The sequence below is a fragment of the Camellia sinensis genome, chromosome 8 (genome assembly GCF_055761805.1).
Source record: "Camellia sinensis isolate YWXY chromosome 8, ASM5576180v1, whole genome shotgun sequence".
NCBI classification, from domain to species: Eukaryota; Viridiplantae; Streptophyta; class Magnoliopsida; order Ericales; family Theaceae; genus Camellia; species Camellia sinensis.
Window position 1 is genome coordinate 124277304 of NC_138968.1, and position 72089 is coordinate 124349392.

The window sequence follows — 72089 nt, forward strand, 5'->3', positions numbered from 1 at the left end:
ATGCATGTCCGGACTGTCTTGCGCGGAAATCCACCGGAATGCCCCAATTAGCCTCTGTTTACACCTCTTCTTGAAATCCGTGCCAAGCCCAGGAAGATTGCTGATTCTGCGTTTTGCTGCAACAGAGAGCAGGAAAGGGGCATAGCAATGTATTTGCACAAATGTATGCATGTCTCGATCCTCGTGCCACCAATCACGCATACCGAGGCATGATGGCCGAGGAGTCGAAATGCACAACTCAATATAGGATGAATGCACATGAAACTACAGCTAAAACCTAACTCCATCATGGATAATCCGGAGTGTCGGTGACTGGGGAATTGAAACACATTCCGTCACTCGGAGTACGAAATGTACCTCGTTTCCCGTGCCCGGGCTAACTCCTATTCCGGACATGGTGCAATGTGCATGATATGCATGAAATGCAACTAGGATACAATCCTAACATACTCAAAGCTATGAAAATGAGATGCCTCGAAATGCGTGCATACAGGCACGCAAACCGAGAAAGTGACGGGATGTTGAAAATGAGATGCCTCGAAATGCGTGCACACGGGCACGCAAACCGAGGCAATAACAGATGCAATGCAAATAAGGTGCCTCGAAGTACGTGCACACGAACACGCAAACCGAGGCGATGACAGATGCAACGAAAATGAGATGCCTCGAAGTGCGTGCACACGGGCACGCAAACCGAGGCGATGACAGATACAATGAAAATGAGATGCCTCGAAGTACGTGCACACGGGCACGCAAACCGAGGCGATGACAGATGCAATGAAGATGAGATGCCTCGAAGTACGTGCACACGGGCACGCAAACCGAGGCGATGACAGATGTAATGAAGATGAGATGCCTCGAAGTACGTGCACACGGGCACGCAAACCGAGGTGGTGCTAAAGTGACATGGAAATGACAAATGGGCTTATACCAACATGAGTGAGCCTCAGCCACACTCACATCGGATGCCAATGGCGGAAAATGAAGTGCCTCGAAATGCGTGCACACGGGCACGCAAACCGAGGCAATGCATACGCAATGCATATGACATACAGAATGCAATATGGACTTATACTAACATGAGTGAGCCTCAGCCACACTCACATAAGATGCCGGCGGATGAAAATGAAGTGCCTCGAAATGCGTGCACACGGGCACGCAAACCGAGGTAGTGATAAAATGCAATGAAATGGCATGGAAATGACAAGTGGGTTTATACCAACATGAGTGAGCCTCGGCCACACTCACATCGGATGCCAGCGGATAAAAACGGAGTGCCTCGAAATGCGTGCACACGGGCACGCAAACCGAGGCAATGATAAAATGCAATGAAACATGGCAAAAATGATATGCAAGCATGCTAATGGAATTTCAGCAACAAAATATGGGGGAAAACAGTCCCGAAATGAAGCGAAATGACATGAAATGCAAGGAAATGACCCGAAATGCAACATTAGGCATCCGAAATGGCCTATAGCCATACTAAACATGCACAACATGGACATGCAATGCAAAGACAGAAGCTAGACAGTCCCAAAATAAGCACTTTTCCAGTTATAAACATGGCCAAACAGCAAGTATAGGTATGGCGAAAATAGCATGCAAGAATAGGGGCCAAAAGAGGGGTAATGAAGCAAGTGGTATAAGAAAAACTCAAACTGAAAAATTTCCTTCTACAACACTGAAGATGGACCAAAAATATGAACATTTACAGTATATGGCAGCCTCAAAATCAGTATACAAACATGCTAAAAATATGATGCAAAATAAGGCTCAAAAGGTGCTAAAACATGAAGTGTATAAAATAATCACCAAAAAGAAAAAAAGTGTGAATGAAACATGAAGTATAGGCCAAAATAAGACCACTTTCAGTTCGGACCAAGGTCCAAAAACAGAAGCAAAGAGGGCTATTAATTTATGCAAAAATGGGGCTAAATAGGGGATATAACTACAAGTGACATATGGAAACACCAAACAATGTTGAGCCCTTCTCAAATGTTTAAGAGGGGCTCAAAATATGCCTCATATCAGTTTACAACATGCTCGAAAATAAATTTCTCATGGGTCAAAAATAGCATGCAAAATTATGACATACAAGATGGTCAATGAAGCAAGTGTATTATGGAGGGCTCAAACAGGGTTGAGCCCTTAATGAGAAGTGAAGATGAGCTCAAAATATGGCCCTTTTCAGTTAGGGCCGAAGCTTGAAACCAAAAAGAAATGAGGCTTAGAAATAGATCAAAGGAAAGGGTCAAAAGGATCAAAGTGTAACTTACCCTTGAAGATCCAAGCTTTTGTTACTTCTTGGGTTGATTTGCAGCTTCTTTTGCCTTCAAGAATCCCTCCTAGCTGCTGGAAATGAGATGGTGGTGGTGGAGCTTGGTGGTGTAGAAGGAATGAAGATTATAGACTTAGGGTTTTTTGAAGAATTGAAGAAGAAGACAATGGAGTTTAGGGTTTGTCCTTGGAGAAGAATTTTTCTAACCCTCATAAAGAAGACCCTCAGCTGGTTATAAGGTCAAGAAAGGGGTGTAAAAGGGGGGTGAGTTGGAGAGGAATCCTCTCTCCCAAAATATCCCCCGGATACAGAAAATATCTGGGGGATATTGCCCCACAGCTGGAAAGGGTACAGTGAGGAGAGCACGGCCGGCCGCTCACTTTTGCTGGAGGTGGCCGGCCGGCCACACCCCCTAGCCGGCCGGCTAGGGGTCAAAAGGGTCAACCAGCTTTTCTGGCCGGCCAGGTATTGGGGAGGTAGCCCTATGTGTGTACAACACAACCATGTAATTGAAATTCCAAGAAAGTGGGCCCAAGGGGTTCAACAATGGCTCGGAAAGAGGGGGTCAAAAGGGTCAAGTTGACTTACTGGCCGGCCATGAACTTTTAGGGGCCTCTCAGGTGTGTACATCACAGATATGTGGTTCAAAGTTCAAGAAAAGAGGTCCAAGAGGTTCAACATTAGCCCGGAAGAAAGGGTTCAAAAGGGTCAGGTGACCTTAATGGCCGGCCATGAACTTTTAGGGGCCTCTCAGGTGTGTAGATCACAGATACGTGGTTGAAAGTTGGCAACGCTAGCTCTAAGGTATTCAACATTAGCCCGGAAGTGCGAAAAACGGGCGCCGGGAGGCTCGGGAGGAGAGATAACTGGTTGCTGCAACAATTGCTGGCCTCCCACCCTTCAGTGACCTTCCTCGGGATAAAACAGAGGTACCTGCCAAAAATGAGCGAAAACCGTTGCAAAACGAATGTTCCGGAGCCAAAACACGCAGTTCGGGGTCCCGGAAATGGGCTGTTAAGCACCGAAAATTGTATTCGACCTCGAAGTGGGTTTCTCAGCCCCCAGTGTCCCTCAAAATGGATGAAATAAGATGTATGCCAAAAATCAGAGCAATAGGAGATGGTTAAGCGGTCCCGAACCGAGGCACACGGCCTGACGGCTCCGAAAACCGGGAACCGGACTCCGAAATGGGCAAAATGGCCTACGGCCACCAAATGTAGCCTACGGACATTGAGAGATGGTCTACGGGACCTCTCCCTCCCTTCAGGAAAAGAAACAGAGAAAACCGAGTCTGGTTCGCAAACCGAGACAAGGCACAGAAAAGGGTTCGGAAGTCCGGAGGCAGGGCTTACGGCCGCGACTCTGAAACTTCTGAACGAGCACATTATGCAACATCACCAAGCGCTCAATTGGCGACGTCTTAGTCTTAAGGTCGGTCAAAAATGGGGTGTCTACAGTTGCCCCTCTTTGACAGAACTCGGAAGTCACAAGTGACGGGAGTGAATGTCAAAGCCAAGAGACGACCCATTTTTGACAAGGCCGAAGACTTAGACAAACATACAGGATAAACAGAGATGTGCCCGCAGGCATGCTCGCAGGCAGGGGGCAAAATGCAAATGATATACAAGAAACCGAAGGTAACCCAATGATCGTGCAAATGCAGCAAGCTGTAATGAAGCAAGTATTCGCAAATAGATGCAACAGTTTTAAGCAAGAATGCAAAGCAACAACTACATTTCATGCAGTTAAGAATGCGGAGGATTATTCAATCCCCGCCACGTCTCACACGGAGAAGATACGATACCTGCGCGATTCGTCTGGTCGCACCAGCCCCAATTGAACCGTACATACAATATCGTACAATATCGTGCCTGCAAAAGAGAGAAATTGCAACAAGTACAATATGCTAACAACACATATTTGATGTGATTCTGGAAGTTCGACACACGCAGTGTTGGTGAGTGAATGCGTCGCAATGCAAGAATGGAATATGTGTGACAACGCATGCTCAAACACGGAGGTACGCCAATATCAAGAAATGTACATGACAATGTGAGTATGCCCATGAGAATGCAAGATGTGTGCATGAAAGTACAAAAACGAGCATGAGTCAGAGTGTCATTCGTCGTGAAACAACGAGTATGGAAACGTGTGTTTCGACGAGGGTAACTCGATCACGGCCTCCGATCTGCTTCTTTGAAAGGTTACAGCTCATTCAAAAAGGATACACTTTGATTTCGATGAATGATGATGAGACATATGTCAGAACTTGAAACCGAAGTCCCGACGGAGCAATTGCGCGACCGGAAGTGTACTTTTCTTGAACTTTTTCAGGTCCCGGGAACTCCGATCTTCCTCAAAATTTGCAGAGAGCTAGGTGAGCATGTGGGGATGATGGCCGGCCATTTATCTTCCCAAGGGGAGGTGGCCAACCGTTTTCCACAAAAGCTAATGGCTGGCCGGCCATTTCTGCAAAAAGCAGATGGCTGGCCAGCCAGAAACAGGGGCCGGCCGGCCATGCCCTTTTTCCGAGGGTATTTCGGTCCTTTTGCCTCATTTTTGCATGCCTTTCATCCAAGGCTTGAAGCCTATAAATGGCAGCCGAACCCCACTTCATTTCTTGCCTCTTTCAACACTTTTCTCTCCAGTTTTAAGTTTTACGCGCGTTTTCCAACGCCTCGCGCAAATTGTTTTTGTAAAAACACTTAGTTTTAAACACTTTGGAGCGATTAAATTCCGGCTTCGGAGCTTCTTTTTGCATTTTCACCACTTGAGGTAAGTTCATCTTAATATTTAGAATATTTTCTCGGGAGTTGACTTTTGTTGACTTTTTATTTCCCGAGAGTTGACTTTTGTTGACTTTTTCCAATTTTTGCGCATTTTGCTCATTTTTGTTCCTCTTTTGCAGATTCTTGAAAATGGCAGGCAATTCTCCTCACGGCGGGGGTTTCCCAGGTGCCGGAGATGATTTCGATCCCACGACTCTACCTCCGAGGACTCGACCTTTCATGCCCGAGAGGTACCGTCCGGCAGTGCACGTCCTCCCTCGTGCCGTTTTCCGTCATTTTACCAGTTTTGACGAGAGAGCACCCACGGATCTGCTTCTCAGAGAGCCGGAGCAGCATCTCTCTCATGAGGCTCGAGAGGTATTTACCTCATCTTCTGTATTTTACATTTCGCACCCTTGCCATGCTAGCTTGTGACATAGTACTTTCCTTACATCTTGAACATGTAGTTTCAACACTTGAATTTTCGAACACTCGGTTCATTAATTAATTGCGAGCACACAGCCCACATTAAAACACATGGCTCAAACACTGATTTGTCGAACACTCAGCCCGAATTCGAAAGTGAACACACAGCCCACACTTTAAATGGAAGTTGAACACGCAGCCCAAACTTCAAATTTTTCTGAACACACAGCCCAGATAGATGGTGAACACGCAGCCCACAATTTAACTGAAAGTTGAACACGCAGCCCAAAATTCAAATTCTCTGAACACGCAGCCCAGGTAGATAGTGAACACGCAGCCCACAAATTAACTGAAAGTTGAACACGCAGCCCAAAATTCAAAATTCTCTGAACACGCAGCCCAGGTAGATGGTGAACACGCAGCCCACAAATTAACTGAAAGTTGAACACGCAGCCCAAAATTCAAATTCTCTGAACACGCAGCCCAGGTAGATGGTGAACACGCAGCCCACAATTAGACTGAAAGTTGAACACGCAGCCCAAAATTCAAAATTCTCTGAACACGCAGCCCAGGTAGATAGTGAACACGCAGCCCAAACTTCAAATTTTTCTGAACACACAGCCCAGATAGATAGTGAACACGCAGCCCACAAATTAACTGAAAGTTGAACACGCAGCCCAAAATTCAAATTCTCTGAACACGCAGCCCAGGTAGATAGTGAACACGCAGCCCACAAATTAACTGAAAGTTGAACACGCAGCCCAAAATTCAAATTCTCTGAACACGCAGCCCAGGTAGATGGTGAACACGCAGCCCACAAATTAACTGAAAGTTGAACACGCAGCCCAAAATTCAAATTCTCTGAACACGCAGCCCAGGTAGATAGTGAACACGCAGCCCACAAATTAACTGAAAGTTGAACACGCAGCCCAAAATTCAAATTTTCTGAACACGCAGCCCAGGTAGATAGTGAACACGCAGCCCACAATTAAACTGAAAGTTGAACACGCAGCCCAAATTTCAAATTTTCTGAACACGCAGCCCAGGTAGATAGTGAACACGCAGCCCACAATTAAACTGAAAGTTGAACACGCAGCCCAAAATTCAAATTTTCTGAACACGCAGCCCAGGTAGATAGTGAACACGCAGCCCACAAGTAACTGAAAATTGAACACGCAGCCCAAATTTCAAATTTTCTGAACACGCAGCCCAGGTAGATAGAATTTGCATGTAGCTTATTTTACTTCATCGGCACACAGCCCATTTCATCTTATTGGCACACAGCCCATTTATTTCATTATTGACACATATATTCATTCTGAATGCAGGGTGGTTCCCGCAGTGTGCGAGGATATGGTTCCACCATGGCGAGGGATTGGTACGCTGAGCTCCCGGAGGGCGTCAGAGACTTGGTAGATTTGGCGGGGTTCGGCCCCTTCTGTGTCGGGTTGTCACGCTGTCCTGCCAGGAGGACCTTGATGGCAGCTTTGGTAGAGAGATGGTGGGACACCACCAATTCCTTTCATTTCTCTGCCACCGGGGACATGACCATGACCCCTTTTGATTTTGCTGTATTGACCGGCCTTGATGTCGGAGGTTGGGCCATCCCCTATGACGAGGATATGGGCGAGTGGGAGGCCGCCTGGATGTATTTGTTGGGGGCTCGCCCACCTGTTGATAGGGTTTCAGGGAGAGTCAGGTATACTTGGTTCTCCTCCCATTTCCGGCGGGCTGAGATGGTGCCCGAGACTCCTGAGGAGACAGAGCAGTATGCTCGTGGCTTCCTGATGTTCCTCTTCGGGACTACCCTGTTCGCCGACAGAGGGAACACCATTGGGCTATATCTGCTGAGCGCTCTAGTCGACCTATCACAGGTCAGTAGATATGATTGGGGTGGCACTGGCCTGGCTACCCTCTACTTTTACATGAGCGCGACCTCCCGCGGGCGGGGCGATTTGCTTGGCGGCTACTGGAGAGCTTGGGAGGTATTTTCTGTCCCCTCGATTTACATTTCTGCTCTTCATTACTTGTACATTGCACACACAGCGTACTTTTACAGTCTGCATTTTGCTCTCAGCATTTCGTACTTACATTCTGCACTGCTTTTCTCAGTTATGGGCTTATGTATACTTCCCATCGTTAGCCCCAGTGCTGGAGGTGGTGGGGATTCCCGTGACCCCATATTCATTGATATTTGAGGGCCCGCACCGGGCGAGGCCTCGAGAGACCCTGGTTCGCCTGCGACAGTACTTCGACACTGTGCGACACTCAGAGGTACTTCAGAACTTTCAGTTCTTTTCATTTTCATCTTTGACTTGCTCTGTATATTCTCGTTCTCTGATTGGTTTATACATTTATCATCCGCAGATTACTTGGCAGCCTTGGGCACCTCTGGGTGATGATCTCCTACTTCAGTATACCGGAGCATCAGGCATCTCCCGGTATAGGGTCCTGCTCGAAGGGCCAGTCGGCAGAGTCTGGTTCCTGGGGGAGCGCTTTCTGTGCCAGGTACGGGGGTATCTTTCTCAGGATGTTCCCGCGGTACCTCCAGCTAGTATGCGGACCGCTGACAGGCTCTCTTACTCAGAGGTAGTCGGCGCCATGCTGGGCAGTGATGCTTTGTTATATGTTGCGGAGGGGGACTACGCCACCTATCGTCACATATATTTGATGCCTCCATTGACAGAAGCTCGTATTCCGATGATGAGACCTGCCGGTATGTCATCCTCGGATCAGGCTCAGGCTCGAGCTACAGACATCCCTTCTTCTAGCAGGGCTGACGCATCTAGAGGTGGGAGTAGACCGTTTCCTCCGAACCCGTCGATTCATCCTCATCTGGGATGGCCAGATATGCCTACTGAGTTGATGGCGTGGCAGTATGGGACTAGCTCTCCGATTCCGATTCCACTAGAGCCTCCGATGCCCAGTGATCGATACGCCATTGATCCGGACTCACCGCCGGTATGCTCCACTTTCGTCATTCATCATTTCAGATGTTTAGACACTCATTTGTTCACTGATGATTATGAACTCATTTTTGCAGCCATCGCGAGGGTACATGGAGGAGATGGTTGGGCTGGTGGCCACACTCGAGGGCATGGTCCTACGCAGGGAGGCACAGTTGTCTGTCGCGGGCATTCAGGTACCCTTCAGTTTTTGGCATTTATCATACTTCTGATGACATGCTGATTTCTACTGCATCGATAGACTACTTGTGTAGAGCACATCTGACACACACCTCACTTGTACACTGTATTTACATGCACCCACTTTACGTAGCTTTTGCTTGTATCTGCATCTGATGTATATATTTGGACTGATGTATTTGAATTGAACTCTTTGTTTTCAGATGCCTTCATGGTCCGGTCAGCCACAGACCAGGCCACCTGGGCCTCATTGGGGAGCTGGGCCATCTGGGCCTTATCAGGGAGCTGGGCCATCCGGGCCTTATCAGGGGGAGGGGTCATCTCGGCCTTCCCGAGGAGCCGGGCCATCTCAGCCTTCCCGAGGAGCTCGAGGGGGGCCTGTCCGCAGACGCAGGGCTCATGTTGTGGAGGTGGAGTCTGATGAGGAGGAGGAGGAGGAGGCTACCGACCGTCAGTTCGAGACATCTGTCGAGGAGGGAGGCTCCGGTTTTGGCTCGGGGAACAGAGGCGAGGCTGAGGAGGATCCTGAGGACGACAGCTCCGACTCTGATGATGGTGTGGAGGTTGTTCCACAAAAGAGGACCAGGCGTGCTTCTCGTTCCCGTTCCCGAGGATTTTGATGTTGCTATTTCCTGCTTTATTTTTCTTTTACTAGTAGTTTGTAGCACTTTGCACATTGTTAGGCAGTTTTGTTTTTGTAAAACCTGTACCTTTTGTTTGTTGTAAAGCATGATGAAATGAAATAGCTTTTGAAAAGGTGTTTGTATTTTGAACTTTTAGCATCGTATCGCATCATTTATTTCGCACAAAAATGAATTTGAAAGGAAATGTACGTTGTGTAATCACCAAATCAGGTAGTGAACCGACGCAACAAACTAAACAACTCAACTTACTAAGATATAACAGAATCTTTAGCAAGTTTACAACTCGATAAGCAAAATGCAACAACGCAAATAAACAAGACTTTAACAAAAATTGCTTAAACAGAGAGCAATGACTCAAAACACAAAACACGTCCGCTCGACAAACAACTCGATAAGCAAAATGCAACAACTCGATAAGCAAAACTCAACAACAACAAAGTGTACTTCTGACGATCTGGGCATCGGAACGCATCCGGAATGAAGGCCTTCGACTTTCCCGTTGCATGGAAATGCTTGGAGTTCTCCTTCGAAGAGTAAAACAGGGCCGAGGAGACACACTGCAGCATTGCTAGCCATCCCGGGGAGCTGGCCGGCCATTTTTGCAAAAAGTGAATGGCTGGCCAGCCCGAGATATGCCACGGCATGGAGGACTAGAGAGCTTCTGGCCCCCTGCTTCAACCTTCAGTTGCACTTTGTCAGATGAATGCGTGGATTGGCTCAAAGAGGAGGTACAATTTGGGCCCAGCTTGGCATCAGATGCTCCGTCCAGCTCTGGAAGGGGACACAGAGATACTTGATTCAACTATGCCCCAAATTTATTGCTTATCTAGCATTTTCAAGTTTTCTTTATGACTGTACTAAAATAAGCAACCTCGATTGTAATGCAAGAGCAAGAGAACTCTATTTTGAAATCAATGAAATTGAAAGTTATGGTACTGAAAATTTTCCACTTTTGGTCCAAAAATGGTCTAAGTCATAAAAAGATTGATTTGAACAAAGTCAACTTTTATTAAAACTTTTCAAAACTATTTTCGATGTGGATCAGAACTGGACATGCCGAAAATCTGTCACTGAGATGCACAACCTCAGATCCCTGCAACTGGAAAGTTGCCCCTAGTCTGAAGAACAATGTGGCACTCCAAAGCAACGGAAAGTTGCCCCTAGTTTGAACAGCACTGTACCGGAGATCACGGTAAATGCTGATAGATAAAGATGACTGAGATGATCGAAATGGACAAAGTTGATCGGGGAAAAGTTTATGACTGAACTTCAAGACGAAGCTGCCTACGTATCCCAAAGATGGGAATCAAGTCTTACGTAGTTCAGGCTTAGGTTCGCTCGAGTATTTTCACTCTCCTTTTGCGCTCTAACTTTTGCCAAGGCCGCCCTTTGCGGGTTTTCAACCTTGCGAGCTCAGTTTTTATATTTTCTAATTTTTTGTGCTCTGAATCTTGCCTAGGTCGCCCTTTCGGGTTTTCGGCCTAGCGAGCCTCTCAAGGATAGTATTTCTTCAACTTGTCCATATTGATTGGTTGTGAAAACTCCAAGCCATCTAGATCCATCAAAACCACAGCCCCACCTGACCAGATAGCTTTGATGATGTAAGGACCAGTCCAATTAGGTTTGAACTTGCCCCTTGGGTCGTGGATGGGAGTTCGGTTGTCCTTGAGCACCAAATCTCCTTCTTTCAGATTCCTGGACTTAACCTTCTTGTTGAAAGCCCGGGCAATTCTGCGTTGATAACCTTGGATGTGGTACAGTGCTTTCAGTCTTCTTTCATCAAAGAGCATGAGTTCTTCGAATCTGCTTTGCTGCCAATCTGCTTCGGCTATCTGGCATTCAGCCAATACTCGTAATGATGGGACCTCAATCTCAATGGGTAGAACAGCCTCCATTCCATAGACCAATGAATATGGAGTTGCTCCAGTAGAAGTTCTGATTGAAGTCCTGTAGCCCCACAGAGCAAATGGCAGCTTGTCTGGCCAATCTCGATAGGTTTCCACCATCTTCTGTAGTATATGCTTGATATTCTTGTTGGCGGCCTCAACTGCTCCGTTGGTCTGTGGCCTGTATGTAGATGACTTATGAAAAGCCACATTGTATTTCTCCAACAAGTCTATCACTTCTTTCTTGAAGTGGGAACCATTGTCTGAAATTATTTCGTTTGGCACCCCGTAGCGACAGATGATGTTGTTCCTGATGAACTTTGCGACATGCGACGCCTTCAACACTGCGTATGATTGGGCCTCGACCCACTTTGTGAAATAATCTATCGCTACTAGGATAAACTCATGCCCGTTGGACCCCTTCGGGGTAACAGCTCCGATCACATCAATTCCCCAGACTGAAAAAGGCCACGGCGAAGTCATGTTGTACAGTTTTGACGGCGGGATGTTCATGCGATTTGCATGAATTTGACATTTGTGGCATCGCCGAACAAAGCTAATACAATCCTCCTCCATGGTTGACCAGTAGTAGCCCTGTCTGAGGATCTTTCTAGCCAGCATTACTCCATTCATGTGTGCACCGCACTCCCCCCCATGGATGGCTTCCATCAGGCGTTTTGACTCTTCAGCTTCTACACAAAGCTTATGCGTTCCCAGATGACTCCTTTTGTACAAATTTCCTCCGCAGATAACGAATTGAGCAGCCATTCTTCTGACAGCCCTCTTATCTTTGGCATTTGCCCCTAGTGGATATGTCTCCTTTTCCAAGAAGTTCCAGATGTCGTAATACCAGGGGTTGCCGTCTTGAACCTCATCTATGGCGGAAATCGACTCGTATGCCGGCGCGAACTTCTGATCAATAATGACTGGACGCATCCGGACTCCGGACGGGATGTCTATCATAGAAGATAGAGTTGCTAGTGAATCTGCAAACCTGTTGTTCTCTCTTACGAGGTGGGTAAAATTTAGCTTCTCAAACCGAGGAATTAACAAATCCAAGGTTTGGTGGTAGATTATCATCTTTTCCTCCTTGACCTTCCAATCTCCTTTTGCTTGAGACACAACAAGGTTCGAGTCCCCAATGACGTCCAACCGTCTTGCCCCTAGTTCCAGGGCTGCTTCCAGGCCAGCAATGCATGCCTCGTACTCTGCCTCATTGTTGGAAACTTTGAATCGGAGCTTGAATGCTAAAGGGATACGGGAATCATCAGGCGCTATCAGCAACACCCCTATCCCATACCCATACTGGTTTGACGCTCCGTCAAAGTACATTGTCCAAATTTCATCTTCGACGTGCAGAATGGCTTCATCTGGGAATAGATACTCAACCGCTTCATCCCCCTCAACCGGGTGGTCGGCAAGGAACTCTGCTACCGCTCTGCCTTTTACTGACTTGCGCGTCACATACTTCAAATCAAATTCGGAGAGCAACAGCAGCCAACGAGCTAGCCTACCCGTAAGTGCTGGTTTCTCGAAAAGATATTTGATGGGATCCAAACGCGAAACCAACATTACAGAGTGGGCTAACAGGTAGTGCCGCAGCTTCCTGGTTGCCCATACCAAGGCCAAACAAGCCTTCTCCAGCGGTGTATAGCGGGTCTCGTAATCCAGCATCTTTTTGCTCAGATAGTATATGGCCCTTTCCACTTTGTCTTCTGACTCCTGCGCGAGCATGCAGCCCATGGTAGTCTCAGTTACCGAAAGGTACAGTATCAACGGTCTCCCAGGTTCTGGCGGTGACAACACGGGTGGGTTCTGTAGATATTCTTTGATCTGCTCAAAAGCTACTTGACATCGGCCGTCCCATTGGAATTTCTTTCCTTTCTTCAGGAGACCAAAAAGTGGTTCACAAGTCAAGGTTAATTTAGAAATAAACCGTCTTATGAATTGCACTTTACCCAAAAAGCCTCGCACCTCCTTTTCAGTCTTTGGTGGTGGCATTTCTAAGATGGCCTTGATTTTGGAAGGGTCGACCTCGATGCCCCTTTGTGTGATCAGAAACCCTAACATCTTCCCTGCTGTAACACCAAACGTGCATTTCTGGGGATTCAGTCGCAGTCGAAACTCTTTGATCCGTTGAAAGAATTTTTGTAAGGCGGTGTAGTGGCCCTCTCTATCTTTGGACTTGACAATCATGTCGTCCACGTACACCTCGACCTCCTTATGGATCATATCATGCAATATTGTAGTCACTGCCCGTTGATACGTAGCTCCAGCATTCTTCAGCCCGAATGGCATCACTCTATAACAATATGTCCCCCACGGGGTAGTGAACGCAGTCTTCTCCCGGTCTTCGGGTGCCATCACTATCTGGTTATAGCCTGAGAAACCATCCATAAACGAAAGCAAGGCGTGTCCTGCCGTGAAATCTACCAATTCGTCGATGTGCGGCAAGGGAAAATCGTCCTTCGGACTGGCCTTGTTCAAATCTCTGAAGTCTACACAGACCCGAATTCTGCCATCCTTCTTTGGCACCGGAACTATGTTGGCCAACCAAGTTGGATATTCAGATACCAGCAGGAACCCTGCGTCAATTTGCTTGGTGACCTCTTCCTTAATCTTGAGGGCCCAGTCCGGGCGAATCCTTCTGAGTTTCTGTTTGACAGGGCGGGCCTCTGGATCAAGAGGGATCCGGTGCTGTACAATCTCAGGATCGATTCCAGGCATGTCTTCATAGGACCACGCGAAAACATCTTTAAAATCTTTTAATAAAGCGACTAAGCGCTCGCGCTCCTCTGAAGACAACGTGGACCCGATCTGGACCAGCCGCGGGTCCTTCTCAGTACCAACATTTACAGTAGTGATTTCATCCATTAAAGGTTTAACAAATCTTTCCTGCTCTTGATCGATTAATCGTTGCAAAACTGGGGGAATTTCTTCCTCGCTGTTTTCATCAAAATTTTGAAAATCCTGATTTAAGCAATAAATCAAAGGCACAGAAAAATACTCGGAAACCACATCCACATCATTCTCATTAAATACTTCCAAGCCGTCAGATTCCTCTGTTACAACAGACTCAAAAGAAAATGAAAAAGACGACCTAGACAGGACTGTGGTATCCGGGTTATCACCCCCAGGAATACCGGACTCAGACTCAGTCGAGCTGGAATCTGATTCTGACGCAGAAGATTCGGTAGAATCAGATTCCGGCTCACTACCTGACCCGGAACTGCTAGATAAAAAGCCTTCTTCATACTGCCAGATGAGAGAAGGTGCGATAGATGCATCCAAGATCGGCGCTGGAAAGCCCGCAGCTATTTCATCTCCAATCACAGAAACCGAAGAGTTATCCCCCAAGCACTCTTGGCCGATCGGAGGATCTGATAGTAGACTCGCCAGTGCTACCCCCATTTCCAGCTCTGTACTCTCAGGATCCACTGTTTCACATTGCTCAACCTCAGTTGGTGGGTCTATCTGCGCTTCGGCAACGTCATCCCCAGATAGTTGTATGTCGAAGAAGATTTCAAAACCAGGCACGCGCTTCCCTTCCGCGTTTTGCCATGGCTCCGGGAAGCCGCAGAATGGAAAATCTTCCCCCTCCCGGACGAAACGTCCGTTTAGGGTACCCCAGATGGGCCTGTGTATTAAGTCAAATGGCTTCCCAGCCCTCTTTGCCTTGGCTCTTCCGGCCATTTCTTTTCCTTTCCTCAACCAGTCCTCTTTGGTGGGTAGATAACCCAGTCCAAAGGTGTGAGGGTTGTGTGGCACTTCGGCCAACACTGAGACGCCTTTCCGGCCACTTCTCCCTAATCCCATCCCAGGGGTATGTTTTAGCTTGTTCATGAGGTAGATGGATTGTGCGCTGACATACATGCCCTCATTCGCAGCCATGATATTCTGCACCACTTGAGCCTCGGCCAAAGTGAACCCCGACAAAAACACATCCTCCGTGCCGTGCTCGATTTCCAAGACAGGTGTAGACACTTCCGGCGGTGGATGGATTGATGAATTCCCAAAAACGATCGCTACCCCTTTCCCGTGAGGGTATTTCAGCATTTGATGTAGGGTGGAAGAGACTGCTTTGACCTGGTGCAACCACGGTCGCCCCAATAGTAAGTTAAAGGTTGCGGGAACGTCCAGGATATGAAATTCGATGCTGTGTTGTCCTGGACCAACCTTAGTTTGAATTTTAACAGTCCCCATCACTTCTCTGCTGGTATTGTCATATGCCCTGATCACTTGGGTGGTTGGGATGAAGTCCGCGGGTTTTAACCCGATTGCATATGCCGTTCTGGTTGGGCAGACATTAATCGCAGACCCGGTATCAACAAGTACCACCGGTATCCACTTATCTCTACATTCCACAGAGATATAGAGAGGTTTGTTATGATTTGCGCCCTCAGGCGGTAGCTCCTTGTCCGAAAAAGTTAATGCCGGGGAACCTCCTCCCGGAAAAACCAGCCCAACCAGCTGTTCAGGCGTGGTGTCTATGGAAAGTTTCGACTTGTCCATGGCAGATAGGACAGCTTCTCTGTGCACTCGTGATGCCATTAGCAGTCCCCAGATGGAGATGTCTGCTTGTATTTTCTTTAACTGTTTCAGCACAGCTTCATCCTCAATCTGCTTCTCCTTCTGTCTCTCCGCTTCTCTGTCTTTCCCAGATGCTTCGGGTTGGTCTAGGTGTGGGGGCTTGAAGTACCGCCCACTTCTTGTCATGTGGTCCACTTCATCAAGATACCAAGTATCATCTGGTTGGCCATTTCCCCAGTCTTCATCGGTGTGGGCAAGACACAAATCGTCATCTTCCCACCACATTCCGCTGGCAGCCAACAGACATCTGTCCGGCTCCAGTCTACTCGCACTTTCAGTGCTCTCTGTCCAAATGCTCGCAGCATTGTCTGTCTTTGTGCACACAGCACTTTCGGTCCCCTCAGGGCCCTTCGCCTTTCTGGCTCTCTCAGCTTCCTCAAACTTTCCTTGTTCCAACTGCGTCAGTACAGTTGTTTGTTCAACAGTTCCCACATCCGTAATGCCCATGTCCTGAGCGGAATTCTTAACACCGGCGCTCTCCGGCGGTACAACTTGATTTTCGGCCGTTCCGGCCACAAGTGATGTTTCTGCCCCTGCCGGGCTCTGTTCTGGTTGGGCTTCCCCCACTGCATCCGGTTGATCTTCAAGCCATCCAGTGGCCTCCTCTGATCCCTCATAATCATTCCAGTTAATGGACGCATCCTCCAACTCCTGATCATCGCGAAATTGCAAGTTAGCAAAGTCCTCCTCTATGGTTGTCGGCTCATCTGCCCATAGCCCAGATCCATCCCCTCGGATCATGCACAGTTCTCCTGTCTCGGGAAATTCTACAATTAGCCCACTTCGGCTCGTTGATAGGATGTGCCTGCTCGGATCATAAGCTCCCTCAGCAAAATTCTGCCCAGTCCCAGATTTAACAGACTCATTCTCCCCTAAAATCTGCCCTGCCTTGTCTTCGATGGTCACCACCACCGGCTCCGGTTGGGTTTTGGAGACGTCCACCATGCACAAAAGGTCAGTGCAAGCGGGGAGGAGCACCTCCGGCTTGGGTAGGTGGGTGGATGTAATATAGATGCTAGGATCGTAAGACACGACCCCAGTCTGGATGAAATTAATTCTGTTGGGAGGGGGGGTTGGTTATGTGGTGGAAGAGGGTTAGTTGTGACATTAGGTTTATCAGGAGGCGCAATTACCTGTTTGTCAATAAGATCTTGGACCTCATGACGTAATCTGTAACAACGGTCGGTATCATGACCGTGTTGTTGGTGGTATGCGCAATATTTTGACGGGTCATATGAGGGGGGAAGTGGATTTGGTAATGGTTTTGGTTCCAGGGGTTTTAAATGATTTTTCCTGATCAGTATTCCCAGAACCTTGGACAGGGGCATGTATAGTTGGGTGAAGGTTCTTTGGCCCCGGGGTTGGAATCGGTTGTTTTGTGAGTTACTTCCGGACGCGCCGGAGAATGGTGTGGCAGTCATGGGCCTTGGAGGGGGAGGGGGAGTGGTGGTGACCATGCCAACTTCCGAGGCTCTTGTATTAGCAGCGCCGCTCGGGCCCGCATTGTTGTTACGGTTAAAGGTCCTCCTCGGTTGTTCTCTGTCCTGGTCAAACAGGCCTTGCCTCATAGCATCTTCTATTTGCACCCCCATATCATGTAAATCTGCGAAAGTAGGGAAGGGGACCACAATCATTCTTTGCATTAACTTGGGGTGGAGATTGCGCACAATCATCCGGATTTGATCTCTGTCAGTGGGCCTTAAAGTCATCGTCGACGCCTTTGCCCTCCATCGGATCACAAAGTCCGAGAAAGATTCCTTAGGCTCTTGCCTTGTTGTTTCAAGATCACGGGTTGTGATCTCGATCTGAGTGTTATACGAATATTGTGTGACAAAGGCCTCAGCCATCTCGTCCCAATTCTTCTTCACCTCATCCGATAATCTTGCGTACCAATGGGAGGCCACACCCGACAGGGTTCGGCCGAATAGTGAGAGCTTCTGTTGTCGTGTTAGGCCCATTGGCCGCAAGACATCCGCAAACAGTCGGATATGGACCATGGGGTCACCAGTCCCGTCAAAACGGTCTATTTGTGGCATTTTGAACCTATCGGGGAGCGTTACGGCCTCCTCGGTATATCCATCTCCGATATCCGGCATAGCCTTAGTCCCTTGGGATTTTTTGAAAAGCTTCTCCAGTTTGCTCAATTTCAGAGCTGTTTGATCAACCTCGACCTCGGATGGAGAGTCCGGGTGATTGGATGTGTGGACCTTGGACAGTTGTGGTGGAATCGGGGGCGGGACAGGCCCTGTTGGAAGACTCGTGTCCTCTTGCAGAATTTGGACAGCCGGTACGGTATTCTGGGCGTTAGGAGGGACGTCCTGAATAACAGGAGCCTTCTCAGGTAATGGGGCTCCTGCTGGAGGAGGAATCTGGTGTGAAGCAGATGCTGTACTCTGTTGTTGCAATCTAGTAATCAGTTCAGCCTGCTGAGTCATAATTTCAGCTTGCTGCTTAGCGAGTTCATCTCGGCGGACGGCATCTTGTTGCATAGCCCGCATGGTTTCCTGCATCTGGCGCATCATTTCCTCAACCCCTGTCGGTGCCGTCATATTGTTTCGATTTGTCTGAACTACCGATAGATCTGTCTCAATGGGGACCTCAATCCGATTGTCCACTGATGAAGGATACCACTGTTCAGATGCTCTCTGTTCAGATGTACTGCGTTTTCTCTGCTTCCTTCTTGTAACAGGGGGCAGAGAATGGAACACTGGCTGTCCGTCGATTAGATCCTCAGATCGGTGGAGTCGACGACCTCGTGTCCAAGGTGCTTGGGGAATGCCTGTTGGGTTGGAAGCAATCGTGCTAAAACTGACCTAGCAAAAGATAAATAAAGCGAAAAGGAAATAAATAAACAGATAAACGGACAGCACAACAGCTTAAAATAAAATGCAAGACACACAGTCGGGCACACAGTCAAAAAGCTGAATAACATACTGTCCTCAAACACTGGTTATTATCCCTGTATCACTGTCCCCTAACACAGAATCTGATATCCGCAGATGACTAATCCTCAAATACTGGCTGATGCCCGCAGGCCTAATACCGTCAATATTGAACTGGTGCTCGCAGGCTTGATACTCAAACTTGTATACTGATCTGATGCCCGCAGGCCTGATACTGTCAATACTGAACTGATGCCCGCAGGCTTGATACTCAAACTTGTATACTGATCTGATGCCCGCAGGCCTGATACTGTCAATACTGAACTGATGCCCGCAGGCCTTATACTCAAACTCATATGCTGATACATGCATTCCTGTAGAGACGCACTCTAAAGCACATAACAGATAAGTGAGAGCCAAAACACCCCTATGTTTGGGGTAGGGTTTCCCTGTCCTATTTTGTCAGGAGCTAGGGTTTCACTATGCACACAGCGGTTTCAAACAACCTATAAACGGGTAAGCAACCTGTCCTAATTTAGAATGGTCACTATGGATCCGAATATGCACTAGGTCGAATGGTCAAAAGGGGTGCCCCGGTAAAACCGGGGTTTGTGTTCCCATACTGGCAGAGCCCACAACCGGTCAGCCTTATGGTCATGCCTTGACAAGACAAGCCTCTGGCAAACCGTTCAGGAATAGCAGATGGCAAACACGGTGTCCTAGGCGCACCAATGCAAATGCAATGCAAAGAAACACACAAGTGTAGTCAAAAACAGATATCATGAGTTCGAGTCAAGTTCTCTAAATCCCCAGCGGAGTCGCCAGAAACTGTAACAAGCCCGCGGGGGACCTCGCTACAGCTCGGACTCGACTTTTGTTGTCACGGTTCTAAATCTGAACCAAAGAGTCCAAATCCGGCAAATCGTTTTAGGAAAACTGATTTTTGAAAGAAGTGCCAAACATGGACTGCTTTGCCAGATACAGAGTCGCCACCTAAATATTTTATTTTCGGAAATTTAGGAAACCCTGACTCGGTGCCAAAAGGCCACGTGTCCGTCATCACCAAAGTTGCCTCGGCTCGGGAACTTGGGTACGATTGGGGAAGGTCACTTCGTGAGCACCCCCGCTCGCCCGGTCATAGACCGGCCTCTACTAACCATGATATCAATTTTTGAAAACATTGTGAGTTCTTATTCCGGTTATTAGCCTAGGTTACTATGTGATGCTCACAGCATATAAGTATAGACCGGGTCGCCCGAATTGGAACAAAACAATTCATGTTTGCTTTTGAAAATGGTTTGCTACCCGTAGGTAGGCTTGAAACATTTTGATGATTCATTCCAATTCAGATAACCCAACCTTCACCCACAGGCATTCAGGCAGATATATCAGATAAGCACATAGCCTCATGGTAAGCATGCTATCATGGCATTCACTCACACACATGCAAGGATGCTAAAGCATAAAATTCACCGAGTACTCCAAGCCAAAATAGAAACTATATTAGAAATCATGCATGATCCTAAGTGTACAGAAATGCCTAATGCAACACATGCAAAATGCAACTATAGTAGGCTCAGCTATTCTAAGATGGCATATGAAATGCTACAACTAACATGTATTCAACTTGGTATTTAAAGTACAATGCAGTTAGTATGATGCGCCGAGCCCGATGCATGTAATACAGATGAATGATGCAAACATGCTGTCATACTGTATGCTAATTAAAATATGCCCTAATCTAACCATCAAAAGCGGATAAATAAAAGGGAGAAAGACGTAGGGTTGGAAGACATACATCACACTCACCCACACTTATTACAGTTGTGCCCTCGCTCGGAGGGTCCAAATAAATAATACAGTCCAAATATTACAGTCCCCAAATAAAAGAATATTACAGTCCAAAATATTACAGAATTCTAATTAATTAATGAATTAACTAGAAAGCAAATAAACTGGCGTGCAAGCCAGGGGCTGTCTTGCTTCTGATGGATGATGCATGTCCGGACTGTCTTGCGCGGAAATCCACCGGAATGCCCCAATTAGCCTCTGTTTACACCTCTTCTTGAAATCCGTGCCAAGCCCAGGAAGATTGCTGATTCTGCGTTTTGCTGCAACAGAGAGCAAGAAAGGGGCATAGCAATGTATTTGCACAAATGTATGCATGTCTCGATCCTCGTGCCACCAATCACGCATACCGAGGCATGATGGCCGAGGAGTCGAAATGCACAACTCAATATAGGATGAATGCACATGAAACTACAGCTAAAACCTAACTCCATCATGGATAATCCGGAGTGTCGGTGACTGGGGAATTGAAACACATTCCGTCACTCGGAGTACGAAATGTACCTCGTTTCCCGTGCCCGGGCTAACTCCTATTCCAGACATGGTGCAATGTGCATGATATGCATGAAATGCAACTAGGATACAATCCTAACATACTCAAAGCTATGAAAATGAGATGCCTCGAAATGCGTGCACACAGGCACGCAAACCGAGAAAGTGACGGGATGTTGAAAATGAGATGCCTCGAAATGCGTGCACACGGGCACGCAAACCGAGGTAATGGTAAATGCAGTGAAAATGAGATGCCTCGAAATGCGTGCACACGGGCACGCAAACCGAGGCAATAACAGATGCAATGCAAATAAGGTGCCTCGAAGTACGTGCACACGAACACGCAAACCGAGGCGATGACAGATGCAACGAAAATGAGATGCCTCGAAGTGCGTGCACACGGGCACGCAAACTGAGGCGATGACAGATACAATGAAAATGAGATGCCTCGAAGTACGTGCACACGGACACGCAAACCGAGGCGATGACAGATGCAATGAAGATGAGATGCCTCGAAGTACGTGCACACGGGCACGCAAACCGAGGCGATGACAGATGTAATGAAGATGAGATGCCTCGAAGTACGTGCACACGGGCACGCAAACCGAGGCGGTGCTAAAGTGACATGGAAATGACAAATGGGCTTATACCAACATGAGTGAGCCTCAGCCACACTCACATCGGATGCCAATGGCCGAAAATGAAGTGCCTCGAAATGCGTGCACACGGGCACGCAAACCGAGGCAATGCATACGCAATGCATATGACATACAGAATGCAATATGGACTTATACTAACATGAGTGAGCCTCAGCCACACTCACATAAGATGCCGGCGGATGAAAATGAAGTGCCTCGAAATGCGTGCACACGGGCACGCAAACCGAGGTAGTGATAAAATGCAATGAAATGGCATGGAAATGACAAGTGGGTTTATACCAACATGAGTGAGCCTCAGTCACACTCACATCGGATGCCAGCGGATAAAAACGGAGTGCCTCGAAATGCGTGCACACGGGCACGCAAACCGAGGCAATGATAAAATGCAATGAAACATGGCAAAAATGATATGCAAGCATGCTAATGGAATTTCAGCAACAAAATATGGGGGAAAACAGTCCCGAAATGAAGCGAAATGACATGAAATGCAAGGAAATGACCCGAAATGCAACATTAGGCATCCGAAATGGCCTATAGCCATACTAAACATGCACAACATGGACATGCAATGCAAAGACAGAAGCTAGACAGTCGCAAAATAAGCACTTTTCCAGTTATAAACATGGCCAAACAGCAAGTATAGGTATGGCGAAAATAGCATGCAAGAATAGGGGCCAAAAGAGGGGTAATGAAGCAAGTGGTATAAGAAAAACTCAAACTGAAAAATTTCCTTCTACAACACTGAAGATGGACCAAAAATATGAACATTTACAGTATATGGCAGCCTCAAAATCAGTGTACAAACATGCTAAAAATATGATGCAAAATAAGGCTCAAAAGGTGCTAAAACATGAAGTGTATAAAATAATCACCAAACAGAGATGGTGGTGGTGGAGCTTGGTGGTGTAGAAGGAATGAAGATTATAGACTTAGGGTTTTTTGAAGAATTGAAGAAGAAGACAATGGAGTTTAGGGTTTGTCCTTGGAGAAGAATTTTTCTAACCCTCATAAAGAAGACCCTCAGCTGGTTATAAGGTCAAGAAAGGGGTGTAAAAGGGGGGTGAGTTGGAGAGGAATCCTCTCTCCCAAAATATCCCCCGGATACAGAAAATATCTGGGGGATATTGCCCCACAGCTGGAAAGGGTACAGTGAGGAGAGCACGGCCGGCCGCTCACTTTTGCTGGAGGTGGCCGGCCGGCCACACCCCCTAGCCGGCCGGCTAGGGGTCAAAAGGGTCAACCAGCTTTTCTGGCCGGCCAGGTATTGGGGAGGTAGCCCTATGTGTGTACAACACAACCATGTAATTGAAATTCCAAGAAAGTGGGCCCAAGGGGTTCAACAATGGCTCGGAAAGAGGGGGTCAAAAGGGTCAAGTTGACTTACTGGCCGGCCATGAACTTTTAGGGGCCTCTCAGGTGTGTACATCACAGATATGTGGTTCAAAGTTCAAGAAAAGAGGTCCAAGAGGTTCAACATTAGCCCGGAAGAAAGGGTTCAAAAGGGTCAGGTGACCTTAATGGCCGGCCATGAACTTTTAGGGGCCTCTCAGGTGTGTAGATCACAGATACGTGGTTGAAAGTTGGCAACGCTAGCTCTAAGGTATTCAACATTAGCCCGGAAGTGCGAAAAACGGGCGCCGGGAGGCTCGGGAGGAGAGATAACTGGTTGCTGCAACAATTGCTGGCCTCCCACCCTTCAGTGACCTTCCTCGGGATAAAACAGAGGTACCTGCCAAAAATGAGCGAAAACCGTTGCAAAACGAATGTTCCGGAGCCAAAACACGCAGTTTGGGGTCCCGAAAATGGGCTGTTAAGCACCGAAAATTGTATTCGACCTCGAAGTGGGTTTCTCAGCCCCCAGTGTCCCTCAAAATGGATGAAATAAGATGTATGCCAAAAATCAGAGCAATAGGAGATGGTTAAGCGGTCCCGAACCGAGGCACACGGCCTGACGGCTCCGAAAACCGGGAACCGGACTCCGAAATGGGCAAAATGGCCTACGGCCACCAAATGTAGCCTACGGACATTGAGAGATGGTCTACGGGACCTCTCCCTCCCTTCAGGAAAAGAAACAGAGAAAACCGAGTCTGGTTCGCAAACCGAGACAAGGCACAGAAAAGGGTTCGGAAGTCCGGAGGCAGGGCTTACGGCCGCGACTCTGAAACTTCTGAACGAGCACATTATGCAACATCACCAAGCGCTCAATTGGCGACGTCTGAGTCTTAAGGTCGGTCAAAAATGGGGTGTCTACAGTTGCCCCTCTTTGACAGAACTCGGAAGTCACAAGTGACGGGAGTGAATGTCAAAGCCAAGAGACGACCCATTTTTGACAAGGCCGAAGACTTAGACAAACATACAGGATAAACAGAGATGTGCCCGCAGGCATGCTCGCAGGCAGGGGGCAAAATGCAAATGATATACAAGAAACCGAAGGTAACCCAATGATCGTGCAAATGCAGCAAGCTGTAATGAAGCAAGTATTCGCAAATAGATGCAACAGTTTTAAGCAAGAATGCAAAGCAACAACTACATTTCATGCAGTTAAGAATGCGGAGGATTATTCAATCCCCGCCACGTCTCACACGGAGAAGATACGATACCTGCGCGATTCGTCTGGTCGCACCAGCCCCAATTGAACCGTACATACAATATCGTACAATATCGTGCCTGCAAAAGAGAGAAATTGCAACAAGTACAATATGCTAACAACACATATTTGATGTGATTCTGGAAGTTCGACACACGCAGTGTTGGTGAGTGAATGCGTCGCAATGCAAGAATGGAATATGTGTGACAACGCATGCTCAAACACGGAGGTACGCCAATATCAAGAAATGTACATGACAATGTGAGTATGCCCATGAGAATGCAAGATGTGTGCATGAAAGTACAAAAACGAGCATGAGTCAGAGTGTCATTCGTCGTGAAACAACGAGTATGGAAACGTGTGTTTCGGCGAGGGTAACTCGATCACGGCCTCCGATCTGCTTCTTTGAATGGTTACAGCTCATTCAAAAAGGATACACTTTGATTTCGATGAATGATGATGAGACATATGTCAGAACTTGAAACCGAAGTCCCGACGGAGCAATTGCGCGACCGGAAGTGTACTTTTCTTGAACTTTTTCAGGTCCCGGGAACTCCGATCTTCCTCAAAATTTGCAGAGAGCTAGGTGAGCATGTGGGGATGATGGCCGGCCGTTTATCTTCCCAAGGGGAGGTGGCCAACCGTTTTCCACAAAAGCCAATGGCTGGCCGGCCATTTCTGCAAAAAGCAGATGGCTGGCCAGCCAGAAACAGGGGCCGGCCGGCCATGCCCTTTTTCCGAGGGTATTTCGGTCCTTTTGCCTCCTTTTTGCATGCCTTTCATCCAAGGCTTGAAGCCTATAAATGGCAGCCGAACCCCACTTCATTTCTTGCCTCTTTCAACACTTTTCTCTCCAGTTTTAAGTTTTACGCGCGTTTTCCAACGCCTCGCGCAAATTGTTTTTGTAAAAACACTTAGTTTTAAACACTTTGGAGCGATTAAATTCCGGCTTCAGAGCTTCTTTTTGCATTTTCACCACTTGAGGTAAGTTCATCTTAATATTTAGAATATTTTCTCGGGAGTTGACTTTTGTTGACTTTTTATTTCCCGAGAGTTGACTTTTGTTGACTTTTTCCAATTTTTGCGCATTTTGCTCATTTTTGTTCCTCTTTTGCAGATTCTTGAAAATGGCAGGCAATTCTCCTCACGGCGGGGGTTTCCCAGGTGCCGGAGATGATTTCGATCCCACGACTCTACCTCCGAGGACTCGACCTTTCATGCCCGAGAGGTACCGTCCGGCAGTGCACGTCCTCCCTCGTGCCGTTTTCCGTCATTTTACCAGTTTTGACGAGAGAGCACCCACGGATCTGCTTCTCAGAGAGCCGGAGCAGCATCTCTCTCATGAGGCTCGAGAGGTATTTACCTCATCTTCTGTATTTTACATTTCGCACCCTTGCCATGCTAGCTTGTGACATAGTACTTTCCTTACATCTTGAACATGTAGTTTCAACACTTGAATTTTCGAACACTCGGTTCATTAATTAATTGCGAGCACACAGCCCACATTAAAACACATGGCTCAAACACTGATTTGTCGAACACTCAGCCCGAATTCGAAAGTGAACACACAGCCCACACTTTAAATGGAAGTTGAACACGCAGCCCAAACTTCAAATTTTTCTGAACACACAGCCCAGATAGATGGTGAACACGCAGCCCACAATTTAACTGAAAGTTGAACACGCAGCCCAAAAGTCAAATTCTCTGAACACGCAGCCCAGGTAGATAGTGAACACGTAGCCCACAAATTAACTGAAAGTTGAACACGCAGCCCAAAATTCAAAATTCTCTGAACACGCAGCCCAGGTAGATGGTGAACACGCAGCCCACAAATTAACTGAAAGTTGAACACGCAGCCCAAAATTCAAATTCTCTGAACACGCAGCCCAGGTAGATGGTGAACACGCAGCCCACAATTAGACTGAAAGTTGAACACGCAGCCCAAAATTCAAAATTCTCTGAACACGCAGCCCAGGTAGATAGTGAACACGCAGCCCAAACTTCAAATTTTTCTGAACACACAGCCCAGATAGATAGTGAACACGCAGCCCACAAATTAACTGAAAGTTGAACACGCAGCCCAAAATTCAAATTCTCTGAACACGCAGCCCAGGTAGATAGTGAACACGCAGCCCACAAATTAACTGAAAGTTGAACACGCAGCCCAAAATTCAAATTCTCTGAACACGCAGCCCAGGTAGATGGTGAACACGCAGCCCACAAATTAACTGAAAGTTGAACACGCAGCCCAAAATTCAAATTCTCTGAACACGCAGCCCAGGTAGATAGTGAACACGCAGCCCACAAATTAACTGAAAGTTGAACATGCAGCCCAAAATTCAAATTTTCTGAACACGCAGCCCAGGTAGATAGTGAACACGCAGCCCACAATTAAACTGAAAGTTGAACACGCAGCCCAAATTTCAAATTTTCTGAACACGCAGCCTAGGTAGATAGTGAACACGCAGCCCACAATTAAACTGAAAGTTGAACACGCAGCCCAAAATTCAAATTTTCTGAACACGCAGCCCAGGTAGATAGTGAACACGCAGCCCAGGTAGATAGTGAACACGCAGCCCACAAGTAACTGAAAATTGAACACGCAGCCCAAATTTCAAATTTTCTGAACACGCAGCCCAGGTAGATAGAATTTGCATGTAGCTTATTTTACTTCATCGGCACACAGCCCATTTCATCTTATTGGCACACAGCCCATTTATTTCATTATTGACACATATATTCATTCTGAATGCAGGGTGGTTCCCGCAGTGTGCGAGGATATGGTTCCACCATGGCGAGGGATTGGTACGCTGAGCTCCCGGAGGGCGTCAGAGACTTGGTAGATTTGACGGGGTTCGGCCCCTTCTGTGTCGGGTTGTCACGCTGTCCTGCCAGGAGGACCTTGATGGCAGCTTTGGTAGAGAGATGGTGGGACACCACCAATTCCTTTCATTTCTCTGCCACCGGGGACATGACCATGACCCCTTTTGATTTTGCTGTATTGACCGGCCTTGATGTCGGAGGTTGGGCCATCCCCTATGACGAGGATATGGGCGAGTGGGAGGCCGCCTGGATGTATTTGTTGGGGGCTCGCCCACCTGTTGATAGGGTTTCAGGGAGAGTCAGGTATACTTGGTTCTCCTCCCATTTCCGGCGGGCTGAGATGGTGCCCGAGACTCCTGAGGAGACAGAGCAGTATGCTCGTGGCTTCCTGATGTTCCTCTTCGGGACTACCCTGTTCGCCGACAGAGGGAACACCATTGGGCTATATCTGCTGAGCGCTCTAGTCGACCTATCACAGGTCAGTAGATATGATTGGGGTGGCGCTGGCCTGGCTACCCTCTACTTTTACATGAGCGCGACCTCCCGCGGGCGGGGCGATTTGCTTGGCGGCTACTGGAGAGCTTGGGAGGTATTTTCTGTCCCCTCGATTTACATTTCTGCTCTTCATTACTTGTACATTGCACACACAGCGTACTTTTACAGTCTGCATTTTGCTCTCAGCATTTCGTACTTACATTCTGCACTGCTTTTCTCAGTTATGGGCTTATGTATACTTCCCATCGTTAGCCCCAGTGCTGGAGGTGGTGGGGATTCCCGTGACCCCATATTCATTGATATTTGAGGGCCCGCACCGGGCGAGGCCTCGAGAGACCCTGGTTCGCCTGCGACAGTACTTCGACACTGTGCGACACTCAGAGGTACTTCAGAACTTTCAGTTCTTTTCATTTTCATCTTTGACTTGCTCTGTATATTCTCGTTCTCTGATTGGTTTATACATTTATCATCCGTAGATTACTTGGCAGCCTTGGGCACCTCTGGGTGATGATCTCCTACTTCAGTATACCGGAGCATCAGGCATCTCCCGGTATAGGGTCCTGCTCGAAGGGCCAGTCGGCAGAGTCTGGTTCCTGGGGGAGCGCTTTCTGTGCCAGGTACGGGGGTATCTTTCTCAGGATGTTCCCGCGGTACCTCCAGCTAGTATGCGGACCGCTGACAGGCTCTCTTACTCAGAGGTAGTCGGCGCCATGCTGGGCAGTGATGCTTTGTTATATGTTGCGGAGGGGGACTACGCCACCTATCGTCACATATATTTGATGCCTCCATTGACAGAAGCTCGTATTCCGATGATGAGACCTGCCGGTATGTCATCCTCGGATCAGGCTCAGGCTCGAGCTACAGACATCCCTTCTTCTAGCAGGGCTGACGCATCTAGAGGTGGGAGTAGACCGTTTCCTCCGAACCCGTCGATTCATCCTCATCTGGGATGGCCAGATATGCCTACTGAGTTGATGGCGTGGCAGTATGGGACTAGCTCTCCGATTCCGATTCCACTAGAGCCTCCGATGCCCAGTGATCGATACGCCATTGATCCGGACTCACCGCCGGTATGCTCCACTTTCGTCATTCATCATTTCAGATGTTTAGACACTCATTTGTTCACTGATGATTATGAACTCATTTTTGCAGCCATCGCGAGGGTACATGGAGGAGATGGTTGGGCTGGTGGCCACACTCGAGGGCATGGTCCTACGCAGGGAGGCACAGTTGTCTGTCGCGGGCATTCAGGTACCCTTCAGTTTTTGGCATTTATCATACTTCTGATGACATGCTGATTTCTACTGCATCGATAGACTACTTGTGTAGAGCACATCTGACACACACCTCACTTGTACACTGTATTTACATGCACCCACTTTACGTAGCTTTTGCTTGTATCTGCATCTGATGTATATATTTGGACTGATGTATTTGAATTGAACTCTTTGTTTTCAGATGCCTTCATGGTCCGGTCAGCCACAGACCAGGCCACCTGGGCCTCATTGGGGAGCTGGGCCATCTGGGCCTTATCAGGGAGCTGGGCCATCCGGGCCTTATCAGGGGGAGGGGTCATCTCGGCCTTCCCGAGGAGCCGGGCCATCTCAGCCTTCCCGAGGAGCTCGAGGGGGGCCTGTCCGCAGACGCAGGGCTCATGTTGTGGAGGTGGAGTCTGATGAGGAGGAGGAGGAGGAGGCTACCGACCGTCAGTTCGAGACATCTGTCGAGGAGGGAGGCTCCGGTTTTGGCTCGGGGAACAGAGGCGAGGCTGAGGAGGATCCTGAGGACGACAGCTCCGACTCTGATGATGGTGTGGAGGTTGTTCCACAAAAGAGGACCAGGCGTGCTTCTCGTTCCCGTTCCCGAGGATTTTGATGTTGCTATTTCCTGCTTTATTTTTCTTTTACTAGTAGTTTGTAGCACTTTGCACATTGTTAGGCAGTTTTGTTTTTGTAAAACCTGTACCTTTTGTTTGTTGTAAAGCATGATGAAATGAAATAGCTTTTGAAAAGGTGTTTGTATTTTGAACTTTTAGCATCGTATCGCATCATTTATTTCGCACAAAAATGAATTTGAAAGGAAATGTACGTTGTGTAATCACCAAATCAGGTAGTGAACCGACGCAACAAACTAAACAACTCAACTTACTAAGATATAACAGAATCTTTAGCAAGTTTACAACTCGATAAGCAAAATGCAACAACGCAAATAAACAAGACTTTAACAAAAATTGCTTAAACAGAGAGCAATGACTCAAAACACAAAACACGTCCGCTCGACAAACAACTCGATAAGCAAAATGCAACAACTCGATAAGCAAAACTCAACAACAACAAAGTGTACTTCTGACGATCTGGGCATCGGAACGCATCCGGAATGAAGGCCTTCGACTTTCCCGTTGCATGGAAATGCTTGGAGTTCTCCTTCGAAGAGTAAAACAGGGCCGAGGAGACACACTGCAGCATTGCTAGCCATCCCGGGGAGCTGGCCGGCCATTTTTGCAAAAAGTGAATGGCTGGCCAGCCCGAGATATGCCACGGCATGGAGGACTAGAGAGCTTCTGGCCCCCTGCTTCAACCTTCAGTTGCACTTTGTCAGATGAATGCGTGGATTGGCTCAAAGAGGAGGTACAATTTGGGCCCAGCTTGGCATCAGATGCTCCGTCCAGCTCTGGAAGGGGACACAGAGATACTTGATTCAACTATGCCCCAAATTTATTGCTTATCTAGCATTTTCAAGTTTTCTTTATGACTGTACTAAAATAAGCAACCTCGATTGTAATGCAAGAGCAAGAGAACTCTATTTTGAAATCAATGAAATTGAAAGTTATGGTACTGAAAATTTTCCACTTTTGGTCCAAAAATGGTCTAAGTCATAAAAAGATTGATTTGAACAAAGTCAACTTTTATTAAAACTTTTCAAAACTATTGTCGATGTGGATCAGAACTGGACATGCCGAAAATCTGTCACTGAGATGCACAACCTCAGATCCCTGCAACTGGAAAGTTGCCCCTAGTCTGAAGAACAATGTGGCACTCCAAAGCAACGGAAAGTTGCCCCTAGTTTGAACAGCACTGTACCGGAGATCACGGTAAATGCTGATAGATAAAGATGACTGAGATGATCGAAATGGACAAAGTTGATCGGGGAAAAGTTTATGACTGAACTTCAAGACGAAGCTGCCTACGTATCCCAAAGATGGGAATCAAGTCTTACGTAGTTCAGGCTTAGGTTCGCTCGAGTATTTTCACTCTCCTTTTGCGCTCTAACTTTTGCCAAGGCCGCCCTTTGCGGGTTTTCAACCTTGCGAGCTCAGTTTTTATATTTTCTAATTTTTTGTGCTCTGAATCTTGCCTAGGTCGCCCTTTCGGGTTTTCGGCCTAGCGAGCCTCTCAAGGATAGTATTTCTTCAACTTGTCCATATTGATTGGTTGTGAAAACTCCAAGCCATCTAGATCCATCAAAACCACAGCCCCACCTGACCAGATAGCTTTGATGATGTAAGGACCAGTCCAATTAGGTTTGAACTTGCCCCTTGGGTCGTGGATGGGAGTTCGGTTGTCCTTGAGCACCAAATCTCCTTCTTTCAGATTCCTGGACTTAACCTTCTTGTTGAAAGCCCGGGCAATTCTGCGTTGATAACCTTGGATGTGGTACAGTGCTTTCAGTCTTCTTTCATCAAAGAGCATGAGTTCTTCGAATCTGCTTTGCTGCCAATCTGCTTCGGCTATCTGGCATTCAGCCAATACTCGTAATGATGGGACCTCAATCTCAATGGGTAGAACAGCCTCCATTCCATAGACCAATGAATATGGAGTTGCTCCAGTAGAAGTTCTGATTGAAGTCCTGTAGCCCCACAGAGCAAATGGCAGCTTGTCTGGCCAATCTCGATAGGTTTCCACCATCTTCTGTAGTATATGCTTGATATTCTTGTTGGCGGCCTCAACTGCTCCGTTGGTCTGTGGCCTGTATGTAGATGACTTATGAAAAGCCACATTGTATTTCTCCAACAAGTCTATCACTTCTTTCTTGAAGTGGGAACCATTGTCTGAAATTATTTCGTTTGGCACCCCGTAGCGACAGATGATGTTGTTCCTGATGAACTTTGCGACATGCGACGCCTTCAACACTGCGTATGATTGGGCCTCGACCCACTTTGTGAAATAATCTATCGCTACTAGGATAAACTCATGCCCGTTGGACCCCTTCGGGGTAACAGCTCCGATCACATCAATTCCCCAGACTGAAAAAGGCCACGGCGAAGTCATGTTGTACAGTTTTGACGGCGGGATGTTCATGCGATTTGCATGAATTTGACATTTGTGGCATCGCCGAACAAAGCTAATACAATCCTCCTCCATGGTTGACCAGTAGTAGCCCTGTCTGAGGATCTTTCTGGCCAGCATTACTCCATTCATGTGTGCACCGCACTCCCCCCCATGGATGGCTTCCATCAGGCATTTTGACTCTTCAGCTTCTACACAGAGCTTATGCGTTCCCAGATGACTCCTTTTGTACAAATTTCCTCCGCAGATAACGAATTGAGCAGCCATTCTTCTGACAGCCCTCTTATCTTTGGCATTTGCCCCTAGTGGATATGTCTCCTTTTCCAAGAAGTTCCAGATGTCGTAATACCAGGGGTTGCCGTCTTGAACCTCATCTATGGCGGAAATCGACTCGTATGCCGGCGCGAACTTCTGATCAATAATGACTGGACGCATCCGGACTCCGGACGGGATGTCTATCATAGAAGATAGAGTTGCTAGTGAATCTGCAAACCTGTTGTTCTCTCTTACGAGGTGGGTAAAATTTAGCTTCTCAAACCGAGGAATTAACAAATCCAAGGTTTGGTGGTAGATTATCATCTTTTCCTCCTTGACCTTCCAATCTCCTTTTGCTTGAGACACAACAAGGTTCGAGTCCCCAATGACGTCCAACCGTCTTGCCCCTAGTTCCAGGGCTGCTTCCAGGCCAGCAATGCATGCCTCGTACTCTGCCTCATTGTTGGAAACTTTGAATCGGAGCTTGAATGCTAAAGGGATACGGGAATCATCAGGCGCTATCAGCAATACCCCTATCCCATACCCATACTGGTTTGACGCTCCGTCAAAGTACATTGTCCAAATTTCATCTTCGACGTGCAGAATGGCTTCATCTGGGAATAGATACTCAACCGCTTCATCCCCCTCAACCGGGTGGTCGGCAAGGAACTCTGCTACCGCTCTGCCTTTTACTGACTTTCGCGTCACATACTTCAAATCAAATTCGGAGAGCAACAGCAGCCAACGAGCTAGCCTACCCGTAAGTGCTGGTTTCTCGAAAAGATATTTGATGGGATCCAAACGCGAAACCAACATTACAGAGTGGGCTAACAGGTAGTGCCGCAGCTTCCTGGTTGCCCATACCAAGGCCAAACAAGCCTTCTCCAGCGGTGTATAGCGGGTCTCGTAATCCAGCATCTTTTTGCTCAGATAGTATATGGCCCTTTCCACTTTGTCTTCTGACTCCTGCGCGAGCATGCAGCCCATGGTAGTCTCAGTTACCGAAAGGTACAGTATCAACGGTCTCCCAGGTTCTGGCGGTGACAACACGGGTGGGTTCTGTAGATATTCTTTGATCTGCTCAAAAGCTACTTGACATCGGCCGTCCCATTGGAATTTCTTTCCTTTCTTCAGGAGACCAAAAAGTGGTTCACAAGTCAAGGTTAATCTAGAAATAAACCGTCTTATGAATTGCACTTTACCCAGAAAGCCTCGCACCTCCTTTTCAGTCTTTGGTGGTGGCATTTCTAAGATGGCCTTGATTTTGGAAGGGTCGACCTCGATGCCCCTTTGTGTGATCAGAAACCCTAACATCTTCCCTGCTGTAACACCAAACGTGCATTTCTGGGGATTCAGTCGCAGCCGAAACTCTTTGATCCGTTGAAAGAATTTTTGTAAGGCGGTGTAGTGGCCCTCTCTATCTTTGGACTTGACAATCATGTCGTCCACGTACACCTCGACCTCCTTATGGATCATATCATGCAATATTGTAGTCGCTGCCCGTTGATACGTAGCTCCAGCATTCTTCAGCCCGAATGGCATCACTCTATAACAATATGTCCCCCACGGGGTAGTGAACGCAGTGTTCTCCCGGTCTTCGGGTGCCATCACTATCTGGTTATAGCCTGAGAAACCATCCATAAACGAAAGCAAGGCGTGTCCTGCCGTGAAATCTACCAATTCGTCGATGTGCGGCAAGGGAAAATCGTCCTTCGGACTGGCCTTGTTCAAATCTCTGAAGTCTACACAGACCCGAATTCTGCCATCCTTCTTTGGCACCGGAACTATGTTGGCCAACCAAGTTGGATATTCAGATACCAGCAGGAACCCTGCGTCAATTTGCTTGGTGACCTCTTCCTTAATCTTGAGGGCCCAGTCCGGGCGAATCCTTCTGAGTTTCTGTTTGACAGGGCGGGCCTCTGGATCAAGAGGGATCCGGTGCTGTACAATCTCAGGATCGATTCCAGGCATGTCTTCATAGGACCACGCGAAAACATCTTTAAAATCTTTTAATAAAGCGACTAAGCGCTCGCGCTCCTCTGAAGACAACGTGGACCCGATCTGGACCAGCCGCGGGTCCTTCTCAGTACCAACATTTACAGTAGTGATTTCATCCATTAAAGGTTTAACAAATCTTTCCTGCTCTTGATCGATTAATCGTTGCAAAACTGGGGGAATTTCTTCCTCGCTGTTTTCATCAAAATTTTGAAAATCCTGATTTAAGCAATAAATCAAAGGCACAGAAAAATACTCGGAAACCACATCCACATCATTCTCATTAAATACTTCCAAGCCGTCAGATTCCTCTGTTACAACAGACTCAAAAGAAAATGAAAAAGACGACCTAGACAGGACTGTGGTATCCGGGTTATCACCCCCAGGAATACCGGACTCAGACTCAGTCGAGCTAGAATCTGATTCCGACGCAGAAGATTCGGTAGAATCAGATTCCGGCTCACTACCTGACCCGGAACTGCTAGATAAAAAGCCTTCTTCATACTGCTAGATGAGAGAAGGTGCGATAGATGCATCCAAGATCGGCGCTGGAAAGCCCGCAGCTATTTCATCTCCAATCACAGAAACCGAAGAGTTATCCCCCAAGCACTCTTGGCCGATCGGAGGATCTGATAGTAGACTCGCCAGTGCTACCCCCATTTCCAGCTCTGTACTCTCAGGATCCACTGTTTCAAATTGCTCAACCTCAGTTGGTGGGTCTGTCTGCGCTTCGGCAACGTCATCCCCAGATAGTTGTATGTCGAAGAAGATTTCAAAACCAGGCACGCGCTTCCCTTCCGCGTTTTGCCATGGCTCCGGGAAGCCGCAGAATGGAAAATCTTCCCCCTCCCGGACGAAACGTCCGTTTAGGGTACCCCAGATGGGCCTGTGTATTAAGTCAAATGGCTTCCCAGCCCTCTTTGCCTTGGCTCTTCCGGCCATTTCTTTTCCTTTCCTCAACCAGTCCTCTTTGGTGGGTAGATAACCCAGTCCAAAGGTGTGAGGGTTGTGTGGCACTTCGGCCAACACTGAGACGCCTTTCCGGCCACTTCTCCCTAATCCCATCCCAGGGGTATGTTTTAGCTTGTTCATGAGGTAGATGGATTGTGCGCTGACATACATGCCCTCATTCGCAGCCATGATATTCTGCACCACTTGAGCCTCGGCCAAAGTGAACCCCGACAAAAACACATCCTCCGTGCCGTGCTCGATTTCCAAGACAGGTGTAGACACTTCCGGCGGTGGATGGATTGATGAATTCCCAAAAACGATCGCTACCCCTTTCCCGTGAGGGTATTTCAGCATTTGATGTAGGGTGGAAGAGACTGCTTTGACCTGGTGCAACCACGGTCGCCCCAATAGTAAGTTAAAGGTTGCGGGAACGTCCAGGATATGAAATTCGATGCTGTGTTGTCCTGGACCAACCTTAGTTTGAATTTTAACAGTCCCCATCACTTCTCTGCTGGTATTGTCATATGCCCTGATCACTTGGGTGGTTGGGATGAAGTCCGCGGGTTTTAACCCGATTGCATATGCCGTTCTGGTTGGGCAGACATTAATCGCAGACCCGGTATCAACAAGTACCACCGGTATCCACTTATCTCTACATTCCACAGAGATATAGAGAGGTTTGTTATGATTTGCGCCCTCAGGCGGTAGCTCCTTGTCCGAAAAAGTTAATGCCGGGGAACCTCCTCCCGGAAAAACCAGCCCAACCAGCTGTTCAGGCGTGGTGTCTATGGAAAGTTTCGACTTGTCCATGGCAGATAGGACAGCTTCTCTGTGCACTCGTGATGCCATTAGCAGTCCCCAGATGGAGATGTCTGCTTGTATTTTCTTTAACTGTTTCAGCACAGCTTCATCCTCAATCTGCTTCTCCTTCTGTCTCTCCGCTTCTCTGTCTTTCCCAGATGCTTCGGGTTGGTCTAGGTGTGGGGGCTTGAAGTACCGCCCACTTCTTGTCATGTGGTCCACTTCATCAAGATACCAAGTATCATCTGGTTGGCCATTTCCCCAGTCTTCATCGGTGTGGGCAAGACACAAATCGTCATCTTCCCACCACATTCCGCTGGCAGCCAACAGACATCTGTCCGGCTCCAGTCTACTCGCACTTTCAGTGCTCTCTGTCCAAATGCTCGCAGCATTGTCTGTCTTTGTGCACACAGCACTTTCGGTCCCCTCAGGGCCCTTCGCCTTTCTGGCTCTCTCAGCTTCCTCAAACTTTCCTTGTTCCAACTGCGTCAGTACAGTTGTTTGTTCAACAGTTCCCACATCCGTAATGCCCATGTCCTGAGCGGAATTCTTAACACCGGCGCTCTCCGGCGGTACAACTTGATTTTCGGCCGTTCCGGCCACAAGTGATGTTTCTGCCCCTGCCGGGCTCTGTTCTGGTTGGGCTTCCCCCACTGCATCCGGTTGATCTTCAAGCCATCCAGTGGCCTCCTCTGATCCCTCATAATCATTCCAGTTAATGGACGCATCCTCCAACTCCTGATCATCGCGAAATTGCAAGTTAGCAAAGTCCTCCTCTATGGTTGTCGGCTCATCTGCCCATAGCCCAGATCCATCCCCTCGGATCATGCACAGTTCTCCTGTCTCGGGAAATTCTACAATTAGCCCACTTCGGCTCGTTGATAGGATGTGCCTGCTCGGATCATAAGCTCCCTCAGCAAAATTCTGCCCAGTCCCAGATTTAACAGACTCATTCTCCCCTAAAATCTGCCCTGCCTTGTCTTCGATGGTCACCACCACCGGCTCCGGTTGGGTTTTGGAGACGTCCACCATGCACAAAAGGTCAGTGCAAGCGGGGAGGAGCACCTCCGGCTTGGGTAGGTGGGTGGATGTAATATAGATGCTAGGATCGTAAGACACGACCCCAGTCTGGATGAAATTAATTCTGTTGGGAGGGGGGGTTGGTTATGTGGTGGAAGAGGGTTAGTTGTGACATTAGGTTTATCAGGAGGCGCAATTACCTGTTTGTCAATAAGATCTTGGACCTCATGACGTAATCTGTAACAACGGTCGGTATCATGACCGTGTTGTTGGTGGTATGCGCAATATTTTGACGGGTCATATGAGGGGGAAAGTGGATTTGGTAATGGTTTTGGTTCCAGGGGTTTTAAATGATTTTTCCTGATCAGTATTCCCAGAACCTTGGACAGGGGCATGTATAGTTGGGTGAAGGTTCTTTGGCCCCGGGGTTGGAATCGGTTGTTTTGTGAGTTACTTCCGGACGCGCCGGAGAATGGTGTGGCAGTCATGGGCCTTGGAGGGGGAGGGGGAGTGGTGGTGACCATGCCAACTTCCGAGGCTCTTGTATTAGCAGCGCCGCTCGGGCCCGCATTGTTGTTACGGTTAAAGGTCCTCCTCGGTTGTTCTCTGTCCTGGTCAAACAGGCCTTGCCTCATAGCATCTTCTATTTGCACCCCCATATCATGTAAATCTGCGAAAGTAGGGAAGGGGACCACAATCATTCTTTGCATTAACTTGGGGTGGAGATTGCGCACAATCATCCGGATTTGATCTCTGTCAGTGGGCCTTAAAGTCATCGTCGACGCCTTTGCCCTCCATCGGATCACAAAGTCCGAGAAAGATTCCTTAGGCTCTTGCCTTGTTGTTTCAAGATCACGGGTTGTGATCTCGATCTGAGTGTTATACGAATATTGTGTGACAAAGGCCTCAGCCATCTCGTCCCAATTCTTCTTCACCTCATCCGATAATCTTGCGTACCAATGGGAGGCCACACCCGACAGGGTTCGGCCGAATAGTGAGAGCTTCTGTTGTCGTGTTAGGCCCATTGGCCGCAAGACATCCGCAAACAGTCGGATATGGACCATGGGGTCACCAGTCCCGTCAAAACGGTCTATTTGTGGCATTTTGAACCTATCGGGGAGCGTTACGGCCTCCTCGGTATATCCATCTCCGATATCCGGCATAGCCTTAGTCCCTTGGGATTTTTTGAAAAGCTTCTCCAGTTTGCTCAATTTCAGAGCTGTTTGATCAACCTCGACCTCGGATGGAGAGTCCGGGTGATTGGATGTGTGGACCTTGGACAGTTGTGGTGGAATCGGGGGCGGGACAGGCCCTGTTGGAAGACTCGTGTCCTCTTGCAGAATTTGGACAGCCGGTACGGTATTCTGGGCGTTAGGAGGGACGTCCTGAATAACAGGAGCCTTCTCAGGTAATGGGGCTCCTGCTGGAGGAGGAATCTGGTGTGAAGCAGATGCTGTACTCTGTTGTTGCAATCTAGTAATCAGTTCAGCCTGCTGAGTCATAATTTCAGCTTGCTGCTTAGCGAGTTCATCTCGGCGGACGGCATCTTGTTGCATAGCCCGCATGGTTTCCTGCATCTGGCGCATCATTTCCTCAACCCCTGTCGGTGCCGTCATATTGTTTCGATTTGTCTGAACTACCGATAGATCTGTCTCAATGGGGACCTCAATCCGATTGTCCACTGATGAAGGATACCACTGTTCAGATGCTCTCTGTTCAGATGTACTGCGTTTTCTCTGCTTCCTTCTTGTAACAGGGGGCAGAGAATGGAACACTGGCTGTCCGTCGATTAGATCCTCAGATCGGTGGAGTCGACGACCTCGTGTCCAAGGTGCTTGGGGAATGCCTGTTGGGTTGGAAGCAATCGTGCTAAAACTGACCTAGCAAAAGATAAATAAAGCGAAAAGGAAATAAATAAACAGATAAACGGACAGCACAACAGCTTAAAATAAAATGCAAGACACACAGTCGGGCACACAGTCAAAAAGCTGAATAACATACTGTCCTCAAACACTGGTTATTATCCCTGTATCACTGTCCCCTAACACAGAATCTGATATCCGCAGATGACTAATCCTCAAATACTGGCTGATGCCCGCAGGCCTAATACCGTCAATATTGAACTGGTGCTCGCAGGCTTGATACTCAAACTTGTATACTGATCTGATGCCCGCAGGCCTGATACTGTCAATACTGAACTGATGCCCGCAGGCTTGATACTCAAACTTGTATACTGATCTGATGCCCGCAGGCCTGATACTGTCAATACTGAACTGATGCCCCGCAGGCCTGATACTCAAACTCATATGCTGATACATGCATTCCTGTAGAGACGCACTCTAAAGCACATAACAGATAAGTGAGAGCCAAAACACCCCTATGTTTGGGGTAGGGTTTCCCTGTCCTATTTTGTCAGGAGCTAGGGTTTCACTATGCACACAGCGGTTTCAAACAACCTATAAACGGGTAAGCAACCTGTCCTAATTTAGAATGGTCACTATGGATCCGAATATGCACTAGGTCGAATGGTCAAAAGGGGTGCCCCGGTAAAACCGGGGTTTGTGTTCCCATACTGGCAGAGCCCACAACCGGTCAGCCTTATGGTCATGCCTTGACAAGACAAGCCTCTGGCAAACCGTTCAGGAATAGCAGATGGCAAACACGGTGTCCTAGGCGCACCAATGCAAATGCAATGCAAAGCAACACACAAGTGTAGTCAAAAACAGATATCATGAGTTCGAGTCAAGTTCTCTAAATCCCCAGCGGAGTCGCCAGAAACTGTAACAAGCCCGCGGGGGACCTCGCTACAGCTCGGACTCGACTTTTGTTGTCACGGTTCTAAATCTGAACCAAAGAGTCCAAATCCAGCAAATCGTTTTAGGAAAACTGATTTTTGAAAGAAGTGCCAAACATGGACTGCTTTGCCAGATACAGAGTCGCCACCTAAATATTTTATTTTGGGAAATTTAGGAAACCTTGACTCGGTGCCAAAAGGCCACGTGTCCGTCATCACCAAAGTTGCCTCGGCTCGGGAACTTGGGTACGATTGGGGAAGGTCACTTCGTGAGCACCCCCGCTCGCCCGGTCATAGACCGGCCTCTACTAACCATGATATCAATTTTTGAAAACATTGTGAGTTCTTATTCCGGTTATTAGCCTAGGTTACTATGTGATGCTCACAGCATATAAGTATAGACCGGGTCGCCCGAATTGGAACAAAACATTTCATGTTTGCTTTTGAAAATGGTTTGCTACCCGTAGGTAGGCTTGAAACATTTTGATGATTCATTCCAATTCAGATAACCCAACCTTCACCCACAGGCATTCAGGCAGATATATCAGATAAGCACATAGCCTCATGGTAAGCATGCTATCATGGCATTCACTCACACACATGCAAGGATGCTAAAGCATAAAACTCACCGAGTACTCCAAGCCAAAATAGAAACTATATTAGAAATCATGCATGATCCTAAGTGTACAGAAATGCCTAATGCAACACATGCAAAATGCAACTATAGTAGGCTCGGCTATTCTAAGATGGCATATGAAATGCTACAACTAACATGTATTCAACTTGGTATTTAAAGTACAATGCAGTTAGTATGATGCGCCGAGCCCGATGCATGTAATACAGATGAATGATGCAAACATGCTGTCATACTGTATGCTAATTAAAATATGCCCTAATCTAACCATCAAAAGCGGATAAATAAAAGGGAGAAAGACGTAGGGTTGGAAGACATACATCACACTCACCCACACTTATTACAGTTGTGCCCTCGCTCGGAGGGTCCAAATAAATAATACAGTCCAAATATTACAGTCCCCAAATAAAAGAATATTACAGTCCAAAATATTACAGAATTCTAATTAATTAATGAATTAACTAGAAAGCAAATAAACTGGCGTGCAAGCCAGGGGCTGTCTTGCTTCTGATGGATGATGCATGTCCGGACTGTCTTGCGCGGAAATCCACCGGAATGCCCCAATTAGCCTCTGTTTACACCTCTTCTTGAAATCCGTGCCAAGCCCAGGAAGATTGCTGATTCTGCGTTTTGCTGCAACAGAGAGCAGGAAAGGGGCATAGCAATGTATTTGCACAAATGTATGCATGTCTCGATCCTCGTGCCACCAATCACGCATACCGAGGCATGATGGCCGAGGAGTCGAAATGCACAACTCAATATAGGATGAATGCACATGAAACTACAGCTAAAACCTAACTCCATCATGGATAATCCGGAGTGTCGGTGACTGGGGAATTGAAACACATTCCGTCACTCGGAGTACGAAATGTACCTCGTTTCCCGTGCCCGGGCTAACTCCTATTCCGGACATGGTGCAATGTGCATGATATGCATGAAATGCAACTAGGATACAATCCTAACATACTCAAAGCTATGAAAATGAGATGCCTCGAAATGCGTGCACACAGGCACGCAAAACGAGAAAGTGACGGGATGTTAAAAATGAGATGCCTCGAAATGCGTGCACACGGGCACGCAAACCGAGGTAATGGTAAATGCAGTGAAAATGAGATGCCTCGAAATGCGTACACACGGGCACGCAAACCGAGGCAATAACAGATGCAATGCAAATGAGGTGCCTCGAAGTACGTGCACACGGACACGCAAACCGAGGCGATGACAGATGCAACGAAAATGAGATGCCTCGAAGTGCGTGCACACGGGCACGCAAACCGAGGCGATGACAGATACAATGAAAATGAGATGCCTCGAAGTACGTGCACACGGACACGCAAACCGAGGCGATGACAGATGCAATGAAGATGAGATGCCTCGAAGTACGTGCACACGGGCACGCAAACCGAGGCGATGACAGATGTAATGAAGATGAGATGCCTCGAAGTACGTGCGCACGGGCACGCAAACCGAGGCGGTGCTAAAGTGACATGGAAATGACAAATGGGCTTATACCAACATGAGTGAGCCTCAGCCACACTCACATCGGATGCCAATGGCAGAAAATGAAGTGCCTCGAAATGCGTGCACACGGGCACGCAAACCGAGGCAATGCATACGCAATGCATATGACATACAGAATGCAATATGGACTTATACTAACATGAGTGAGCCTCAGCCACACTCACATAAGATGCCGGCGGATGAAAATGAAGTGCCTCGAAATGCGTGCACACGGGCACGCAAACCGAGGTAGTGATAAAATGCAATGAAATGGCATGGAAATGACAAGTGGGTTTATACCAACATGAGTGAGCCTCAGCCACACTCACATCGGATGCCAGCGGATAAAAACGGAGTGCCTCGAAATGCGTGCACACGGGCACGCAAACCGAGGCAATGATAAAATGCAATGAAACATGGCAAAAATGATATGCAAGCATGCTAATGGAATTTCAGCAACAAAATATGGGGGAAAACAGTCCCGAAATGAAGCGAAATGACATGAAATGCAAGGAAATGACCCGAAATGCAACATTAGGCATCCGAAATGGCCTATAGCCATACTAAACATGCACAACATGGACATGCAATGCAAAGACAGAAGCTAGACAGTCCCAAAATAAGCACTTTTCCAGTTATAAACATGGCCAAACAGCAAGTATAGGTATGGCGAAAATAGCATGCAAGAATAGGGGCCAAAAGAGGGGTAATGAAGCAAGTGGTATAAGAAAAACTCAAACTGAAAAATTTCCTTCTACAACACTGAATATGGACCAAAAATATGAACATTTACAGTATATGGCAGCCTCAAAATCAGTATACAAACATGCTAAAAATATGATGCAAAATAAGGCTCAAAAGGTGCTAAAACATGAAGTGTATAAAATAATCACCAAACAGAAAAAAAGTGTGAATGAAACATGAAGTATAGGCCAAAATAAGACCACTTTCAGTTCGGACCAAGGTCCAAAAACAGAAGCAAAGAGGGCTATTAATTTATGCAAAAATGGGGCTAAATAGGGGATATAACTACAAGTGACATATGGAAACACCAAACAATGTTGAGCCCTTCTCAAATGTTTAAGAGGGGCTCAAAATATGCCTCATATCAGTTTACAACATGCTCGAAAATAAATTGCTCATGGGTCAAAAATAGCATGCAAAATTATGACATACAAGATGGTCAATGAAGCAAGTGTATTATGGAGGGCTCAAACAGGGTTGAGCCCTTAATGAGAAGTGAAGATGAGCTCAAAATATGGCCCTTTTCAGTTAGGGCCGAAGCTTGAAACCAAAAAGAAATGAGGCTTAGAAATAGATCAAAGGAAAGGGTCAAAAGGATCAAAGTGTAACTTACCCTTGAAGATCCAAGCTTTTGTTACTTCTTGGGTTGATTTGCAGCTTCTTTAGCCTTCAAGAATCCCTCCTAGCTGCTGGAAATGAGATGGTGGTGGTGGAGCTTGGTGGTGTAGAAGGAATGAAGATTATAGACTTAGGGTTTTTTGAAGAATTGAAGAAGAAGACAATGGAGTTTAGGGTTTGTCCTTGGAGAAGAATTTTTCTAACCCTCATAAAGAAGACCCTCAGCTGGTTATAAGGTCAAGAAAGGGGTGTAAAAGGGGGGTGAGTTGGAGAGGAATCCTCTCTCCCAAAATATCCCCCGGATACAGAAAATATCTGGGGGATATTGCCCCACAGCTGGAAAGGGTACAGTGAGGAGAGCACGGCCGGCCGCTCACTTTTGCTGGAGGTGGCCGGCCGGCCACACCCCCTAGCCGGCCGGCTAGGGGTCAAAAGGGTCAACCAGCTTTTCTGGCCGGCCAGGTATTGGGGAGGTAGCCCTATGTGTGTACAACACAACCATGTAATTGAAATTCCAAGAAAGTGGGCCCAAGGGGTTCAACAATGGCTCGGAAAGAGGGGGTCAAAAGGGTCAAGTTGACTTACTGGCCGGCCATGAACTTTTAGGGGCCTCTCAGGTGTGTACATCACAGATATGTGGTTCAAAGTTCAAGAAAAGAGGTCCAAGAGGTTCAACATTAGCCCGGAAGAAAGGGTTCAAAAGGGTCAGGCGACCTTAATGGCCGGCCATGAACTTTTAGGGGCCTCTCAGGTGTGTAGATCACAGATACGTGGTTGAAAGTTGGCAACGCTAGCTCTAAGGTATTCAACATTAGCCCGGAAGTGCGAAAAACGGGCGCCGGGAGGCTCGGGAGGAGAGATAACTGGTTGCTGCAACAATTGCTGGCCTCCCACCCTTCAGTGACCTTCCTCGGGATAAAACAGAGGTACCTGCCAAAAATGAGCGAAAACCGTTGCAAAACGAATGTTCCGGAGCCAAAACACGCAGTTCGGGGTCCTAGAAATGGGCTGTTAAGCACCGAAAATTGTATTCGACCTCGAAGTGGGTTTCTCAGCCCCCAGTGTCCCTCAAAATGGATGAAATAAGATGTATGCCAAAAATCAGAGCAATAGGAGATGGTTAAGCGGTCCCGAACCGAGGCACACGGCCTGACGGCTCCGAAAACCGGGAACCGGACTCCGAAATGGGCAAAATGGCCTACGGCCACCAAATGTAGCCTACGGACATTGAGAGATGGTCTACGGGACCTCTCCCTCCCTTCAGGAAAAGAAACAGAGAAAACCGAGTCTGGTTCGCAAACCGAGACAAGGCACAGAAAAGGGTTCGGAAGTCCGGAGGCAGGGCTTACGGCCGCGACTCTGAAACTTCTGAACGAGCACATTATGCAACATCACCAAGCGCTCAATTGGCGACGTCTGAGTCTTAAGGTCGGTCAAAAATGGGGTGTCTACATTCGCGTTATCGAATTGTTTGCCATTATCAAAGATGATGGTTTGAGGGATGCCAAATCGGCAAATGATCGATTGCCAGATAAACCTGGTGGTGTTCTGTTCGGTGATTGTGGCAAGGGGTTCAGCCTCGACCCACTTGGTGAAGTAATCAATGGCAACGATCGCGAACTTGGTCTGACCTCGACCGGTGGGAAGCGGACCGACCAGGTCGATCCCCCACTTGGCAAACGGATAAGGGCTGCAGAGTGTGATTAACTCTGTAGGAGGAGCATAAGGGATGTTGGCGAAGCGTTGACATTTATCGCATTTGAGCACGAAGTCGGTCGCATCCTGATTGAGAGTTAGCCAAAAGTACCCAGTACGGAGTATCTTCTGGGCAAGGGACCTGCCTCCTGAGTGATTACCACAAATCCCCTCATGGATCTCCTACATTACGTAAGTTGCTTGCGCTGGATTGAGGCACCGTAGATATGGCCGGGAGAAGTCGCGTTTGTACAATATATCGTCGACAATGATGTAATTGGACGCTCGGGATCGGACTTTGGAAGCCTGCTACTGGTCATCGGGGAGTGCTCCTATGGTCAAGAATAGGAGGATGTCGGATGCCCAAGGGATAGGTTCATTTTGAATGTATTGTACAGCTTGTAGATCGGGTGAAACGGCCGGGTGGTGTAGATATTCAACGCGGACATCATGGTTGAGAGTAGGATGGTCAGCAGAAGCCAACTGAGCCATCTCATCTGCTTTGGAGTTTTCTGCCCGAGGAATATGCCTGATGTGGAAGGTATTGAAGAGGCGAGCAAGGGGGAGTGCCAGGTCTCTGTAAGCTCGCATCGTGTCGTCCTTGGCATCAAAGTCCCCTGTCATCTGACCGACGACGAGTTGGGAGTCGCTGAATACTCGGAGGTGGCTGACCCCTATGTCCTTGGCGAGGTGGAGTCCTGCTATTAATGCCTCGTACTCGGCTTCATTGTTGCTTGCTTCAAACAAGAAACGGAGGGCACATTTGAAGTAGCCGCCCTCAGGAGAGGTGAGGATGAGGCCGGCACCGCTTCCTTCTCTTCGGGACAACCCGTCGACATTAAGAGTCCAAGAGTGACGATCTTCTGGCTCTGTTGGAGTTGGTAGGGGCGGAGGTGTTGTGGTCGGGGTCGGTTTGGTGAACTCCATGATGAAGTCAGCTACAGCCTGCCCCTTAATTGCTGTCCGAGGGCGGTAAGAGATGTCGAACTGGCTGAGTTCTACGGACCACTGCATCAGTCTACCTGAGAGTTCTGGTTGCTGCATGACCTTCTTCAGGGGCTGGTCGGTGAGGACCACAATGAAGTGAGCTTGGAAGTATAGGCGGAGTCGTCTGGAGGCAATGACCAAGGCCAGGGACAGTTTTTCCAGCAAGGGGTAGTTCTGCTCCGCGCCCCTAAGAGCCCGACTGATGTAATAGACCGGCCGTTGGATTGAGCCATCTTCTCTAAGGAGAGCTGCACTGACTGCGGTTCCCGATACTGCTAGGTAGAGGAAGAGGGGTTCACCCGTGATTGCTTGGGAAAGAAGGGGGGGTTGGCCATGCATTGCTTTAACTGTTGGAAGGCCTCTTCGGATTCAGCTGTCCATTCAAAAGTCTGCCGAAGAACTTTGAAGAAGGGCAAGCACTTATCTGTCGCACGGGAGATGAACCAGTTGAGGGCCGCCACTCGGCCCGTGAGTCTCTGAACTTCTTTGACCGTCCTAGGCGACTGCATCTCAACTAAGGCCTTGATCTTCTCTGGGTTAGCTTCGATGCCGCGCTGACTGACCATAAAGCCCAAAAATTTTCCAGATCCTACGCCAAAGGCACACTTCTCTGGGTTGAGCTTCATCTGGTACTTGCGCAAGGTGGCGAAGGTCTCACGTAAGTCAGCAAGGTGATCGGAGGAGTATTTGCTTTTGACTAGCATGTCGTCGACGTAGACTTCCATATTCCGACCTATTTGGTGATGGAAAACGGCGTTAACCAGCCGCTGATAAGTGGCCCCAGCATTCTTCAATCCGAACGGCATTACACAATAGTGGTAGGTACCTCGGTCGGTAATAAATGATGTGTGCTCCTGGTCGGATGTGTGCATCAGGATTTGGTTGTACCCAGAGAAGGCATCCATGAAGCTGAGCATTTGATGACTGGCCGTGGCGTCGACCAGCAGATCTATGCAGGGAAGGGGGTAGCTGTCTTTGGGACAAGCTCGGTTCAGGTCGGAGTAGTCGACATAGAGCCGCCATTTGCCATTGTGTTTGCGGACGAGGACCACGTTGGACAACCACCTAGGATAGTCCACATTTTTTATGAATTGGGCCTCGAGGAGTTTATCAACTTCGGTGGCTATGAGGGTGTTGCGCCCCGGATGGAAAATGCGTTGCTTCTGGCGGTAGGGTCGAAAGTGGGGTTCGATGCTGAGGCGATGGGTTATGAAGGAGGGGTCGATGCCTGGCATGTCAGAATGGGTCCAGGCGAATACATCTCTGTGCTCGGTCAGGAGAGCAGTAAGGTCGGCCTTGACTTGGGAAGGTAATTGGCTGCCAATCTTGGCGGTTTTGATTGGGTTGGTGGGATCGATGTTAACTTCAACAAGTTCCTCTATAGGTTCACCTCTGACGAGCTCGTCCTCGTCTCGGACGTCAAGCCCTTCAATGATCATGGCCTCTTTTAGCTTGACTTCTTTGAGCGAGGCGACAAAACACTCCCTGGCCACGGTCTGTTCTCCTTTGACAGTTCCAACATCGAGATCGGTAGGAAATTTGATGGCAAGATGATATGTAGATGTGATGGCTTGGAAGGCGTTGAGGGCTGTGCGGCCAAGGATAATGTTGTAGGCAGAGGGGCAGTTGACCACAAGAAAGGTGAGCAACTTAGTGGTCTGCGCGGGTGCTCGCCAATGGTGATGGGCAGATCGATGGAGCCGATGGAGGTCACACGGTCGCCGGTGAAGCCGACCAGAGGGGTTTGGAGAGGAGACAAGCTTTCTTCCCCAATCTTGAGCTGGCGGAAGCAATTGAGGAAGATAATGTCTGAAGAGCTGCCGTTGTCTACGAGGACTCGTTTGACGTTGTAGTTGGAGAGGATGGCGGAAATGACAAGGGGGTCATCATGTGGGTAACGGACTCCCGCACAGTCAATGTCGGTGAAGGTGATAGGCTCGATCCATTGTTTGGACTGTTTGGGGGGTCGGTCCACCGTCGCCACTGCTTTGTCTGAGCCCTGCCTAATTTTTCTGAGTTCTGCCTTCTGAGCCGAGCGGGATGGTCCCCCGCAAGCAAGACCGCCAGAAATAACTCAGATTTCTCCAACTGGTGGAGGGGGATTACCAGGAGGCCGAGGCTGTTTGGTGGGCAATCGTGGCCTTGGTTAGGTGGGCCTTGATTACGGGGTGGCGTTTGTCGGCGATTGTTCCTGGTGAGGTCGGTTCTTTGCCTCTGTGGAGGGCGGTTATCTGTGAATCGGCTGAGACGGCCCTGGCGTATGAAGGTCTCGATCTGATCTTTGAGGTTAATACACTCGTCGGTGGTATGACCATGGTCTTGGTGGAAACCACAGTATTTGGACTGATCTTTGCGAGTGGAAGGGTTTCGTGAAGGTAGGGGCCACTTGAGGGGGTAGTCCCGTTGGATCTGATTGAGGACGTGCTCCATAGGGGAGTTGAGAGGTGTGTATCGCTCAAACCGACCGGTGCGGCCGGGTCGGAGCCGACCGGTCGGCTCGGAGGGGTCGGTCATTATAGTGGGGTGTTTGGCTATTATACTGGGGGGCCCTTGGTTCTGGGTTTTTCCGCTTGTCTCTGGGGGTTGGATTTTTAGGGGTTGGCTCTTGCCGAGCGGCCAGGAAGTCTTCAGCATTCATGTATCTCTGGGTTTTGGATAGTAGGGCTGCCATGGTGGTTGGAGGGTTTTTGGAGAGGGAAAAAAGGAAATCGGACGACCGCAGGCCGACCATGAAAGCCGTGAGAATGACCCTGTCGTCATTCTCAGCTACTTGAAGGGCTTCGGTGTTGAAGCGGGTGACGAAGCTGCTGAGCGACTCCCCCTCAGTCTGACGAATGTTAAGGAGTTGGGTGGCTGGGCGTCTCTGACGCTGGGCTCCGATAAAATGGCTCAGGAAAGAGTCACTGAGGTGTTGAAAGGTGGAGACGGAGTCCGCCGGTAACTGGCTAAACCACAACCGAGCTGATCCCTTCAGTGTCACTGGAAAAGCTCGGCACGTGATCTCGTCAGGAAAAGCGTAGAGGATCATGAGGGTGCGGTAGGTTTCCAGATGGTCGACTGGGTCCGTCGTGCCATCAAAGGAGTCAATGGTGGGCATTTTGAACTTGGCAGGCAATGGTTTGTCGCGGATGGAGGCAACAAAAGGAGAGTTGGCGGTGACTGAGGGCTTGTGCTGAATGTTCTGCATAACCCCTTGTAGTTGGAGCTTCATAGCTCGGAGTTCAGCGTCCCAGAGGGGAATGTTGTCGCCATGGTCGGTCAATGGAGGCTGGACACTGCTGGCTTCCCCCTCAGGGGCGTGTGCCACGACTGACGGTTGTGGAGGTGGATGTGGAGGTGGTAGGCTCATATGTGGAGGAGGAGGGGGTTGTAAACCTTTTGGGTTGGGCGGAGGGGGTTGTGGAGCAGTGTGGCCCGGGGTTCTTTCTTGGTTGGGTGGAATGTCTGGAGGTGGGGCGGTTAGGTTTCTTTGGAGTAAGGCGCTGATTAGGGCCTTGTTTTGCTCGGCCATGTGGTTAATGCTATTAGTAAGTTCGATGATGTATTGTGGTGGGTTGTTTGGATGGGAAGGGTCTGTTTGGTGATCGGTGGTATTATGGTGAGAAGCCATGGATCTAGTCGTGACCATACACCTGGACGGGTGAGAGGAAAAGGTAACGGTGAGAAGAGAGGGCTCCGGCGGTAGTGAACACAACTAGCGCACGAATAAACCACAAAGGTTCCCACAGACGGCGCTAACTGATGATACAGTCCGTCCCGGGTGGATGGGTCAGGCTAGCCCAGGTTCTTCAGGTTCCGGTTTCGGGTGGTGATTCCGTCAAATGACCTGCAAGCAAGTCCAAAAGGGAACGGGGCAGTCCCCCAGTGAACCCTCCGGCGAGAGAATTAGTAGAGGAAAACAGGAAAATGTAGGGAAGAAGATGGAGAGATAAAAAGCTTAACCTTTTTCTTGTGTTTCTCTTGTTGCTTATATTCTTTGGTAATCATTTCACTGTCCCTTGTGACGTGCCCCCTTTCCGCCGAAAGCCTGTGCCGTAGCCTACCTTGTTCAGGGTGAGGGGGCTCTGTTCCGACGGGGAGGTGTTGTCGTAATAAATGCTGTGATGGGCTGCATTAATGGTGATGTGTTGTGGCAATAACTCTGCAGATCTTTGTCTGCTGATGTGGCCTGTGTCTCATCTGTCATGTGTCCGAATGCCCTTGGCCCTCCACGTCCAGGTGGCCTCCAGCTGTCCTGGGCTTTGCCAACCAAGTTATGCTATGGGTCCAAAGCGATGGGTTCGGGGTGGTTTGCCGTGGGCTGTATGCCTCGTGGGCCTGTCCATGTCAGCTTTCATTGTTCACATTGGTTATTCCAATTAATTTCTAAATTAATGTTTTTCTTAATAAGTCAACTCATTAAACATTCAAAATACTCCGTTATTAAATGATTAATCAACTTGTTGATTAGGTTTTAGTGTTAGATAACAACTAAGATTCAAGTTAAAGATAAGAGAAGAGAAGAGAAGAGAAGAGAAGTGAAGTGGTGGCAAGTGGGAGTCGTCGGTGGGAGAAGGGTTGTTGAGGATGAGAAGAGGATGAAGAAGAAAAAAGAAAGGATAAGGGGTTGCAGATTTTGAGAGACGATGGCAGAGTTGCAGAGGGACTAGCAAGAAGGGGAAGTTATTGCAAGTGGTGAAGGTAGTCCTAACAAGAAGTGGGTGAGGAGGGGTAAAATAAAAATAAATAAACCTCAACTAATTAGGCTTAACCTAATTGGTTACCATGACTCTTCTAAGAGTTTAGTGCTAAGGGAGAGGTCATGAGTTTGACTCTCTTTAAGGGAGAAGTTGACTTAGGAGGCAAGCACACAAGGGTAAAGAGAATAACTCCTATCGGTATTAATCTAACAATTAATAATTGACTTACGCCAATAAAAAATAGTTTCAAAATTTATGGTTGAAATGTTTAAGAAGTGAGTTGCCTAGTCAAATTATTGAGATACATTTAAAGCTATCCAACAACTACCAACCAAGTGGAGATGACAAGTCGACTTGATGGGTAAAGTGAGGATTAAAAATATGTGCCATCTCATATTGAGTCATTGTTTGGGGTGTCTTAAATAAGTATTTTTTTTTTAAACTAAAAAGTTGAGGAAAAAAAGATAGATGTTTGAGTTAATTTTTTTGACTTTTTATGAAAAAAATGTGTATTAAAAAATTGTATAACTAAGTGTGTAGGAGAAGATAAGGTAGGAGCCGTACGGAATGGCAGTGGTGACTGACTGTTTGAGTAGATGAGAAATATTGTCTACTTCTCGGGCTTTGATTGGATGGTGTTGTATGGCCCGTGGGGGCCCACCACGGGTCCCGTTTTTCTAATCGGAACTGTTCAATGTGTAGAAATCATCGAGTACTATATTCTTGTAAAAAATCACGTTGATTGGATATCGATAACTATCTGATCGTGTTCGTTTTCTTTGTCAACTGTTAACTATAATACCATCCAATTTTTATAAAAAAATTGATTTGATCATATAGTTAGCGATATTCGATAGACGTGATTTTTTACAGGCATATAGTACTAGACGAGTTCTACATATTAGATGGTTCGGATTATCAAAACGAGACCCATAGTGGACCCCCACAGGCCGAACTTTATCATGCAAATAAGTGAATGTACACATATTATTTTTTGTTTTTCCTTTCATTGCAGGTGGCTGACGTGTCCGTACGTTGATGGATTGGTCGGATTGAACTTTTATATTAATTTACCATTTAAATTAATATTTGTATATTATTTTTAAATTTTTTTTAATAATGATAATTTTTAAAATTCTTAAATAATATTTTAAATAATTTTTTAACTCTTTGACTTTTTCAAGAGTTATCAAACCAGTCCTGAATCTTGTTTGTTTATACGTGATCCAATTTGGATGTGCATTTTCCACGAAATATACGGTAAAGGCTAATCAACAAGTTGCTAGCTAGCCAGTCCTTGAATAATGTAGTGTTATAAAATGCCGTACATTCTAATTTATGAATGGTTATGGTTTGTCTTTTGTTGGATCGAAGTCCAATCTAGTATAATTGAATTTGTGAGGTTCATTATAAATTTTATTTTGACAATTTACATTATTTATCTTTTAAATTTCTGTATATTCATTAAAAAGTTCAGTTTAATCTGATAATTGTAACTACTTAATTTCATCAGCTTTATTGATCTATAAAAAAAATAATAAAAAAATTAAAAAAAAAAGACAATTTATTTTGAAACCATGCTTATTGTTTATTTTTAAGTTAATTATTTAAAAGCGCTATTTACAAACATATTATGGTAATTCAAGTTCTATCTAATATATTTTGAACTAATAAATTCTATTTAGTAAAACTGAGAATATTACTTGTTTTTTTGAATTTTTAAAAGCTAAAAACATTATCAATTTTGCATAGCAATGTTCCAAGTAATTGTTTCTTTAACTGATTAAAAAAATAAAGCACGAGATTAAACGTTTTTATCATTCTACTTATTAGTTTAATTCAACTATCCAATAGAACCAATAACAATGTTCAATCATCGTTCTCCTTTATAGACACAAAATTTTCAGTTTTGTATAAAAAAAATAATTCAATTTTTTTAATTTTGTTTTTTTTTACTTGTTTGGTTTTGTTTTTCTGAAAATAGTTATCAGAAAATTCTACTTTCTTATTTTTCGTATATTTTTTTTTGTTTTTACTAAATTTTTTTAATATTTTAAGCAATTTTTTTTTTAATTTTTAGACATACCTAACATAAATATACTTAAAAAGTAAAAAATTTGTGAAAAAAATCTTATAAAAATTCACAAAATACCAAAAATACAAAAAAAAAATACGAGAATTCAGTATATTTTTTGTATTTTTATGTATTTGTTAATTTTTTTAAAATATTTTTTCACAAATTTTTTTACTTTTTAGATACATCTAAGTAAGGTGCATCTAAAAAATATAAAAAAATGCTTAAAATTTTAAAAATATTCACTAAAAACAAAAAAACTCGAAAAACAAAAAACTCAGTTTTAAAAAAACTCAATCCAGAAAACTCAAATCAAACACGTAGTTTTTTTTTTTTTTTGCACATTATTTTAATTTTAGTTTTTTTTAGTTTTTTCAATTTGAAAGTTGATATTTTAAAGTTCAACAATGATTCATACCACTAAAAAAAGGACCACTAATAGCACTAATGCATTGAGAATGCCACAAAAAAAAAAAAAAAAAAACAAGGCATCGCCCACTGCCACATCATTAATGGTGTTATTAAAGCACCACTTTTAGCGCTCTCAACCATTTGTCTTTAAAGTTTTGAAACTCAAACTAAATGTCAAATCATCATTTTTTTATAGATAATTATAAATGATGAATAATCATTATTTGAAAAATAATTTCGACTGTCAAAATTTTAATGGGACTTGAAAATTCAAAAAATCTTAATTACGACTTAATGAAATTTAAGTTCATAAATTAGAACTTGTGTATAAATGTCATTTATTTTTTTAAACACAAATTTGATAAACTCAAAAATTGAGGGCTTAATTTTTATTTTTTTTTTCTCTTCGGCTCCGTTTATTTCAACGTAATATTTTACTCATTTTTTATTATTTGGTTAATCATAAAGTAAGTAAAATATTTTTTTATGAAAATAACTTTTGTTAAAAGCTCAAAAATAACTTTCCTTTTATAATTCTTTTTTGAACACATTTCCTTTTATAATTCGGTGAGTCGTTTTTGGCTTGCTTGACTCACAGCCACCGACATGGACCATCCCTTTTGGATGCTGAAACTAGAACTTTGCATGTGATCCTTAGTAAGATGCAGGTAATCTGAGTATTAAATGCCAAACAACTTGTGTGTAATTACCCTTTTATTTATTTGAACACTAAGTTGATGAACACAAAAATGGAGGGCTCAATTTTTTTATTTATTTACTTTCTTTCTCTTAGGCTCCGTTTATTTCAACGTGATAAAAATATTTTACTTATTTTTAATTGTTTGATTAATCATAAAATAAGTAAAATATTTTTTTACAAAAATAACTGTAGTTGAAAGCCCAAAAAAAACTTTTCTTTTATAATATTTTTTTTAACACACTTTCCTTTTATAATTCGCTAAGTCGTTTTTGGCTTGCTCGACTCACAGCCACCAATATGGACCATCCCTTTCGATGCTGAAACTAGAACTTTGCATGTCATCCTTAGTAAGATGCAGGTAATCTGAGTATTAAATGCCAAACACCAAAAAATAGAAAGAAAAATTATATTTTGTGTAAAATTATTTTACATGTAAAATATTTTTTTGGTATAAAATGTTTTATTTCAAAACAAATACAGTCTTTGATTTTTCTTTATTCTTATGCCATTAAAACTCCACCGGAAGGGAGCTTGGGATCTTCTGCTCCAATGTACTCTTTACCACGCGATATGCCACAAATTTTGGGTTGCACAATTCTGAAGACATAATTGTACAAGTACTTAACTATTTTAGTGGTTTTTTTTTAAAACTATCTTATGAGATGAAAAAAATTGTTAGTTTGGAAAGATTTGGGAATTTTTTCGTAGTTGAATAGATAGTTGTAAGAAAAAAAGTGACTAATTGATATGTGAAATGTGACATTTTGTTTTATTAGTTATTTTAAAATTATTTATTTTTATTTTTATTTTTTGTCTTTATTAGATATTTTAGCTAAAATCAAACATCCCAAACAAAGAGGACTACATGAGGTCAGACAAACGGAAAGATTTAGACAAAAAATTGTGCATTCTTGAAAGTATAGTGTCATTTTTCATATTAGTAATACTACATATTTATAATTTTATTAAAAAATATCAATATATAATTTAAACTTATTTTATGCACAGGCCCCACAATACATCTAGTAATTGAGAAAAGTTAGGGATCATGAAATTTTTTTTATGAAAATGATCATGAAAAATTTATGATCATTGGATTACCTTGATTAGTGTGTGGTGCTTTATTCTAAGTGTAATCCAAGGGTCACAAAACTTTCATGATTATTTTCATGAAATTTTTTTTATGATACCTAGCATTGCTGCTAGTAATTTGTAGCAACACATTCTTCTTAACAAAATTCTCAGCTTTTTCGCTTTCTATATAAATGGCACTTTACACAGTTGGGCTATGCATATTCTAAACCTCTCTTTAATCACAAACCAAACAAATGGAGGCTCATTTGCATACAATCATGGTTGTGTTGGTTTTGGGAGTGGTGGTGCTTGCTTCTCAAACATGTCATGGAAGAAGCGACACTACAATGCGTATATATGAATCAAAGCAAGCAGTGACCAGCTTCAGGGTCAAAGATAAAAACACAACACCTCCCGCACCCCTTTTCAGCAGCTCACCTCATTTCAAAAGCCCACCTCCTCAACAAAATCACTGTCCTCCTCCACCTGCAATGTATTGATCCTCTCTATACGGTTTTTATTTTTAATTTTTATAGTTATTGTCTAATTTTGTGATTTTTTTTTTTTTTTTTTTTTTTTTTTTTTTTTTTGATCGGCAAAGAAAAATTTCATTAAAAACATGAAATTTACAAGTAGAAGGAAATAAAACGCATTGAGAGAGATTCAAAGAGTAAAAAAACTGTATTGTAAAACGCATTGAATTCTATGTATTTAAAAAAACTGTATTGTAGCCTTTTAATTGAAATTCTAGATGAGTTCTAGTCTAACTTTTTTTTTTTTTTTGATAAGCAAAAGGAAACAACTTTATTGATATCAATAAACGGATTACATCAATAAAGCAAGGGCGAAGAGCAACGAGCATCATAGTTCTACCCTTATCCCAACTAGGTTGGCACCAAGAGCAACACTCAATCATTTGAAAGTTCACGCCAAAGGGTTGGCTAGATACCAACACCACAGAAGAAAACAAAACAAACAAAACAACCAGGACACAAAGGCCAAACAACAATACACCTACAACTCCCCCAGCCCTTCTAGTACAGCACTCCCCCTTCCAAGACCAATCTGATACAACAATGCACAACTCAGTAGCAATAGGACTTGGATGCAAATCTGATCTGCTACAGGTTACAAATGAAATCCTGGATTGAATATGGACACACCTTTGATTGAGCTTTAATCCATATTGCAATTCACACCTCGATCAATTCACAAGAGCTTTACCAAAAGAATCTGCTTCCCACTAAAAGAACAATGGGTCATTTTCACTTTTAATTTAAAAATAACTTACAAAAAAATTCAACAAAATTCATGAGCTGTAAGGCGATGATGATGGCGGCGGTGATAAATGTAGCAATGACCAAATCTTAAAATCAACAAGCAATAAATTTTATCGATTAAGTCATGACTTGATATTAATTATTGGATTAGATTCGTATGTTAATACAAAGTGGAGATTTTCCAATAGCATCTCATGTTTATAACGAGCTTAAAAAATATAAAAAAAATATCTATGTCAACTTATCTTTGTCATTGTCAAGTGGTGTCATCTCATTTTTTAGGTCAAACAAGGAAAACAGTATGTGTATTATATGTATATGTTACGTTTATTTATTTATTTTTTATTTTTTTTATTTTATAATAAATGCTATGTAATTTTGTGATAAATGTTAGGATAAATTTCACTTTTGCCCCTGTGGTTTGGGCTATGTGTAATTTATCCTCCTAATGTTTAGAAATGACCACATAGCCCCCACGTGATTTGTGGACCAAAATGTACGCTAACTTCTGTTAACAGAACATGTAAATTGACCTTTATGCCCCCGTCTTCTTCATTCTCTCTTTTGAATTAAACCTACAAATACACACACACACACACCTATTTTCTTTCTTCTTCCTTCCAGGCTACCAACTCTAACAAATTTCATTCCAACTTGTACAAGAAATGCAAGCAACACACACATCTCCGCACCAAAAAACCAGTCACTCATTCTCACCACTCATCAACAGTAAATGCATATATATTATCCAATCATTCAATATTCTACAAATCAATTTAAAATCTAAATACTAAATTCCTCAAATCATTCTCACTAAGCTAAGGTCTTTTACCGGGCATCAAATTATATTCGGCACAATTTGCCTATCCATTAATTGAAATTGACTATGTACTCATAATGTGAATATATACTTTTTCACCCTAAAAGACTCTTTCTTCCTTCCATCACTGCCCAACAACCCAAACTTCATTCATATATGCATATATAATGTAAATATATACATAGAATCTAAGGTCCCTTCTAAAGATAGATCCCATTGGTCTGTGGATATTAATTCTCAGCTTCAAAAAATTTTGACTGATGCAAACCCAACATTTTTCTTCCAAGATTTATTGTTTTCTTATTAACTTGAAGTGGCCATGGACTTGTAGAGAGGGACGTGGGTATAATGATGTGAATTGAGGGGAAAGAAGGTATGTGGTAGCACAGAGAGGGATGATTGGTGAGGGGGGAGGAAGTTGGTATGGTACAGTGGGTTAGAGTTAAGGAATAGAAAGAGAAAGAGTAGAGAGAGAAGGAGGAAGAAGAAGCATGGCATGCCTTTGCAAATTTAAAAATAACAAGGGGTATTTTGGTCTTAAAATATAACTTACTCTCTTCATGGACGTTTGAACTCCACAGTTGGTTAACTTGGATGGAAAAGTGGACGGTGCACTTTGGTCCACAAACCTTGTGGGGGTTATGTGATCATTTTCAAACATTAGGGAAGTAAGCCGCACATGACCTAAACCACAAGGGGTTAAAGTGAAATTTTCCCTAAATGTTATATATTTTTTTTGATAAAAATTATGATAATTTGTGATTCAGAAATGAAATTACGCATTTTGTAATAGTATTATGTATTTTTGTGTTTATTCAAACATTTTCTAATCACAAAGTGTGTAACAAACTACAGAGGTAAAAAGTGTAGTTAATCCTACAAAATGTAATATTTGTAATATAATCTATCTACTAAAGTGAGATATAGAAATCTTGAGTTGTTCATTTTAAGTGATAGGCATTGTGGTCAATGCATGTTTTAAGCGATAGACTTCCAGTTCACATTGCAGATGAAAGTGATGTTCGAGTCCATGGGACACATCGCAGACCATACCACACTTTGATGATTTGTTTTTGTAGCACTCTAAGTTTTTCTTCATCGCTTGAGTGATGGATTGGGTCGCTTGAGCTGTCAAGCGAGTCTTCCAGTACATTTGCAGGCCTGTGATTCTAAGAGTTGTTGATGTTTTCTCGAGCGCAAGTTTGGTCACTCGAGCAGTTTGCCCTGTGTGGTATGAACTTTTGACAGTTCGCGTTCTTTGCTCGAGCGGAGGTTTGGTCACTTAAGTGGTCTGTCTGAATTCAGCTTCTATAAAAGTCATTTTTTCTCACTTTTGGATCAGCTTTCTCTCTTTTCTCTCTCTCCTTCCGCCATAGTTGAGCTTCCAAGTTCTTTCCACTTGGTTTTCATCTACTTCTACCCATCTTTTACCAATAGTCCTTTATACCAGAACAGAGGGTCGCGAGGGCTTCATTTTAATCTGAATGGATTGTGTTTTCGTCACCGTGGGTTTTTCGACTTTCTCATCGCCGCTTCAAGAGGTAGGGATTTCTTTGTTCCTCTTCAATACCTCGTCTATGGATAGTTATGTGGTAGATTTTATTGCATAAAAAGCATGTTCATTATGAATCTTTTTGAAAAGCATGTAAAGGGGATCTAGGGTTTGAATTTTTGGGTTGAAATGGTAAAATTAATGACTGCATGGGTTAATTGGAAAGTAGCCTAACATGTTGATGTTGAAAGGAAGAGAAAGCCCGAATTTAATAATTTGATCAAATGAATTAAAAAGGGGTAAAGTTAAATAATGTTTGTGTCTTGTTAACATTGAGTTGTGTTATTGTGTTAATAGTATAAAGGGAGAATCAATGTTGATAATGGAATTTATCTGGATTAATCATGTAAAGTTGAGTTGGGTTATGGCTTGGAATCCATGGATGTGGTTTTATTGAAAATGTGGAAATTGGTCTTTTTGAAAGAAAAGGATTTGGGCAATGTAACTTAGAAAACGAAAGGGTTGAAAAGAGAACAAAATCATGATGTGTTGTAAATTCAGAATTTGAACTTAAGGTTGGATTTGAAACCGATGAATATTGTTGTCATTATCATTGTTGTTGAATTTAAAGTCAAGTGAGCGTCGGGCTATCGAATTGTGTGTACTTAAATATTTATGCTTGAGGTTTTGTGCTTGGTCATCGGTGGAGGATGACATTGTGATGTTGAATAGATTGTGTATGTAGTATACTTGAGTTATTTATATTTGTTGAGTTATGTAGACGTCCCCGAACGCCCCGGGAGGATGAGGTCCCATTCTGTTCGTTTTGGGCTCACTACAGTTCGGACTCCAAAATCGTCACGGTTCTAAATCTGAACCAAAGAGTCCAAATCCGGCAAATCGTTTTGAGAAAACAGATTTTTTTTGAAAGAACTGCCAAACATGGACTGCTTTTCTAGATATAGAGTCGCCACCTAAATATTTTATTTTTGGGGGAAATTTAGGAAACCCTGACTCATTGCCTAAGGCCACGTGTCCGTCATCACCAAAGTTGCCTCGGCTTGGGAACTTGGGTACGATTGGGGAAGGTCACTTCGTGAGCACCTCCGCTCGCCCGATCAAAGATCGGCCTCTACTAACCATGATATCTAGTTTTGAAAACATTATGCGTTCTTATTTCAGTTATTAGCCTACATTTAATATGTGATGCGCACAGCATACAAGTATAGACTGGGTCACCTGAATTGGAACAAAACATTTCATGCTCATTTTTAGAGTGATTTGCTACCCGCAAGTAGGCTTAAAATGCAGATTTTGCCACCCTCGGGTGGGCTTAGAAAACATGGTTTTGCCACTATCTAGTGGGCTTAAAACTCACAGTTGATGATTTGTTCCAATCCAAATAACCCAACCTCCACCCACAGGCATTCAGGAAGATATATCACATAAGCATATAGCCTCATGGTAAGCATGCTATCATGGCAGTTACTCACACGCATGCAAGGATGCTAAAGTATAAAACTTACCGAGTACTCCAAGCCAAAACAGAAGCTAATTAGAAATCCATGCATGGTCCTAACTATACAGAAATGCCTAATGCAACACATGCAAAAATGCAACTATAGCAGGCTCGGCTATTCTAAACATGGCATATGAAATGCTACAGCTAGCATGTATTCAACTTGGAATTGAAAATACAATGCAGTTAGTATGATGAGCCGAGCCTGGTGCATACAAAACAGATGAATGAATGCAAACATGCTATCATACTGTATGCTAATTGAAACATGCCCTAATCTAACCATCATAAGCGGGTATATAAAAGGGAGAAAGACGTGGGGTTGGAAGACATACATCACACACACGCACACTTATTACAGTTGTGCCCTCACTCGGAGGGTCCAAATAAATAATACAGTCCCGAATAAATAATTACAGTCCAAATAATTACAAAACCCTAATTAATTAACAAATTAATCTAGGAAAACAATAAACTGGCATGCAAATCTGTGGACCGCCTCAGCTCTGTTTCGAAAGATGAATGATGCATGCTCGGGTTGCCTTTGTCGAAAAATTCTCTACGATGCTCCGGTTTGCCTCTGTTTGCAATTGCTCTTGGAATACGTGGCATGGCAAAGGCTGCTGATTTCTGATTTGCTACAACAGAGAGCAACAAAGGGGCATGGCAAAGTATTTTCACATATGTATGCATGACTACTCTTCAGGGAGTGTAGTCCTCGATCCTCGTGCCACCAATCACGCATCTCAATGCATGATGGTCGAGAAGTCGAATTGCACGACTCAGTATGAAATGAATGCACGTATAAACACAATAAGACCTAGACACCATCATGGATAATCCGGAGTGTCGGCGACTAGGAATTGAGACACGTTCCGTCACTCGGAGTACGAAACGTACCTCGTTTCCCGTGCTTGGGCTAACTCCTTTCCCAAGCACTATGCAATATGCATGACATGCATGAATGCAATCCTAACATGCGACTTAGCATATACAATGCTATGAAATGGCATACACAATGCTCGATGTAACATAGCATATACAATGCTCTAACATACAACCTAGCATACGCAATGCTATGAAATGAAATGGCATACACAATGCACAATGGACTTACACCAACATGAGTGGACCTCAGCCACACTCACATCAGTAGCCATGAGATGAAAATGAGACTATCGAAATGCGTGCACACATGCACGCAAATCGAGGACCTAACCTAAGGCATAGTATGCAACTCTAATAAGGCATGGCAAGTAATGAAATATGGCATACAAGCATGTGAATTTCAACACTGAAACATGATGCTAAACAGCCCTGAAACATGGAAAAATGGCACCCGATGCATGAGATGAACCCCGAAACTCAAAACTAGGCACATGGAATGACTTATAGCTATACAAAGCATGCATTATTTGATCATGAAGTCTAAAGACAGAGCCAAGGCAGTCCCAAAACATGCATATTTCCAGTTCAAATCATGGCCAAAAGATGTTAGCAAGATGGCCTAACATAGCATGCAAGTTCGACTAGCAAACATGGTTTACATGGCAAGTGTATGAAGCATATGGAATCTCACCAAACCAGCAAAAATTAGCGAATAAATCTTGTGAAAATAGGCCCAAATAACCACTGATATGCAACCATGGTATGCAAAAATAATGAGTTGCTTTAGAGGGCCATGCAAGGAGTTATTAGGCACATACAAGGTAGACACTTAGTATAGCACAAACAACTCTGAAAATCAAATATGGTAGTCTCAAAACTCACCAAATTGACCCTAGAAAGTGACTCCAAAGCATGCGAGATAGGGTCTCTTTGGAAGGCCAAAATGGCCACCAAACAAGTCAAGGTGAGAGGGGGTCACCCCCCTCTGATTTGGAAGCTCAAAATAGTGTCTTAGCCACTGAAAATCCACTGGATTTCAGTGGCTAGAAGGCCAAACAAAGCATGCAACAAGGGCTTAGGTGTAAGGCTCAAAATAGGAGACAATCAAGCACACAAGGAAGCATATGACCTCAAACAAAAATGGAACCTTAAAAAAACTTGAAGATGATGTCAAAACAAGACCTTTTCCAGTTTATGACAACTCTCAAAAACAAACACAAGTAGGGCTAATCTATCATGCAAAAATGGCCCTAAAAGAGAGAATAGAGACAAGGGACAGCAGCTGGCCTGAAACAGTGAAGAGCCCTTCAACAAAGTTGAAGAGGGGCTCAAAATAAGGCCTTTTACAGTTTATGTAAAGCTTCAAAAATAATCACAAGTAGGCCTAAAATATCATGCAAGAAAAAGGCCTAAAAGAGGGATAAAGAAATAAGTGATAGCTGCTGGCCTCAAACAGAGGAGAGCCCTTCAAAAAAGTTGAAGAGGGGCTCAAAAAAAGAGATTTCACAGTTTATGACCAAGTCCAAAACAGCTCACAAATAAGCCTAAAATACTATGAAAAAAAAGGCGTAAAAGAGAGTTAAAGAAGCAAGTTATAGTAGGAGAGCTCAAACAGGAAGAGGTCCTTGATCAAACATGAAAAGGAGCTCAAAATATGACTATTTACAGTTTGGGTCGGAGCCCAAAAATGCTAGCAAGTATGGCTTAGATACAGAGCAAAATAAGGCAAGAAAAGAGGAGAAGAAGACTTACCCTTGAAGACCAATGAACCAGCAACTCTTGGACCAAATTTCTGAGCCTTTAACCTCTTCAAAACAGTCCCAAAGTTTTGGAATGAAGGATGGAGGCCTTGTGCTATGAGGTGTAGGGTAAATGGTGTAGGACTTAAGGGGTTTTAATGCTTGGAGTAGAGAGAGAGAGAGAGATTTAATGCAAGAGCTCAAAAGCAAATTTTTTTAACCCTCAAACATGGAGCTGAGGGGCTGGTTTTATAGAGGAGAAGAGGGGAGGAATGAGGGGAAAATCAAATTCAAATTTCCCCCCCACAGGCAGCCCCCCCTGGATACAAAATCTGGGGGGAAACAAAATACACAGCTGGAACACACTTGGAGAGGGGGTTCAGGCCGACCAGGTTCAGAAGGTTCAGGTGGCCGGCCGGCTACCCCCATGGCCGGCCGGCCGGCCAGGGTTCAAAAAGGTCAATGAAGATTGCTGGCCGGCCACCCCAAATTGGTGGCCTCCCATGTGTGCACAACACAAATATGTGGTTGACCCCCGGAGAATGTGAACCAGGAGAGAGAAGAACCCATTTTTTAGAGGGGTTCAAAAGGTTCAGGTGCAATTGCTGGTCAGCCACCAAATATTGGTGGCCTCCCAGGTGTGTACAACACAAATATGGGGCTTAGGGTCAAAGGAAGTGGCCTAAGGGTGGTCAACATTGGCTTTCAAGTGAGGAAAAACAGACGACGGAGAGCGATGAAGAAATAAAGCTGGCTTTTCAGAACAATTGCTGGCCTCCCACCCTCCTACAAGCTTCATAACCATGAAAGTAAGGTCTCCACCAAAAATGAAACAAAATGGATGCAAAACGGAGGTTCGGGGGACCGAAACGCGCGGCCCGAGGCCCCGAAATGGGCTGTTAAGCACCGGAGGTGGCGTTCGACCACGAAGTTGGTTTCTCGGGCCATAGTGTCCCTCAAAAGGGAGGAAATAAGGTGCATACCAAAAATCGGAGCAAACGGAGGTGGTTAGGTGGTCCCGAACCGAGGCACATGGCCATCGGCTCCGAAAACTAGAAACCAGGCTCCAAACGGGAAAAATGGCCTACGACCACGAAACGTAGCCTACAGCCACTGAGAGATGATCTACGAGACCTCTCTCTCCCTTCGGGAATACAAAACAGAGAAAACAGAGCCTGGTTTGCAAACTAAGGCAAGACACAAAAGAGTCCGGAAGGCCAGAGGCAAGGCTCGCAGCCGAGACTCTGAAACCTCAGAACGAGCACAATATCCAATATCACCGAGCGCTCAATCGGTGACGTCTAAGTCTTAAGGTCGGTCAAAAATGGGGTGTCTACAGTTGCCCCTCTTTGACAGAACTCGGAAGTCACGCGTGACGGGGGTGAATGTCAAAGCCCAGAGACGATCCATTTTTGACAAGGCCGAAGACTTAGACAAACAGGCGAGATGAAAAGAGAGATGTGCCCGCAGGCATGCCCGTAGGCTGGGGGCAAAATGCAAATGGTATGCAGGAAGCCAAATGTAACTCATGATCATGCGAAATGCAGCAAGCTGTAATGAAGCAAATATTCACAATAGATGCAACAGTTTTAAGCAAGAATGCAAAGCGAAACTACATTTCATGCAATTGAAGAATGCGGAGAACCATTGAATTCTCGCCATGTCTCACACAGAGAAGATACAATACTTGCACTGTTCGTCTGGTCGTACCAGCCTCAAATGAACCGTACATACAATATCATGCCTGTAAAAGAAAGAAACTCAACACGCACAACATAATTAGCAACACATGTTCAAAGCGATATTGAATGCAGACAATCACGATGTCGATGGAAAAGTGCATCGCAATGCAGGGAGAAACGCGCGTAACAACACAAGCTAAGTATGACAATACTCATGAAACGTGCACAATAGTATGAGCGGTGTGCACGAGAATGCAAGTGACGTGCATAACAATGCAGAATAAATGTGAACTCGAATGCGAATTTGTTGTAAAACGACGAGCAAAGAAATGCAAGTTTTTGATGAGGGCGACTCAATCACGACCTCCGGTTTACCTCCCGAAGGGGTCGTAACATGTTCAAAAGGATACATCTCACTTTTGATGAGTAATGATGAGAAACGCATCGAAAGTTGGAGTTGAAGTTCCGGTAGAGCGATTTCGCGACGGAAAGTGCACTTCGCTTGTACTTTTTCAGGTCCCGGGGACTCCAATCCTCCCCAAAAATTGCAGAGAGCTTGGTGGGCACCTGGGGAACACCACCGGATAGCTCTCTTCCCAAGGAGAGGCCATCAGCCAGGGTTGAGAGAGGGGGGTGGATGGCCCGCCCGAAAAGGTGGCTGGCCGGCCACTTTTCCAAAACCGTGGGCATTTTGGTACTTTCACTCTCTTTTCTTTAAATCCATTCGGCCAAAGCATTTTTCCTCATAACTCCAGCTCCGAAAACACCTTCTCTACCTTCCTAGACCATTTTCTCTCTCAGATCTGTGCTCTATACGCGTTTTTCAACGCTCCACGCAAGTTGTTTTCGTGAAATCTTTCAATTTTCGTCACTTTGAACCAATTAAATTTTGATTTCGGTGTTTTTTTTCTCATTTTCACCACTTGAGGTAAGTTTGTCTCAACATTTGGAAGATTTTCTCGGGAGTTGACTTTTGTTGACTTTTTCATTTCCCGAGAGTTGACTTTTGTTGACTTTTTTCAATTTTGGCTCATTTTGCTCATTTTTACTCTTTTTTGCAAATCTTTCGAGATGGCTGGTCATTTCCCTCATGGCGAAGGTCCTCCAGGTGCTGGAGGTGACCCAGATTTTATGGCTTTACCTCCGAGAGTTCGGCCATTCGATCCCGAGAGGTATCATCCCCAGGAGCACGTCCTTCCTCAGGCGGTTTTCTACCACTTCATTGACTTTGATGAGCGAGCGCCTGCAGATCTGCTACTGCAGGAGCCAAAGTCTCACCTCTCTCATGAGGCACAAGAGGTATTTACTTCATTCTTACATTTCCTGCAATGTATTCTGCATCCTCCGTGCGTTTTGTGCTTTTGCTATGTTAATCTGCCCATTCAAGCACACAGCTTTTTTTTTTTTTTTTTTGAATGTTTAGTCCATAGCACCGTATTCCGTTTGCATCTTGAACACATAGTTCCAACACTCTGACTTTCTGAACACACGGCCCGTATATTGGTTGTGAGCACACAGCACACGCTTGTTGAGATCTGAACACACAGCCCAAACTTTGAGATGAACACACGGCCCACTGAAGGTGAACACGTAGCACACACTGATTGAGAGTTGAACACGCAGCCCAAACTTTGAGATGAACACACAGCCCATACTGATTGAGAGTTGAACACGAAGCCCAAACACTTGATGTCGAACACACAGCTCACTGATTTTGAAATCTGAACACACAGCCCAGATACTTGACGTTGAACATACGGCTCAAACTTTGAGGTGAACACACACAGCCCACTGATTTTGAAATCTGAACACACAGCCCAAACACTTGATGTCGAACATGCAGCTCGAACTTTGAGGTGAACACACAGCCTACTGATTTGAAATCTGAACACATAGCTCAAATACTTGATGTTGAATACACGGCTTGAACTTTGAGGTGAACACACAGCCCACTGATTTTGAAATCTGAATACACAGCCCAAACACTTGATGTCGAACACACAGCTCGAACTTTGAGGTGAACACACAGCCCACTGATTTGAAATCTGAACACACAGCTCAAATACTTGATGTTGAACACACGCCCAAACTTTGAGGTGAACAAACAGCCCACTGATCTTGAAATCTGAACACACAGCCCAAATACTTGATGTTAAACACACGGCTCGAACTTTGAGGTGAACACACAGCCCACTGATTTTGAAATCTGAACACACAGCCCAAACACTTGATGTCGAACACACAGCTCGAACTTTGAGGTGAACACATAGTCCACTGATTTGAAATCTGAACACACAGCTCAAATACTTGACGTTGAACACACAGCCCAAACTTTGAGGTGAACACACAGCCCACTGATCTTGAAATCTGAACACACAGCCCAAACACTTGATGTTGAACACACGGCTCACTGAAGGTGAACACACAACACACACTAATTTGAAATCTGAACACACAGCTCAAATACTTGAATTCTGAACACACGGCTCATACATTTGAACTTTTTGAACACACAGCCCAGATTCTGTATCTGTTTTGATTTTGCACATAGCTTATACATTTCATTTGCACGCAGCTTATTTATTTCATTTGCACGGAGCTTATTCATTTCATTCTGAAACTGAAAACATGTGTTCATCCTGAATGCAGGTGACTTCTCGTACTGCGCGAGGATATGGCTCCATCGCGGCGAGGGAGTGGTATGTCGAGCTCCCGAAGGCTGCCCGGGATCTGGTTGACGTGGCAGGGTTCGGGCCCTTTTGCACTGGGATATGCCGCTATCCCGCCAGTAGGATACTGATGGTGTTTTGGTAGAGAGATGGTGGGACACCACCAACTCCTTTCATTTCTCTGCCACCGGGGACATGACCATGACCCCGTTTGACTTTGCCATACTGACGGGCCTTGATGTGGGAGGTTCGGCCATCCCGTATAACGATGATATGGGCGAGTGGGAGGCCGCCTGGATATATTTATTGTGGGCTCGTCCGCCTGTTGATAGATCTTCGGGCAGGGTTCGATACACCTGGTTCTCTTCCCATTTCAGGAGGGTGGAGATGGAGCCTGAGACTCCTGAGGAGGTGGTGCAGTATACTCGCGGATTCCTGATGTTCTTCTTCGGCACCACCCTATTCGTCGATAGGGGGAACACTGTCGGGCTTTACCTGTTGAGTGCTCTAGTGGACCTATCACAGGTCCGGTGGTATGATTGGGGTGGCGCTAGTCTGGCTACTTTTTATTGCTATATGCGCGCGACCTCCCGCGGACGGGGGAACATACTCGGAGGCTATTGGAGAGTCTGGGAGGTACTTTCTGCCCTCTTGATTTACATTTCTGCTTTACATTACTTGCACATTGCACATACGGTGGATTTTACACTCTGTACCTTGCATTTTGCTCTCAGCATTTTGTATTTACAATTTGCACTCAACATTCTGTATTCTGATGGCTACTGCCCTGTTTTCCACAACTATGGATCTATGCATACTTCCCGACACTGGCTCCGGAGCTCGAGGTGGGGATGCCTCCCGTGACCCCATACTCGCTGGTATTTGAGGGCCCGTACCAACCGAGACGTCGGGAGTCCCTTCTCTATCTACGGCAGTACTTCGATACAGTACGGCCATCAGAGGTATTGCAGAACTCTCAGTTCTTCATGTTTCTAATCTTTGATTTGTCTTGCGCATTTACAATTTCTGATCAGCTTAAGCATCGGTTATCCGCAGATCACCTGGCAGCCTTGGGCTCCTTTTGGTAGAGACCCCCAATTCCAGTTTGCCGAAGCCTGGGGTGCCTCCCGGTACAGGATCCTGTTCGAGGGGCCAGTTGGCAGGGCCTAGTTTTTAGGGGAGCGCTTCCTGCGCCAGACATGGAGTTACCCCGTTCAGGACATCCCCTCAGCACCCCCAGACGACATGTGGACCGCTGATAGGCTCCTTCCCCAGGGTGTCGTTGACGCCAAGTTGGGCACTGATGCACTTCTTCATCTGGAGCAGGGACAGTACGTGACTTATCGTCACACGTACTTGATGCCTTCGCTGACGGGAGTCCATACTCCGACGAGGAGACCCGCTGGTATGCCCTCATCGAGCCGTGCTCGGGCTGCAGACGTCTCTTCCACTAGCAGGGCTGGTACATCTAGAGGTGGGGGTGGATTGGTTCCCCCGATTCCTCCAACTCATCATCATCCTGGGTGGCCAGACATGCCGACCGAGCTGACGGGATGGCGATTCGAGACTCCATACTCGATTTCGGTAGAGCCCCCCATGCCTGACCACAGATATGTCAGAGATCCTGATTTGCCGCCGGTATGCTTTACAGCTTTGATTTATCACTCAAATACTTGGACATTCATTCCTTTACTGATATTTTGCATTTGTATCTGTAGCCTCCAGTCGAGTATATGGATGAGATGCTCAGGATGATGGCCGCACTCGAGGGCATGGTTTTACGGAGAGAGGCATAGTTGTCCATCATGGGTGTCCAGGTACTCTTCAGTTTTCTTGCATTTATCATACTTCCGATGACATGCTGAACTTGATCATCTCACTACATTGATAGGTTGCCTGTGTAGAGCATATCTAACACACACTACATTCATATACTGTATATGCATGCACCCTTATTTCATGAAGTTTGCTTGCATCTGTATCTGATACACACATTTGAGTTGATGTATTCAAACTGCACTCCTCATTTTCAGATGCCTCCAGTATATCAGCCACAGACCGGGCCATCCAGGCCTTCTCGGGTAGCCGGGCCATCTTGACCTTCTCGGGGAGCCGGGCCATCTCGGCCTTCTCGAGGGGCCGGGAGAGGGGAGTCGTCCCGCAGACGCAGAGCACATATCGTGGAGGAGGAGCCCGGTGAGGATGAGGAGGAGGAGGATGCTGCAGATTGTCAGTCAGAGACATCTGCTGACAAGGAGGAGGGTTCCGACCCTAGTTCCGGGAGTGGAGAGGAGGCTGAGGAGGATTCCGAGGATGACAGTTCCGACTCAGATGGCGCCGACTGTGCAGAGCCTGTTCCGTGGAAGAGGACAAAGAGGGCCTCTTATTCCTGCTCTTGAGAGCATTGACGCAGCTGTTTCCTGCTTTATTTACCTTTTTACTAGTAGTTATAGCATATTGCACATTATTAGGCAGTTTTATTTTCTGTAAAACTTGTACCTTTGTTGTAAAATGTTGTAACAAAGGAAGCATGATGGAATGAAACATCTTTTTTTTTTTTTTTTTTTTTTTTTTAAGAAGTGTTGTACTTTATGTTCTCAGCATCGCATCGCATCATTTTGCAAATAATGAGATTGAACGGTAAATGTGCATTGTGTATTTGCCAAGTCAGGTAGCGAACCGACACGAAAAACTAAACAACCTACCTTACTAAGAAACAACAAAACTTTAGCAAGTTTACAACTCGATAAGTAAAACGCAACAAAATTGATAAACAAAGAGTAACAACTCGAACGCACAAAACTCGGCGACTCGATAAACAAGACAGCTCGACCAACAAAACAACAACTCGATAAGCAAGACTAAACACCAATTCAATAAACAAAACATATTTCGGACGATCTGGGTGACGGAACGCATCTGAAACTGAGAAAAATTCGCACTTTCAACACTCCCAATGCATGGAAATGCTAGGAACTTCCTTCCAGAGGGTAAAGCAGGACCAGAGGCATACATTGCAGCATGGCCGGCCACCTTTGGGAGCTGGCCGACCAGTTTTTTGCATTTGAGGGGAGAGGGGTGGCCGGCCTGCCAGAAAAGGTGGCCGGCCGGCTAACAACAACCAGTTTTTCAACACGTGTCCCCCCGAATAGTGCCTTATCCCCTTTAAAAGTCCTAGCTCCGTGGCTCATTCATTTCATCTCAGTTTTGCACCAAAATGGAGGCGTTTCTCATCGAAAATCTCACAGCTTGGATTGCTACTTTAGATGGCTCAAAAAATTTGAACTTCCGGGCTTCGGCTTGAATGCACTATTCACGCTGAGTCGTACTCCGCTACACGCTACACCTTCCCTTCCTCCATGTCGCGGCGAGGTTTTGGAACCCGGTAACACACGTCTTTAGCTTTGGCGGGCAAGAGGTATGTCCGACCTTCGAAGATTTTCAAGTTTTGATGGAATCTGAATGTTATGAAGAAATTTTGCCTCAGCTTCGCTTTGGTCACGCCCAAGCTTTAGGGTGGATGTGTGGACTCACCGCGCATGATGCTCGTTCTCTGATCTGTAATGGGGAACTGGACATCCTCGGATTGATTTATCACTTTTCTGACGCCGGAGACCGTGGCGACCATCATTGGCAAGGTTTTCGGCAACACGCCCTTTGTTTGTGCATGTTATCTCACTTTCTGCTTACGTCGGGCTTTGGTGGATCTAGCATTCATCTGATTGAAGTTGCTCAAGGCTTGAAGGAAGGAAAGAGCTGCATCGCCATGACATTGGTCGAGACGCTGATGGGCCTAGATGCTTTCCATCGCCGGGAGACGACCAGATTTGCGGGGAGTCCGCTACTGCTGCAGGTAATGTTTCCCACCCAATCTCACATATATATTGCTCACATCACTCAGCCCTCGGGCTCGGTCTTTCTCACAAAACCCTTCTTCTTTCTTTTCTCTCATCTCACATCTCTCTATTCTTTATTCTCTCATTTTTCATCCCTCCCCAGGTATGGTTGATGGATAAATTGCAGGTTGTGGACTCTTGCCTAGCCTACTCAGCTCGCGACTACTTCTTTCGACAACGCCTAGTCGATGCCCTTGATGAGGGGTGGTGGTACAGCTGGATGTGCAATTTGTCTGCAGATCGCATCGCTTGGCGCTGCCCTTGGCTCAATCTCCTGGCAATGACCTATAGCATGTCTCGGCAGACTGGGATCCAATTGATTGGTCTGACTCACTGTGTATTCTATTTTTCGTTCCGGTTCCAGCGCCAGTTCGGTCATGATCAGAGTTGTCCACCAGAGGGGATAGAGTATCTGGCTTCATTCCCGGTTCGAGGTGCACAGCTTGCCCGGTATGCCACAGCATGGAGGACGAGAGAACTCCTGGCCCCCACTCCCACTTTCAGTTATACTTTGTCTGACGAGTGCTTGGATTGGCTCAATGAAGAGGCACAGATTGGGCCCAGCTCGGCATCAGAGTCTTCAACCAGCTCTGGGAGGGGGCGTAGGGACACCTGACTTGACTATGCCCCGGATTTATTTCTTTATTAGTACTTTCAAGTTTTCTTTATGAATGTAATAAAAAGCAACTTCGATTGTATGGAAGAGCAGGAGAACTTTGTTTTGAAATCAATAAAATTGAAGGTTGTGGTACTGAAAATTTTTCGCTTTGGTCCAAAAATGGTCTTAGTTGTAGAAAGATTAATTTGAACAAAGTCAACTTTTATTAAAACTTTACAAAACCATTTTCGATATGGATCAGAACTGGACACGCCTGAGATCTCTCACTGAGATGCACAACCCCAGATCCCTACAACTGGAAAGTTGCCCCTAGTCTGAATAGCACCCCGGCATTGCACAGCAATGGAAAGTTGCCCCTAGTCTGAAAAGCACTGCACCGGAGATTCCAATGGATGCTGATGGACAAAGTTGACTGAGATGATCAAATGGACAATGTTGATCGGGGAAAAGTTTATAGCTGAACTTCAGGATGAAGTTGCCTACGTATCCCGAAGATGGGAATCAAGCCTTACGTAGTTTAGGTTTAGGTTCACTTGGGTATTTTCACTCTCCTTTTGCGCTCTAACTTTTGCCAAGGCCGCCCTTTGCGGGTATTCAACCTTGCGAGCTCAGTTTTTGTAATTTCAATTTTTTCGTGCTCTGAGTTTTGCCTAGGTTGCCCTTTCGGATTTTCGGCCTAGCGAGCCTCTCAGGGGTAATATTTCTTCAACTTGTCCATATTGATCAGTTGTGAGAACTCCAAG

The 72089-nt window shown here is 45.7% G+C and overlaps 1 protein-coding gene across 1 annotated transcript; it reads left to right on the forward strand.

The window, feature by feature from the left end:
- The first annotated feature begins 8190 nt into the window (after window positions 1-8190).
- On the forward strand, window positions 8191-51522 carry LOC145798029 (uncharacterized). Its single transcript, XM_082885478.1, has 8 exons — window positions 8191-8433; window positions 8516-8614; window positions 8822-9028; window positions 27746-27907; window positions 28001-28594; window positions 28677-28775; window positions 28983-29189; window positions 51499-51522. The coding sequence occupies exons 1-8, from the start codon at window positions 8191-8193 to the stop codon at window positions 51520-51522; spliced, it is 1635 nt and encodes a 544-aa protein (XP_082741604.1).
- Window positions 51523-72089: the final 20567 nt, after the last annotated feature.

Excerpts from the sequence above, each read along its gene's own strand:
- LOC145798029 (XM_082885478.1), top strand. The coding sequence starts at position 8,191 with ATGTCATCCTCGGATCAGGCTCAGGCTCGAGCTACAGACATCCCTTCT. Across the intron at positions 8,615-8,821 it reads TGTCTGTCGCGGGCATTCAG|ATGCCTTCATGGTCCGGTCA; the intron begins GTACCCTTCAGT and ends CTTTGTTTTCAG. Across the intron at positions 28,776-28,982 it reads TGTCTGTCGCGGGCATTCAG|ATGCCTTCATGGTCCGGTCA; the intron begins GTACCCTTCAGT and ends CTTTGTTTTCAG.